Source organism: Gobius niger, assembly GCF_951799975.1.
Source record: "Gobius niger genome assembly, chromosome: 4".
NCBI lineage: Eukaryota > Metazoa > Chordata > Actinopteri > Gobiiformes > Gobiidae > Gobius > Gobius niger.
The window spans coordinates 35,630,165-35,702,253 of record NC_136855.1 but is presented as its reverse complement, the minus strand read 5'-3'; the positions used below and the strand labels follow the sequence as shown (position 1 = coordinate 35,702,253).

The 72,089-nt window shown below is 41.4% G+C and overlaps 1 protein-coding gene across 1 annotated transcript; it reads left to right on the top strand.

Annotated features, from left to right (window-relative positions):
- The first annotated feature begins 29,162 nt into the window (after positions 1–29,162).
- hsd17b12b (hydroxysteroid (17-beta) dehydrogenase 12b) lies at positions 29,163–54,737 on the top strand. Its single transcript, XM_079554751.1, has 11 exons — positions 29,163–29,506; positions 46,524–46,570; positions 46,990–47,065; positions 49,372–49,479; positions 49,785–49,849; positions 50,502–50,546; positions 51,315–51,353; positions 51,548–51,625; positions 52,569–52,634; positions 52,728–52,877; positions 54,587–54,737. The coding sequence occupies exons 1-11, from the start codon at positions 29,329–29,331 to the stop codon at positions 54,692–54,694; spliced, it is 960 nt and encodes a 319-aa protein (XP_079410877.1). The 5' UTR covers positions 29,163–29,328; the 3' UTR covers positions 54,695–54,737.
- The last annotated feature ends 17,352 nt before the right edge of the window (positions 54,738–72,089 follow it).

Sequence of the window (72,089 nt, the reverse complement as noted above, 5' to 3'; positions counted from 1 at the left end):
TTGAAACATTGACTAAAATGTCCAGATATTTTAGTCGACTAAAATAAGACTAAATAAAAATGAAAAGGAGAGACTAAAATCATCCAAACTTCTGTTGACCGTCTGAAAGAGCCTCAGATCATGTAAAGTCACAGCCAAAGGATCAGCTCTGAGCTTTGTTCATGTGGAGCAGCTCCATGAAGCAAAGGAACAAGATTAAATATGATTATAATTAATATCATCAATGCAAAGTCGACTAAATTAGTCTTAAATTTAGTCGACTAAAATTACTTGCAATTTTAGTTGACTAAAACTAGACTAATATTGAAGATATTTTTTTGACTAAAACTAGACTAAAATTGAATTAAATTTTTGGTCAAAAGACTAAGACTAAAACTAAATTAAAATATGTTGTCAAAATTAACACTGATGTACACGACTGTAAGGAGAATGCACCGTACTGCGAGTGGCATAGCACAAACTACACCACATCTGTTAAACACACTACTGCAGGGGATGCAGCACAAACTACTGCATGTTGTGTGCAGTACTGCAGAGTAGTGCTTGTTGTGTAGTAGTACACAGTAGTGCGTGCGGTGTCCTCCTCGTGGTGTGATGTAATACGCCCTGTGGTTAGCAGTAGTACTTTGAAGTACTCAGGACTTGTGTGTCTCCAGCTGCAGTCAGCTGATCTCAGTGAGTCTTATGTAACCGGCCCATTCAGACTCAGTCATTCATGTGCCCTGCCCCTCATTCAAACTCTGCCACAGCCACAGCTCAATGGGTGCCACTGTTATTAGTGCGTCCTGCAGCAGGCCGTTATGTTAGTGCAAGATCACTCACGACGTTTGTTTTGTTGTTTCTCTGTCCTTTGAGTTTCTATTCTGTTTATGTAATAAGTTTCCACTCCAGCCTCAGCCCTTGTACCGACTTCCCAGATCTAGTAGAAACCTGATGATGTCGTTTTCTGTTTAGTTTATCATCCAAATAAAGTGACTACATTGCACTGAGAACCGGAGAGTCGTCACCTAAGGCTTTCGAGTTACACACTCACTGATCCTATAAACACAGTGCAGTCGCTGTGCTGCAGCTTCAGCACCACGGACAGCTCCAACACTCTGCACTCAACACAAAACTACTCTGCATTAACAGGACTCACTTTTACATAGATACGGACATCACTTTCCAGGTAAAAACACAAAGACACTTCCCTCTTTGTCCTGGTCCTTATTCAACATTCATTATATTGTCTTCCTGTAATTTATGGAATAAAAGCGGGTGAAAAATGAACCACAGGCCTGTGAACGCGTGTGAATGTTTGGGGTTTTTCTGTTCAGCTTTGTTGGTCAAAATATCAGTACATTTAGTCACCATTGATTTATTCTATTTTTATGCCTAAGTCTATAAAAATATCACAAAGACAATACTACAATGAAGCATATTAGTCAACACAGTGACCGCTGTGAGTCAGAGCGCACTCTGCAAACCCCAGCCAGTGTCACGCAGATCCCCCCGTAGAGGCACAGGTATTTTAAAGTCATCGACTGGACGAGCCATGCCCTTCTTTTGGCGCTACTCAGGACTATTTTAGACATGTTTAGTTCTGGTTAAGACCTGACTGAGTCCTCGTTCAGACCTGGAAACGCTCTGATAACACCAGCTTAGATTTTATTTCTAAATATTAGTCATGATTTAGTTGGGAAGGTGAGAACACAATACATGCCAGTGTGTTTCAAATGTCCAAGTTCTTGATCTCAGTGGGACTTTCCTGGTTAAACAAAGGTCAAAAAAATAAAAAAAAGTGCAAATGGTGTTTTAAAAGTCTGCTTCTTTTGCACCAAAACTGGCATTAACAATACTAGCTTTACCGGATGCTTAACAAGAGGAAGATTAAACTAGATTAAAGCCATCCCAATTCTTCACAGGGATGAGTTTAGCGGCTTTTCACAATGGGCAGGGTCACTTTTCAAGGTCACTGTCATAGAAATGCTACAAAACCAGCATGTCATTATATGCTTTATGATTAGATGCAAAGTATTTTCCCCACAAATGTCTTGAGTTTACAATTTCGAAAAGGCGAACAAAGCTAATGCTGTTCCACTACTCGGAAACAATCAGGTATATTGCCTTTAAGTAAAAATATTTACTTAAAGGCAACATAGACGCCCACTGTCTCAGCTGTTTAAGAATTCTCAAACGTCCAGGACTAACTCGACATCTGCTATTTCGTTCGTACAATTCTGTAATGACACTAAAGTTCATTCATACATTCGTGATGAATAGACAGCTGGAAGAGTCTCATCCCGAATCTCCTGCACACAGAACTATCCGTTTCGAGGAATCCCCGCGCTCTTCTCCAGCAACAGGATTGAAGAAGGGTCGTCTCTTCCTCCAAACCATCTGAATCGAGTAATGGTCTTTGTCTACCACATCCTGAGCTTCCTGTTTAATCGAAACGTCGCCTAATTGTGTTCGGGTGATTCTATTTCCCTTTGAAACGCAATTACACGTGTGTTGCTCCTCGAAGATGCTCGGTCTGAAACCAAACCCGGTACAGATGACGGATAGAGAGCCTTTTTTTTCTTTTTTCTTTTTGACAAAGAGGGAAAACGCTTCTGCACGACTGAGCTTTGTATTTGGAAAACAACGAGGAGAATCGGCATCACTGCAGCAGATGAGCAGAGAGTCTCCCTCCTCTTGCTCCCATCCCCGTCATTTACACGCTCCGAAAAGGGGGGCCCTCTATTTCTGATTTTTTCTTTTTATTCGGCTAAACGTTGACAACAGCTACGTGTGTATATGTATGCGCGCGTGTGAGGACTCCGAGCAGCAGCAGCAGCAGCAGCAGAAGAAGAAGCAGAAGCAGAAGCAGGAGAAGATGGCCGCGCGGAGGTGTTTGTTACGGAGGCAGAATACTGAATGAGGGGGCGACACGCGGCTAAAAATAACCCGGGCCCGTTCACTCGGTGTCAGTGCTGCGAGGAGAGGAGGGAACGCACACATAAAGCATCATTGTGAGGAGATGCCGTCGGGAGCGCGCTTTCCACCGGGATAAAAGGGGGAGGAACGGCAGAGGTGGTCCCAGGCGCTGCAGGGGTCCGAGGCAAGAGGAGAGGAGGGGAGGGGGGGGGGATGTATGTGTAAATCCGATGAACTTTCACCTGGAAACAAAGAAACGGCCGCATCTATAAAACAGGCTGATGCTCTTGCGCTGGTCCAACGTGTTTCCGTCGGTTTACGTGGGAAATCCTAACCCGCGAGGCTGTTTTAGCAAAGAGGATTCTTCTCACGTTGCGGCGACGACATCTCCCCGCAGAGTAGCTTCACAGTTACCAAATATTCCAGGCTTGTACTTTCAAAATATGTACTTTGAAGCATCATCAGAATTAAGCCAATTAAACCCCTTAACCCCCACCTTAACCAAGCACATTTTCTCCAGTTCGGCTTTATCCCAAATCTTATAGGGGCTAGATGCAAGTTAGCCCTTTTATACTCACTACTGCCACCTCAGGTCATACGTGTTACTGCAGCTTCTGTATTAAGCTCGTGCATGACAGCACTTTGGACCCGAATTAACACCTGTTTGAGTGACAGTGCAGGATTTTAGAGGCTGTTGTGGTGAACAGGTCTCATTCTGCACATTAGGACATTGTTGAAACATGTAGGGGGAGGAAATACATACATTTGACATTTTTAAAGGGGGGGTTATTATGTCACTCCCTCATTAAAAACATGCCTGAAGTGTTGCCTTGGCACATTCACGTATTTTTGAGTAATCTGTAAAAACTCTGATGGCGGCCATTTTAGGGATAGCTTTGCCTGAGTCCTCCTAGGAATGCCCCCACCTCCCGGAGACGCCTCCGAGCTTTCGTCACCAGCCGAGTAACCAATCACAGACAGCGTGTGGAGGGGGCGTGTCAGAAAGGGTCAGAGGTTCTTATAGAGACAGAGGCCTATTTCAAGACATTCGCTACAGCCATTTTGAGAGAGCAATTTTATACAAGGCAGTTTTTTCTAATTTACTGCATTTACAGACCAACAGAAGGTTTCGCCATCATTGTAGTGTGCTATAGACTGGTGCTATGTGATTGAAAAAAGCATAATACCCCCTCTTTAAACTGTATATAGTCCCTTTAAAGATCCTTGACCTGAGAGGTTTTCATGTAACATAGTCTCAATATTTACTATAACAATTGGCGTTGTCAGCAGGAAAAAACGATCCCCAAACCCAGCACAACCAAAATCCAACTGTATATTATTATATGTTTGATACGATCATATTGCCTGTGTTTTATGGACTACTGATAATTATACATTGCAGCCTTTGTACAGCTAAAGAGACATCATTGTACCCACTTGGCCGGGGTCAGGGCGTCTAATCCATAATGGAAGATTTTGTGTTGTGTGTCACATGTATCTCTGTATCTTATGCATTTCGTCATTGTCCCTGGACACCTTAGATCGCTCTGACCTGTTACACCATTGGTCCGATCCAAAGTCGTATGATCTTGTGCTGTCTTAAATAAAATAAATGAACTTGTACCCAGGCACTTGGTGTGTCTCGTCGCATGAATGTGTCAATAAATGTCCACGTTTGATTCACAACAACTTCTCTCCGGTTTTCATTTAACATAGTCTCAATGTTTACTATAACACATGCCTACAGGCCAATGTAACAGATCATTTGAAAGCTAAGGCCTACAAAACTCATCTAACCTTTGTTTTTGTTGTCAACTTTTAGTCGTTTTTGCCACATTTTTGTCACGTTTTCGCTGTTTCTATGCAACAACAAAATGACGAAAACGTAACAAAAAACGTGACGAAAAAGCGACAAAGACATGACAAAAATGTGTGTAAGGTCTCAGGTCAGGAAGCTTTTAGATTTGGATAAAGCCGAACTAAAGAAAATGTTCTCGGTTTATGGCAAGGGTTAAGAGGTTAAGATACATTTTTTTCAGATTTTGTCGCCTCTATCATATAGTTTCGGTCATTTATGTAAAAGGGAACGTGCTAACCATAGACATAATAAATAATTCACATTGTCCGCTCACTCCTCCCTGTTTACCATAATGACCACGTTCAAATGGAAATCCATGGCGGAAATTACAGACTCCTCCCACTCTGCTCTGACGGAGCATGTTCTTCCAAAAAAGGGCAAAAGGGCGGGATCTTCACTGTAGACTTGGCTCTCGCGGGGCCCGTAGTTCGATCGTAACCGCGTCATTAGCTCTGATGCTAACAGTTCGGCAGAAAACCAGCCTTGTTTCTTTAATTGTAACTACCTCAGTGTTTTCACAGGAGCAATATCTAGCTGTGGAAATTCCCAAAAAATTTGAAACCAGGCTTTACAGTTGCTTAAAACATGTGTAAAGTACAAAGCTTTCTAATGGAAAACTAGCTTATTTTGCCACTCCTACATAGAGGTTCTACAGCAATGGCGGCCCCTAGCATTGCGGTCACAAACCAATGCAACCAGTGGCCATTGTTTTTAACCCTAGTCACCCACATTGTCATAAAAGAGAAAAAGGCGACTGTTTATTAGTTGAAATATTAAGAAAAGATCCCGGGACTGGTCGATTACCATGATGATATCTGAGTTTTAAAGTCTCAACACATGTTGCTCTGGAAGACGTGTGCTGGGTACTTTCTAAACACAAGCATTATTCTAAAGGTAATGAGTGTAGGATGTGCTGTCGGCTCTGTGCAGTGAACAACATTATGATGGGCTAACGACTGTTTCCTGTCATAGTTTTAGTCTTATGGAGACTTAGCCATGTCTTATTGAAATAAATTCATATTAAAACAATATGTGTTGGATAATCTCTTACAATGTTTAAAAATACACTGGAGACTTCTGTGTTAACAACTGTAAGTGTCTTAGCCTCGAAGCTAAAGGCTACGCTAATTTGACGCTAACAACATGTTAAAACAGCACCACCGTCTGGAATCCCTTTAATGAAACACAAATGGCTTGACGTGAAATACTTTGTTCTCAATGTACGTAAAATTGTGGACAGGAAGTTAGCCAAAACCATTCCATTTCACAGCAATAAAAAGGAGGCGCAGCATTCATTAGCCTGCTCAATGTGTTTTTCCTATAGCCGTTAACATTAGCCATCAAACGTTGCAAATTATGAACGATCCAGATGTTTTCAGCTGTTGTCAACCCATCGACCGCATAAAGGTGATGTCATCAAAGCCTAGTAAGAACTCTTTAGACCTTTTGAGATTTTACTTAAGAAACAAATCCGTGACTAAAAGTGTCCTCTGAGCTAAATGCTAACGCTAATGCAGTTGTGCTTGTTGTGGGTCAGTCGACAGGGAGCCAAAGCCATTCCATTTCACAGCAATAGATACAGACGGCATCGCGTTATTGAAGGGGTGTGGCTTCGCTGCCATATATGGGCGATTCCATAGGGCGATTCTATACAGATGGCATCTCTTGAATTGCCCATATATGGTCATGTTTGAAACAGTTTAGGGGGAAAACCAAGAGAAAAATCGTTTTCCAATTATTCAAAAAATAGTCTAACAAATGCTGAATTCTGAATATAGTTTTGTACTAAATAAAGATACAAAGACATGGGGAGGAGCAAAGTGGTTCAGCAGCCTAGCCTGGCTAACGCCAGACTAAAATCACAAGTGATATTTAGTCTGGGGACCACCAATTCATTTTCTCGTAGGAGAGGTGTGGTTTACGGGGCGCTACGAATGTCTATCATGCGTCTGCACGTAGCCACAGCCAATCGTATCATCGTATCCGATGACGTATGACGTACCCGCTGTAAACTTTCGAACTAAACTATTTAGAACACGGCCTAAAAACTTGATCGAAAAATAGCGTTGCGTCTGCTGCTGTCATGTTTGATCCGTAAATAAACTACAAGCTTACGTATATCGAATCGCGCGTCATCAACTTGCCGTCCCTCCTCGTTCTGTGATTGGTTCCCAAATCCATGCGGACGCATGCGGACAGTCCAGGCAACTTGTCAGTCTGTTAGCCTGCTCAATGCATTTTTCCTATGGCCGTTAGCATTAGCCAAACATCGCAAATGATCTAAAAGTGTCCTCTGAGCTGAATGCTAGCCTAGAGCCAGTGGCCCTTCTGTGCTCTTCCAGAATGGACATATGGCCAGTCCGCCCCTGCTTCGCTGTATGTGTTCATGTCATTCCTCATTTGAAAGCCAAGAACCTCCAAAATCACTTCATCTACCGGAGGCACTCGGCAGAATATTGACTGCGAGCAATAGCTTTGATTGTGCAAGTGAGAAAGTTCCATTTAGCCACAGGACACGCATTGGCCACGTTCAAAAATAATCCGGTCTAACTAAAATAATACAAACACGACCATTAAATTGTAATAAAGTCGCTGTAAAAGCCTAAATAATGCGCAGTGCGACCTTTATCCCAGCCTTATGTTCAGGGCTCCTTCAGCACCCCCCCCCCCCCCCCCCCCCCCCCCCACCCCCCCCTACACAACTGCCTGGTTAGCCTCTCCCATCGTGACGGCCCTGTAAAGAGGAGGAAAAAAAAAAAAAAAAAAAAAAAGACAAAGCGCGCTCCCGTGGAACGCTGCTGCGCGCTCGAAATTCCTCCAAGGAACCTCTCTGCGAGCTCGGCTTTTTTCATCACGCGCGGAGCTAAAAATAGCAACGGGGTTGGATCGTGATCCAGAAATAGATAGGGGGCATCACTCCTATAAAAGGCACACCATTCAAGAGTACAGTGTGTGCACGGGAGAGGAGAGCGCGGAGAGAGGCACCGCTGCGCTCCGGGTCCGAGGACAAACCACATTTGATCACTTTATTCAGACGTGTGTGTTTTTTTTGTGTGTGTTTTTTTTTTTTTTTTGAGTCCGCTGCGGCTGCACTGGTGAGTGGATTCTCCCTAGTCTTTCCGTCTTTCCTCCTCTCCTCAGACTTCCCCCGTGTTATTTCTGCGCTCCGTTCTAGTAGCACCTGCTGTCTGTACGTACGCGCTAACGAATGCACTGTCACTTTTTTTTCTTCTTCTTCTTTAATACGAGCTTTTCTCCCTTTGCTGAATTGAGAGCGCGCTGAGTTTGGGAGGTGTGGGGAATCTCCAAAGGCTGTGTGCGGGGAAAGGAGGGTGGCTCGGTGGATGATGTAGCGCTGTGTGTCCCCGCTCAGCGAGCTCTCTACGGCGGCTTCATCGGAGTTGGACCAACGGGGGGGGAGCTGTCTCTGGTGCTGAAATGTCCGAGCCTCTTTTTTTTTTTTTTTTTCTTTTTCTTTTTTTTTACTATGTCCTGCGGTGGAAGTTTGCTGCAGTGTGTGTGTGTGTGTGTGTGTGCGTGTGTGCGTGTGTATGAAAAGGCGCGCGTTTTGTGACATGTAAAAAAAAGAAGAAGAAAAAAACCGTCACCCCCGCGCGGCACACGGTTCACATTAGGAGCCCGCGGTCAGTTCTCCGTGTGTGTGTGTGCACCCCCCCCCCCCCCCTCTTGCGCTCCGCTCCGCCCGTGTGCACGAGGAGAGCGGAGTCGTGACTGCTAAAAGTGAGTAAGACGCGTGCTGCGTCAGTGGCGTCTGGCTCCAGCGCGTTTGAGACAGATGGGGGGAATCGTGACCGGCTGTGGAGACCAATCAGGAGGCTCGGACGGCCCCGTGGAAGCGCGGCGCGAGGGTGGGGCCCCCCCGGTCTGAACCGCTGGAGCTTTGGGGGGGGGGGGGGGGGGGGGGGGGGGAGGGGGGGGGGGACACGTAAAAAAAACAACAACAACAACAACAGCAAGGCAACACGAAACGCTCCAAAACGTTCGCTTAGCATCAAGTCTATACCCATGGTGTTCAAAGTGTCAGGCGCTCCCGACTCCTGCCTAGGTGCTCCCACCCCCCCCAACCCCCCCTCCACCACGACCCCCCCCCCCCCCCCCCCCCCCCTTTGCCTCGTGATTGGCCGATGGCGAGTGCCGTCGTCCAATCAGAGCGCATCCACCCCTCTGCTGCGCGTGAAGAACGGCGCCGAGCGGAGAGATGCGCCCGCCCGCTCCTCGCATCGCCGCTCGTTTTAATAACAAGAACCAGCGCACGCAAGGCTGTATGCGCGTGTGCCCGTGTGTGCCCGTGCGTGCCCGTTTGTATGTGTGTGCGTGTGTGTGTGCGTGTGCGTGTGTGTGTGCGTGCGCGTGTGTGTGTGTGACTTGACTTGGAGCCTCGTGTCCCTTTCCCGTCTTCCATCTTTTCCCATCCGCACATCCACACGTACGGCAGGCGCACGCACCGGGGCCGCGTCAGGAGCGCATGCAGCCGGAGCGAAGAGAGAAAGAGAGAGAGAGAGAGACACAGAGAGAGAGAGAGAGACAGAGAGAGAAAGAGAAAGAGAGAGAGAGGAGATGCTGTCCGTCACGAATCTTTTTGCGGTCTGGGCTTGCTGTGCGTAAATCAATGTGGGAAGCCCTTACCCCAAAAAGCATTCGCGGAGGACGAGAACACCGCCACCGCCACCGCTCGCCGCCGCCGCCGCCGCCGCCGCTCGCCTCACGCTCGAGTCTCTCCAGAAGTCGGGTGTGCTGCTCCTTTGGAAACGAACTGGCTCTTTTTTTTTTCCTTCCTTTTTTTTGTTTAGTCTCCACAGTGCCATGCAATTATAGACTGTGCGTTCTCACTTTTTTAGAAGCAGAAATGATCCCCCACCTGTGGTCACTGGGCAAAAACCCCCTTAACAAAAAAACACACACACACACACACACACACAAAAACACTAACAAAGCAACAGTTATCACCGTGCAACATTCTCCAGTATTCCTCACGTTTTTTCCACTTCAGTTAACATTCCACTCCTCTCTAAAAAAAAAGCACCCTCATTTTGTTGAATGCTTTCAAAGTTTGCACTGGATGTTGACAGTTTACGGGGACGCAAACTCCAAACCATTAAAGCACATTTTTATTCAAATTCCGACTAAATCCCGAGAACTTTTGGGCTTTTTTTCTTTTCTTTTCTTTTTTTTTTTTGCAGAAGACGATTTCCCCCCCTCCTCGGTTTCTTTCCTCCGCTCTACCCCCGTCACGACTTCTTCTCTTAAACCATACTTTGTTGGGGGGGGAATCGTGACGTGTATCATTTTCGCACACAGGACTCCCGGCAGTGTCGTGCACAAATACTCGATTCTCTTTTTTTTTCTTCTATATCACGTATAAAAACCCGTGTTATCCGTGTATTCCAAACGGTTCCCCCGCTCCTGCGCTGTGGTGGATTTCGGAAAAAAGGCATTTCGGTTCGAACCGCGATGACCTTTGGCGTACAATGCATCTTTACTTATTCATCATTTCTCTGCTTTATGTATATAACGCAGGCACAGAGGAGGGGGAAAGCGATAGACCGACCCGACACGTGCACCTTTACCCTTTACACCTGTCCGCTCTCACAACCGCCCCTCCCTTCAAATGAATCCCACACACTACACGCATTCACCGATTTTTTTTAGTTTTTTTAGTTTTACTCCGAAATGTCTTTGCCATTTTGTCACATTTCCCGCTTTACAGGAGCAGTAAGCGCCGGACGAACCGTACGTGTGTATAGGTGCCCTTCCCCTCACGCTTATTTATCTACTCATTCAATTCATTCCTAGCTTTATTTACAGCACACACACTCAGGAAGTCGAAAGCATCAGACGGAAGATGCACCTGCCCATTGGAAACCTCTACCTTCCATAAGCTATCGATTTATTTGTTATACTATATCAAAACTTCTTCTTCTTCTCCTTATGTGCTGTCCCTTTTTGGATTTTTAGTATACATTGAAACGCAAAGGAGTCTCAGATACACACCTTTTCTCACACCTCCCCATAGAAACAAACCCTTATGTGACCGAGCGGCTCTTTAAGGTTCGAACCGGATCTCAATTGTGATTTTTTTTTTTTCTTTCTTTTTTTTCAATCGCTTTGACCCAGAACGAACACAAGAATCACAGAAGTCAAAGCTAAAACGCACTAATAATGATTTGTCAGGCAGTTGCGGTGTCTTTTTAATCCATTGTGACGCAAGATTTGAAACGCAAACAGCTTAAATATCGGTCCTATTGTAATTTTAGATGATTTACATTTAAAAAAAATTGCCTTTTTGTTGATATTAAGAGTTATCTGGCTACAGTTATTAACATTTTACATTAAAAAGCCCCAGTCTTTCGAACACCGCTTTGAATTGAACGGATCCCAAAGCCTAAAGAAAAACCCTACACTAGTTCTCCATATCACTGACTTCTTTTCTCTACCTTATTATCATTATCATTTGACATATTTTATTTACTTATGGATTTTCTTTTTCTTCCACTTCCCTCATTTTTTTTTAGCAAAGGAGCTGCGTTTCCCCCCCCCACGCCTTTCACACTTTCCCCCTACACACAATGCATTTCGTCCATCCCCTCTTGTATTCGAAATTGAGATTCGGCTTCTTCGTTCCCTTCCACCAAACGTTGCCCTCAGAACGCTTTACACAAACCTCTAAGATATTTGTCTTTCTAATTCATCTTTACATGATTTGTGTGTGTGTGATTTCAAAGTGTTTCCCCCCCCTTCATACTCACGAAAACCCTACAATCTGACACTTACGCTGGGAGGATGTTTGGCCGAAGTGTGTAAATAGTACTACATAAATGTACGGCTCGACTTCAGCGTTATCCGCCCGAATAAAACCCCAAACCCAGAAACTTTGAATCCTGCAGTAACCGGAGGAGAAGTGTGTCGAAAAGTCGAGCGTTTTTTTGCATCTTTTTTTTTTTCCACCTCCCCCCGATGAGCGTCACTTATTTCAGCCTGTCACGCAGCTAACCAAACTTGCTTCTGTGTGTGTGTGTGTGTGTGTGTGTGTGTGTGTGTGTGTGTGTGTGTGTGTGCTTTGTGCAAACAGGTGGACGTCCCGAGAACTCCGCTCCGCTGCGACCACCCGGAAAGCCCCCCCCCCCCCCCTCTCTCGCCCCCCCCGTTTTGTAGTGTGTTTTCGGACGGATGATATTGTCACTAAATAGGAAGCTTTAAACAGAACCGGTAACATTTCAGCCGTTCCAATTGTGATTTTGAATGCAGGAGTAGTGTAAGTGTAAGCAGTGTAGAAATATGCGTAAAGTCCTCTGTGATTTTGACCGAGAGCTGAGTGAAAAAAGTTAGGTTAGGTTAGGTTAATTTATTTGTACCCGTGGGTAAATTCGTTTTGCAATTCTGAGAACTAGTCGACACATTAAAACACATTATACAAAGATAAAACATCACACATATAAAAGTGGAGGGATGTGTCCCTTTATTCGCACAAAACAATCACATAGAGAATTGCTGGGGTGCAGGTTCTAGAATGTGATGATGTCACCGGACCCAGTTTTTCCTATTAACTGCTTTACACTTTCACAAGTCGTATCTAAAATAAAATGTATGAATTACAATAATTATCATTATTATCAGTCTCTGGGTCCATGATCTCTCTGCGCAAGACCAAAAAATCTCCTCAAAAACACAATAATTTCACCTCTATGTAATTGTAGTGCTGGGTTTCAGGCGACATCACAGCGTTCTAAAGGCCTATATATTATATAGAGGAAAAATTATTTTGTTTTTGAGGAGATTTTTGTTCTTGTACAAAGAGATCATGGACCCAGAGACTGATATTAATGATCATTCCTGTAATTCACACATTTTCTTTTTGTGAAAGTGTAATGCTGTTAATAGGAAAAACTGGCTCCTGCCTCCGCTGTGACATCATCACATTCTAGAACGTGAACACCACCTATTGCTGGGTTGCAGGTTCTAGAATGTGATGATGTCACCGGACCCAGTGGAGGCAGGATCCAGTTTTTTCCTATTAACTGCATTACACTTTCACAAGTCGTATCTAAAAAGAACATTTATGAATTACAAAAATGACCACTATTATCATGACCAAACATTTCCTCAAAAACAAAATAATTTTGCCATAATGTAATATATAGCGGCCGCTAAAAAAAAAGAGTGGTGCGCACTGAATGGGTGCTGCTGCCGGATGCTCTCTCATCGAATGCAATTTCTCCATCTGTGAGATCAATAAAGTATCATCTTATCTTATCTTATCTTATCTATAGGCCTTTAGAACGCTGTGATGTCACCTGACACCCAGCAATACTACTACATAGAGGTAAAATTATTTTGTCTTTGAGGAGATTTTAGGTCTTGCACAGAGAGATCATGGACCCAGAGACTGATAATAATGATAATTCTTGTAATTCATACATTTTCAGATATGACTTGTGAAAGTGTAATGCAGCTAATCGGAAAAAACAGGCTCCTGCCCCCCTGGGTCCGGTGACATCATCACATTCTAGAACCTGCACCCCTGCAAATGTTCTGTATAAATATATCTCCACCTGAGCCTGCGTCGTCTGTAGAAACAAAACGCACTTAGACGTAGAAGATCTTCGTTGAGAACTTGTCACTTTTACTCCTGTACAAGAAAAAGGTTGTGCGTTCTTCGCCGCTATGTGTCTGTAAAGCCGCATTTTGTAACAACTGCTCAAAATGTAACAACATATTTAATCCATTGTGTAATAAAAACGCATTTTATAACAACGTTCCGCATTTTGTAATAAAAATGGATGACGGCACACACGATCAAGCAGTCAGTGACGTATTGTTAATCATTTAACTTTATAAGACATTTACACAGTTTACTAACTATTGTTGCATGAATAAGCTTCTGAACAGAGCGTATAGTGACCATGTGCATCATTCGTGAGTCTGGTTCAGGTCAGGGACGGCTCAGAAATGGTTTAGGAAAACGGTTTGGATGCATAATAAAGTCTAAACGTCTAAATCGACTGAACAATAAAGGTAAGCAAGATTTAGCTGCTTATAAATGAGAAACAAATGATGAGGAAAAGCTTTGATCATAGAGTGTAACCGCACATTGTATTGCATTATATAATACATTCGAAAATGATTACAAAATGCGGTTTTATTACACAAAGAAATGACAGTGTTATTACATAATGCGGTGTTGTTGCAAAATGTGGCTCCCGTCGTGTTGCCGCACGGGCGAAGACAACACTTATTTGAAAGTTCAGGAAGTAGTTTTCTACCATTTCTGGGACAGTGACCCTGAAAGGTGCCCTTGCATGTTGTGAAACGCACCTTTAAAGTCATCCCTGTTTAAAAAAAAAATAAAAAAATGTGATGTTAGAAACGTGTGAGGAAAGACCGTAATGATTTCACTTCGAACGATTGAATGTATCCACTCCTTCTTTCAAAATCACATCTTCAAGTATTTTGGCCGCAAATATCTAAGGACTGTCACATATAAAACAATTTGATGGAGAAACTTTGACTTACGTCGGGCTCGTTTTGACCAGGTGGCGCTGTGCTTTTACCGAAATAATGAAATCAAGCGCTTTGACCTCACACCAAGACTGTCCGAGGCGCCTCCTAAACCTAAAACAAGCGCGTGAAGAAAAAAACCTTTGCAAACGTTTAAGGAATGATGAAATAAGTGTCGACAAATACTTTACAAATACTTCTAGGTGTGCAGATCCTGGGTGTGTGCCATACGTTAGGCTATATCAATCAAAATGTGGTTTTATACAATAATTTGTGTTACATTTCTGCACTGTTGTTACATAATGCGGTAACACTTTAGATCCCAGCCCTAAGGTTCCATGTGTAGGTACAGGGAACAAGAAAGTACAAGTAATAAACATTAAAGGGATATTTCAGGATTTTTGACATAGGGCCTCATTTCCTAGTTGTCCAGAATGCTGTTGATTTCTGGAGATTTTTTTTTTTTTGCAATTCATGCAGTTCTTATATTTGAAGAGCTTAGTGGCGCTAGGCTAGTGCATGTCTATGGTATCAGCTAGCCTGCATTAAAAACACTCTGACCAAATGACTGGCAAATCACTTATAACCCCAGACTAACCATATAAATGTCTGTGTCGATAGAATAATTTTTTGAATATAACTGACCTTGTATCACATGAATTACCGCAATTTGAGGGACTATTTTGTAGCAGATCACTCCGCCGCTGCGTAGCTTATACAACCACAAAGCCGATGCTGCTCAAATATAAATACAAAACAGTTATAATGATTCTATAAACACAGACATTTATATGGTTAGTCTGGCGTTATAAGTGATTTGCCTCAGGTGCTCTGTGTTTTTAATGCAGGCTAGCTAATACCATAGAAATGCACTAGCCTAGCGTCACTAAGCTCTTCAAATATAAGAACCGCATGAATTTAAGAAAAACAAAATCTCCAGAAATCAACAACACTCTGGATAACTAGGAAATGAGCCCCTATGTCAAAAATCCTGAAACATCCCTTTAAAGTACAGGGTGTAATAACGGTGTAAGTAGCGTCTCAGCTCACGTGTAGTTTCACATCAGGTACGGTGTATTATTTATGCAGCCAAACATGTATGAAACTTGTATGCCCTTTATAAAGCTGGCACACCTTTTTTTTACACTTGTGCTCCTTTGTTACCCCTGCACTTGAATGTGTCATTACTGCTGATTTGTGCTTTCATTTTTGATCCCCATGAGGTCCGTGCAACAGCGCAGATTTTCTGACTTTTTTTCTTTTCTCTAAATTATACCGACAACAAATCCTATTTCTAAAATATTTTAAACATAAACCTATTTAAACATCTTCCTCGATAATATTGCTACATTTGTAAAATATACACATTTCCCCCCCAAATTACCAATAACAACATATTCATTGGTGTAATAGCTAATGTAATCCCCATTGTTTACTGACGTATGGACAATAGTAAAACTAATGCATTAAGTCCTCCTTTTCCTCCTCACAAAACCTGCAATAGGAGTCACTCCCTATCTGCCATTTACACAGATATGTTTTTGTAGTTATCAATTTTTAAAAGAGTTTAAATATTCTTGAATAGGAGTCTATAGTAGTATGGTAAATTGTTTTGAAATACAAGTTCAGATTTTCGGACTTAACTTTCAACAAAAGGGAAAGAGATTTGCGATCTGTTGTATTGGAAAACTTGACTTTTGAGCTTTTTCAAACGACCCTTCCCCCTTTTAAATGAAGATATAATCATTATAAAATTAAATCAAATTCGCCTTTTCCATATTCAAAGTGTGTCCGACAGGATTGGGAAAGAAAACCACAGCAATAGAGCGAACAAAATGTAGAAATTGGGGTGAAGAGAATTCAGGAAAGGCTTTGTGAAACACAGAAAAATAAAAGTTCAGTCTTGCCTCGGCTCTGGACCAACCATGGATTCAATGCATTCGACTTATACTGGAAATAAAAGTGGGACGAAAAAACATTACGCCGTACAAAACGTTTAACACGTGAGCGCGGCTGTAAGAAAAAAAGAGAGAACAGAGGAGAATAAAGAGCAACGAGGTGGAACGAGGGGAAGTGACGGCATCACTAATGCACAAATACGCCGCTGTTCAATTGGACGACATGTTTTCATCCAAGTCCAGTTTTAGTTACATTTATTGAGTCGTCTTTGCATTTATGACGTTTATTATAATCATTTTTGAATCAAGGTCCTTTTCTTCATGTTTCTTCTCCCACGTGAACAAAGCAAAAACCTGTTTCCTTTGGCGGCTGGATGGATGATTTTAGTCTCTCCTTTTTGGTTTTATTTTGTCATATTTCAGTCGACGAAAAGAGCTGGACATTTTAGTCGCAGTTTGAGGCACGTGGAAACATTTTTTAATCTAGTTTTAGTCCATTTTAGTCGACAAAATCAACCCTGAAATGCACCAAACCTTATGTGTAGATAGATAGATAGATAGATAGATAGATAGATAGATAGATAGATAGATAGTTAGATAGATAGATAGATAGATAGATAGATAGATAGATAGATAGATAGATAGATTTATTATCTTTATTGTCAGACATTATAAACAATATGTCCACTCGCCGTAACACACTTTGATTTTATGACTTAAAGTGATAGTCTGGAAGTCTAAATGTTTGACCAATTTTATAAAAATGTGCAAAATCCACCACCTCGTCTTGCATTTTGACGTACAGTTAGTAATAATATATATACATATTTTTTTGTCAAGTCCCTCCTTCCCGAATCTCAGCGACTAATCAGAGTCTAGAATCCTCCCGTGTCGACCAATGAGACGAGCTTTTCCGGTGAACTGGCCTGTCAGGTCCAATCGGGAGAAGGGGGAGGAGCTTGATTGTTCATTTTTTGAATATTCTGCTTCTGTTTTCCTCATTTTCGCAAAGTAAGGAGGGCTTTCTGGTTAAAGAGGGGAGGAATTCGATTGTTTACTCTCTTTGCAAACTTACAGACTATCACTTTAAGCTCCTCGTTTAGTTTCAGGATCAATCTGACCTTATTAAAGTGTGGCTAAAGTGAGACTGTTCACCTTTATTACACTATGGAGCAACAATAACACATTAATCATGAACATTAATAACTACTTAACTACTACATTTAATGCCTGACTCATAATGAACAGTTCTTCACATATATTGTTTAGTAAATAAATGTGCTAGTCACACTTAACTAATGATTCATGATTAATTAAGCGTCAACTCATCATTCATTAACCTCTTAACCCCCACCTTAACCGCTCGCACATTCTCCAGTCCGGCTTTACCCAAATCTAAAACCTGTGACGCCTCATGTGAGAGCTCGGACGGACAAAAACTGATCTTGACTCTTTTGTTAATGCCATGTTTTTGTTTACAGCCTAAAAGCCAGTGCAGTGCCTCATTTGAAAGCTAAGACCCGTGTAGTTTCTGATACAGATCTGTGTGAAGACAACACAAATAAGGTGCAGTTATTATAATAAAGTATTTCCGGTGCGATTACTTCCCCACAAAGTCCTTGGTAGTCATTGTACATAAGATACCAGTACTTTAAAAAAAAAAAACAGTTCAAATTAACAAATATCAACTCTTACACATTGCTGTAAATATTAGAATTTAACTTTAATAACAGTAGTACCTGTGTTTATTTTAGCTCATGCTTTGAAGTATAATACCTGCGAATCAGAACATTTTTTTGTGTTTGAAGATAAGCATTGTCTTCATCGTGCGCCTTTTCAATCGTGTACAAAAAAAATCATGTATTGCTGGGTTGCAGGCGACATCACCGCGTTCTAAAGGCCCATACTATCATACAGAGCAGGGGTGTCCAAAGTGCGGCCCGGGGGTCAAATACGGCCCTCAGACCAATTTTTGGTGGCCCTCTGCCTTTTTGCTGAATCGGGACACATCATCAGAGATAGTCCTTTTTAATTTGAAATGTAATAATTCCACACAATTCTAACATAACAACTAACCTTTTACTGTGAGACAGAGCTGGCATGAAGGTTTTGAGCGTAAATAAAGGTGGGGCGCAATTTAAACCTCTGCTAGTCAAAGGTTTTGCGGCACTAACCACCGATCGATGGCCCTTCACCCTGTGTACGCTTCAGTATGCGGTCCCCCATGAAAAAAGTTTGGACACCCCTGATATAGAGGAAAATGTATTTTGTTTTTTTCAGAGACATCATGGACCCAGTGACTGATATTAATGATAATTTTTCTAATCCATACATTTTCTTTTTAGCTACGACTTGTGAAAGTGTAATGCTGTTAATAGGAAAATCTTGCTCCCGCCCCCCTGCTGGGTCCGGTGACATCATCACATTCTAGAACCTGCAGCTAATAGTTGTTAACGAAATGTGAAAACACGCAACTAACATGACTGAAATGAATAAATAAACAAAATAAAATTGTTTTCTGTTCATCCGCATGTTCTGCCTGTTTGCACACCCCGAGCGTTGTGTATCTGTATGTACCTCATGAGCTGTAACCTGAAGTGTTACCTGCACGTCTCTCTTTGCACATTCACACGATGCATTCCGCCCATTTCAATAAACACCGCAGGAGCACGTTCGGTCACGTGTAGGGATTTTACAAAATCATACACTCACGTCAAACGTAATCACGAGAACCCGAAAAGAGGTGCGTTTTCAGACCACACAAACTCACACACTCTCGGAGTTCAGTGCTCACAATGCGGCCACAATTTACATTTTATTCGGACATATAGATTATAGATACATAAAAATAAAAATAAACAGTAATCCTCCTCATAACCAACACCTGCACATTAACTATTTAGTGATAGTGATTCCTCATAGTGACAAACTAGCATTTACTTACAGAGAAGCACTTGATATTTTCAGTTTATTCTATTTTTTCCTATTCGACTTTCCTCTTTCTCTGCTGTTTCCTCAACGCACATTTCCCTTACACTCCCGGCTCGACGTCTCCTTCCCCGAGCACCGACGGACGCCACACAAATATACACAAATTTGGTCATTTTTGAAACTCACAAAAGCAGCATTTTCCCACGTGAACTCGGACGATATAGGGAACTCTTATTTTTCTGCACTGTAATCTGGAATAAATGCTTCAAATGGATTTCTGTAAACGCCTTTTTCACCCTGTATGTATTTGTTTGTGTATTTTGTGTATGAGTATGAAGGGAAATAAACTTGCTCGAAATACTATGTCTGTTTGAGTTTATCCACAGCAATAAATACGACTTCACGTAAGAGTCTGAGATGTTTTTGAAGATTTACCACACACACACACACACACACACAAATATTTGAAAGACTTCTGACCCAAAACGTGCTGCTAAAGGGCTATTATTACGTAAAGAAAAGACTGTTCGGATACCTTTAATTCAGTGTTTTTCAACCTTTTTTGAGCCAAGGCACATTTTTTTCATTGACAAAAGCACGAGCCACACCACCAGCAGACAATATAAAAAAATGTAACCCCGTATTCAGTCGTTCACATCAAAGTGTCTTGAATAGGAACACTGTATAGTCTCACTAGCCACAATCCATGCATCACTAATTCTCTTGTTTCAAAGAAATTAGCGACCTAATATGGAGTATTTATTACATGGTTACTCTACTATAGACAGCACAGACACTCAAAAATGGTACATTATTTGCGGAAAACAATGAATTTGTTTTCAAAAAATATCTAGGTGAAATTGGATAATTTTCCAAGGCACACCATACAATATCTCACGGCACATTAGTGTGCCACGGCACAGTGGTTGAAAAACACTGCTTTAATTCACAAGTGTGTAAGTGTCACATGGATCTAGTTTTAAAGAAAGCACGATCTAAACTAAAACACACCAGGTTGTGCTCTCTTGTACATTTTCAAACATTAAAAAACAAACCTCGCATTGACTCTCTTATCCACAAAGCTAAACAAGACACAGTTTTGCATCTAAAATAAACCTACACATTCAAACCCGGATCTCTCTGTAAACCTGTGTGGCATTAAAGCGCATTCAAACTAGTGTTAAATCTACATTTCTTGGCAAATTGTGACATCGCTCAACCATTTTTACTGTTTAAGTTAAATCAAAAATACCAAAATGCTGATCTAAAACATATTCACTTCACTTTTTAATTGTCCAATTCTCTTTCCTCTGTTTGACGAAACGCTTACAAATCCGAAGAAGTGAAATGTACTGCGTTCGTGGCAATAAAATATAGTATTTAGGCATTAATATATAGCATTGCATTTGGCTTGCTTGTGCCTGTGTAAACCCTGATTCAGATTTTGACAGCACTCACAACACACACACACACCATCATTCTACATAACAATATAATTTGGAGGAAAACTCCCAATAACCACCCCCCAAAAAAAGATATATATATATAACCAATCTCCAGGCTAATTTAAATGTATATTCTTTACCAAAAAGGGTCCTCGCGTGCATGATTGCCACACACGTTACGGTCAAAATAAAAACACGTCACTGTGATTATACACAAAAAAACACAGATACACTTTCTTATGTTATATTCCCTTCTCTCTTTCTTTTTTCAAACGCAATGACGTAAAAAAAAAAAAAAAGAAAAAAAAAAATAGGGGTCACCCGTCTGTGTGTGTCCGCGTGACGCACATCGCCGTAGATAAATAATGATATTTTCCTATGATGTCACGCTTTCCCCCCCCCCCGAGTCTAAATGACGAGGAGGTTAATGAACAAACCGCTTATGCTGGATTTGCAAACACGTACGATCAGAGACACTTTATACGTAACGTGAAACATGTTTGGGAGAAATTGACGTCGTGCAAAAAGAGAGCGGCGTAAATAGTGCAACTATTACTACTAACTACTTTTTCTTTCCTTTTTTTTTTGTAGAATGGGAAGACCAAACGCGACTGAACTGTACACCTATAGCTTAAACCCACTTGTGATGTATTAATATGTATTTTTATCGCGAAGTAACAAGTGTGTGTCGTCCGGGATCACACAGGCGCAGTACCGTCTCCCGACACGAGGGGGAGCACTAGCCTATCGTCAATGGCGGCCTGTTTCACTGACAAAATGATCGTTCACCCGCTCGTGTTGTTTGTTTTACTGTATGTTTAACAACGATGGGATGTGTGAATGATGAATTAGTGTGACGTTGGAATAAAAGCGAGGAGTGCAGATGTTTTATTGTGAGAACACATGTGCAAAGAGCTGCAAGGACAGGTCCCACGAGGCTTCAAACGTTACTTCTTTTATTTGCCAATGCACCTGGTGTCAGCTATGCCACGCTGTTGGACTCGTTATCTTGTACAATAATGCATTTTTTAAGACAAACTGGAGGATACTTAAACCAATAAATAAGAATAATGAGTGTAATGAGTGCTTATGATGCCAATGCAACAGGGCTTATGTATAATTTATGAAATATCTCTATCTTTACAGTATCTTGATATATTGTACTAAACTAAATTCAGTACAATGTAATGAGCTCTGTAACAATGTGTAATAACTTCTATGGGTTGGAATGGAATAACTTGTATTAGTACTTTGTAGGTGCATAATGTAATAGGACACGAGACCCTTAGAGTTAGATGTCTTATTACATTAAGTACCTACAGACTACTAACATATATTATTCCATTGTGTATTTAGCCCATAGTTACAAGTTATTACAGATTATTACAGATTGTTACAAGTACAATGTATCAAAGGTATAGTGTAAAATAAAGTGTTACCACCAATATATTTAGGCAAGATCAGAGGAGGATAGTACAGTCCTCAGAGTAGTTTTATCATACAGTACTTTTTACTTCTACTTGAGTAAAGTTATAATGAAGTACCTGTTTCTTACTTGAGTTAAAATAATGCTTCTTATTCTGTTGAATTATTTAGTTTTTCTCTATTTTCTGCCATTTTCTTTGTAAATGTCACGATTTCCGATTTTGTTTCACACAATTTATGGTGTAATTGAAAATGAATCAATCATTAGATGTGAGTAACTGAGTAACTGTTTGGGCGTAAAAGTCTGATCCATGTTTCTGCAGTGACATAAATTATGAGACACAAAACATGAAATCATTTGAAAATGGTAATATTTTTAAAGAACATATCATGAAAACATGCAACAAAGCAAAATACTTCACTCCTCAATATGAAGATGTGTCACTTAAAGATTTACTCACAGTGGCAGTGGAGTAAAGATACTACATTTTAATACTACTTCTCAAGTGGAAGTAAAAAGTACTGTATGAAAGTGAATGTACTACCCACCTCCGATTATTACCCAACAAAAATGTTTTATCAAAATGCAATACTCTGGTCTTTATATATATATATATATATGACAGAATGGTAATGACATTGTGGTGGTGGACAAAGAGCAGAGGAAAGCCGTCGACATAGCAATACCAAGCGACTTCAACATCAGGAAAAAGGAACACGAGGAACTAGAGAAATACCAGGGGCTCAGAGAAGAGCTGGAGAAAACCTGGAGGGTGAAGGCATCAGTGGTGCCCGTGGTCGTTGGGGCACTCGGGGCAGTGACCCCCAAACTGGAGGAGTGGCTCCAGCAGATCCCAGGAAATACATAAGACATCTCGGTCCAGAAAAGTGCAGTTCTAGGAACAGCAAAGATGCTGCGCAGAACCCTCAAGCTCCCGCGAAGGGCGAGGAAGAGGTTTTTTATATATATATATATTTTTTTTTTTTTTGTTTTGTTTTTTATTGCAATGAACAAATGCAAACAAACGAGGTACAATATGTTTCTATTGTTAGAGTCAGTAGTAAAAATAAAATAATATTAAAGAGGGGGTATTTATTTATTTATTTATTTATTTGATAGGGACATGTGTGAACAATAAACATGTAACACACTACAACATTTATAGCCAAGGCTAATTTGCAATGTCCTTCCCTAGGGGGGCTTTTCAAATTCACACAGAAAGTACAAAAAATACATTTACAGTAACATTAATTAAATACTTCTGACATTACACAAAGGAAGTGCATTGAGTGCAGACTAAAAATGATTGCAGACTTGATCTCTTTTTAAAATACGTTTTAGTTCATTTTTAAAAGCCCCCAGGTCTAAGTCCTGTTTCAGCTCAGGAGGCAAAGAGTTCCAAAGTTTAGCACCCTGGACGGTAAAAGCTGACTGTCCAAAGGTCTTTTTCCTAACGGGTACTTTCACATTTCCATTAGCAGCTCCTCGTGTGATGGAGCCCACTGATCGAAGTGGAACTATGAGCCGTCTGAGAACATCAGGGGCTTGGCTGTGCAGACATTTGTATATTAATTTTAAGTTACAGAATTTAATAAAATTTTCAAAGTTAAGAAAGTTTAACCTCTGCAATACTCCACAATGGTGCGTCCTGACAGATGTTTTCTCTAAAATTGTTAATGCTCTATTGTAAATCAGTCTTAAAGGCCTGATTGTTGTGGCTGTTGCCTTTGACCAAGAGGTTATGCAGTAACTGAGATGAGAGAAAATCATGGCATGCATTATGCTTTTTTCAATCACATACCACCAGTCTATATCACACTACAATGATGACTACAATGATGAGGAAACCTTCTGTTGGTCTGTAAATGCAGTAAATTAAAATAACTGCCTTGTATAAAATTGCTCTCTCAAAATGGCTGTAGTGAATGTCTTGAAATAGGCCTCTGTCTCTTTAAGAACCTCTGACCCTTTCCGACACGCCCCCTCCACACGCTGTCTGTGGCATCAGTGGGGAGGGGGTTCTGCTGAGGAGCAGTGGTTGGTTACTCGGCTGGTGACGAAAGCTCAGAGGCGTCTCCAGGAGGTGGGGGCGTTCCTAGGAGGACTCAGGCAAAGCTATCCCTAAAATGGCCGCCATCAGAGTTTTTACAGATTACTCAAAAATATGTGAATGTGCCAAGGCAACACTTCAGACATGTTTTTAATGAGGGAATGACATAATAACATGATGTAAAGCTTGAAAAAGTCGATTTTGCCTAATACCCACCCTTTAAAGTAAAATAGTATTCCTAGTCTTATATCGTTCATGACTGAATGTTACAAATTCACGGTTACCATGGAAATCCGCCATGTTTGTCGGTACAAACGTTTTCCATAGACCAACATTATACAGTATAAAAACTGGAGTGGGCAAAATGTTTTCAAATCTCCATTATTTTTATTTTGAAACAAGTCAACTCCAAATCCCATAATGCTTTGCAATATGACATCACAATCCTGGACTTCACAACATATGATTTATGGTGAATTCTGCTGTGATGGCTGTACTGTATACGCTCTGGTTAATATCTCTGTAACGGCTGGACCTGTTCACATGAAACAAAAACCATCACAAAGTTCCACGTCTTCTCTCTCAGCACAGATGAAGGCGTCCAAAAGTGGAGACAATATTCAAAATGATCCGCATGATGTTGGTCAGATGAACGGACTTTCCGCCATAAGACGAATCCATTCACTTCCAAATGATCAGGGGAAAACATTTGGAGATTTTCTGTGTCTCCCGCTGAGTCGCATCGGCCGCCGCTCTGACTGAATTTAAGACATGACACAATAATGTTGCTAACTTAACCTATTGTTCTAACCTGGAGTGAGTGATGAGTGAAGTCTCAGTTTTATGGGAAACACCAACGTCATTCTTTAACAGCTTGGCTCACAGTGAGACTCTCGGTACAGAAAGTACTGGCATACGACACGTTTACCGAATCCTCGGAGTCCACAGAGTTCCCAGTATTAAACATCGGTGATTTAGATGTTCCTGGAAGTGTCAGCGTTACAAGAAACACACGCCTGCTCCAGAAAAAGGACATCAGAGTTTCACAGGAGATCTTCATAATTAAAATACATTGTGATGAAGCTAAAACTGTTGAAAATGTGGTTTGCTAGGCACCTTTTGGCGTCCAACTGGCCCTGAAAAGAAGTATAAATGTTACTCTGACCAAATATTACTGATTTACCAACACAAACAGAAACCAGCAACCATCAAACTGAAGCAGAACAAATGTAAATGTCCGAGCATTCAGAAGTGAAGCAGCACAGCAAGAAAAAACTCAGAAACCAAGTGGGAAAAAGAAGGGTCTGGGGGTCCACAGGTCGCCCACGGGTCTTCTTTAAAGAGACTATAGGGAGTTTAAAAATGTTAAAATTATGTGTCTTCCTCCTACATGTTCCAACAATGTCTTAATGTGTAGAATGAGTTCAGACCTGTTCACCACAACTGCCTCTGAATCCTGCACTGTCACTCAAAAAGGTGTTTGGGTCCGAAGTGCCGTCATGCACGAGCTTAATATAGAAGGTGCAGTTACACGTATGGCCTGAGGTGGCAGTAGTGAGTATAACATGGCGAACTTGCATCCAGCCCCCTTTAACCCCTTAACTCCCACCTGAACCGAGCACATTTTCTCCAGTTTGGCTTTACCCCAGTCCAAAAGCTTCTGGAAAAAAAAGCTGTGAAAAGAGCAACAAAACTGAGACGAAAACAATGATGGAAATGTGACAAAAAAGTGAGAAAACATTGACAAAAAAGTGAAGGAAAATGGATGAAAAAGTGGCAAAAATGTCACAAAAATGCCACAAGAAATTGACAAAAAATGGACGAAAAAATTACAAAAATGTGACAAAATGTGAAAAAAATGACAAAAATGTGATACAAATTTGACAAAAAAATAACAAACATTTGACAAAAAAAGACAAAAAAAATGACAAAAAATGACAAAAATGTGATTAAAAAAAATGGACGAAAAAATGACAAAAATGTGACAAAAAATGACAAAAAAGTTACCAAAAAGTTACAAAAATGAGTTGAATACCCAACAAAAAAATGATGGAATAAAATCTGATGACGTGAGGAAAAAGATCCTCTCGGTTCAGGCGGGAGTTAAGAGGTTAAAATACAATAGTATTAAAGCAACGTTAATGCACTTTACAGCATAGGAACATCACCTACAAAACCAGCTGTTAGGGCAGCTGGGTGCAGGTTTGTTGATGGGGAGCGACTGCCGTCTCAACTGTCCCGCTCGACACCCGGCTTTTTAACGCACCACTCGACATCATACACTGTACATAATAAAATGTATATTAATAATAATAATACAATAAAAAGGCACATAGATTAATATTGTGTTGAGCATGGTAATGACGATTGGAGCAACAAGAACACGGAGTATTCTTATTATTATTTTTACAGCTAAAACTATATTAAATGTATGTGTAAAACACTTTAAGAATAGAGTTTATCATCAGTATATGTTAGAAATAATTCTAGCAACAAATAATAACAGAATAACTGAGCATGAAAATAAATGGAATGTCTGCTTACTTGAGTTAGAGATATAAGTATTGAGTGTACTTGCTATGCCATTTATTCTGCATTTTGGTTATGGATTTTTAATCTGTATTATTTTTATAATTTATTTTTCATTTTCTTATGTTTTTCCTTTTCGTTTGCTTTGTGCTTCCTTTCTGTTTATAGTTTGTGCTCCTGTCAAAACACTATGAATGTGTGGATGATTGTGGTTGTGACTGTGGTATGAATGTAAAGGGGAGTGGTTGGGGTTGGGGGGGAGGGGGCTTGAAGCTTGTCTTGTTATTTTATTCTGTAAAATAAAAAAATAAAAAAAATAAAAAAACAAGAACACGGAGTATAATATATATGTGTATTAATGTGCCCTTATGTCATAAAAACAAGTGAGTATGGGTGATATTTGGAAAGAAATATATTAATGGTGGCTTTGTTCCTTGCTTTGTAGGGATCTTACAGGAGACAAGACCGTTCTTGTAAACAGTGTTTCGCTCTGTTAATTATGTGAACAGTTCAAACAGTGGTTGTGAGTTTGGTTTGCGTTAATAAGCTGTTGTTTTGTTCCCTTTTACATTGATTGTACTAATGTTTTATCATATTGAGTTGGGGGCAGGCGCTCAAAAGCTTCTTGCTTCGGCCCACTCCTTTTGAGCAAAATGTATGCTCAAATAAATAAATAAACAGGCCACAGTTTTTCCATACAGAGATATGTTCTTACCTGAGCTTAGACGAGTTGATACGTACCTGTACCGGTCTTTGTGCGTACCTGGGAAGAGCGCGGCCGCTTGTAACTTCACCCCGTTTGGAGCTGTAGGAATATACAGTTAGAGGCGAAATGCTAACAACATCTTTGGTCTTTTTTGCGTGACTGGGCGCACGCACAAAGACCAGACAGGTACGCATCAACTCGTCTAAGCTCAGGTAAGAACATATCTCTGTATGGAAAAACAGTGCACTGCAAAAAGTAAATATCAAGTATTGGCTTTAATGAGGAAATATATCTTGTTTTGAGGGGTTTTCACTCATTTACACGTTTTTCCTGATCTGACCAAGATTATTTTGCTAGTTTGAGAACATTTCAGACTGGTTCTATGGCAAATCTCACTTGAAATAAGAAAGTAAAACTGCCAATGAGGACAAGACCATTTTTCTTACCCCATTGGCAGAAAAACTTACTTGAAATAAAGGCAAAATGTATTGAAATGAGTCAGAAACATCTCAGAACAAGTCAAATAATCTGCAAATGCCCAACTACATTTGAACAAGTCAAAACAACTGGAATTTGGATTATTACTGTATGATCAATTGAGACATCTAAACTAGTCTAGTAAATTAGTTTTTGCAGTGTGGCCTGTTCCTTTAATTATTAACTTATGAGCTGGACATGTCCATCCATCCATTTTCTTCCGCTTCATCCGGGTCGTGGAGGCAGCAGTCTCAGCAGAGATGCCCAGACTTCCCGATCCACGCACAGTCGCACACCTCCTCCAGCTGTTCTGTGGGGACCCCGAGGTGACACCAGGCCAGCTCAGAGACATAGTCCCACCAGCGTGTCCTGGGTCTTCCACGAGGCCTCTTCCCAACACTGGGAACAGCTGGACATGTCCTAAACCAAAATATGGAACGTTATTTTTTGAACATGGGATGGGACAATTGACTTGCAAAGTATGATTAAGTCTATTATAGGCTCAGAAATGAACCTCTTCAAAAAACATGCATAGTTTTTGCCATCTTCGTAATAAAACACATATTAATCAAGACTTGTTTTAGATCAAATAAGATAAGGAAAGCCTTTATTGATCTCACAATGGAAAAAAAAAAAAAACTTGAAAAAAAGAAATGGACGAAATGCAAAATACCAGCGTATCAAAATGACAACATTAGACTTTGACCTTGCAGTGACCATTTCCTTTCGTAGTAAGAGACTTCAGGCTCATTCATGCTTCACAAGACGTACCAACTTCGGGTTCTTGCACCCTGATCTGCAGAACAAAATGAAGTCGCATTTGCCTTGTTGCCATGGAAACGTTTTGTAACTGCAAAGCGACAAGGCAAAAGTGACTTCATTTTGTTCTGCAGCTCAGGGTGCAAGAACATGAAGTTCGTACGTCTTGTGAAGTATGAATGAGCCTTTAACCGAGCACATTTTCTCCAGATTTTATTATTATTATTTATTGACCTTTATTTAACCAGGATAGTTTAGGATAGTAGCTTTACCCACATCTCAAAGCTTCTTGAAAAAAACGTCTTAGAAACTAAAATGAGACAAACGCGAGGATGAAATTGCCGCAAAAAAGCAGTAACAAAAAAGTGACAAAAATGCAACTAAAAAGTGACCAAAAAAAAGAAAAAAGTGACAACAATGCAGCAATAAGGCAAGGAAAAAGATCCATTTCGATGAGTTTTGTAGGTCTTAGCTTTCAAACGAGGCGTGACACTGGCTGTAAGCGTTTAGATTTGGATAAAGCTGAACTGGAGAAAATGTTCTCAGTTGAGAGGTTAAGCATTCATGTGGGCTAACTGCGATCCAAAAGAACAGGGAGAGTCAAAATAAATCCTATGAGGCAACTTTCCAGATCCAAATGCTGACGTCATACGAATGCGCCAATCAGCGCGCAGGAACGTCACAATGCGGAAGAGCGAACGCGGAAGTCCAGCCCTGATCCACTTTGACCCACCTGCGCCTCCTCATTCTGCATTTCTGAGCCCGATAACCTCCACAGCGGTTCCGTCCTGCACCCGCACCCCCCGCAGACTGCCGGAGAGCCCGCCGAGAGAGCATGCCGTCCGGGGTAGAGTCCGCGATGAAGGCCGTGGAGGCTCCCCTCTTCTGGCTGGGAGCTGCGACCGCGGCCTGGCTGTCCGTGTGCGCGGTTTACCGGCTGCTGACCGGAGTGAGAGTGTGGCTCCTGGGCAACGGGCGCCTCGTTTCCCCCGCCAAGCTGGGCCAGTGGGCAGGTACGGGAGCCGTGCGTGCATGCGGCAGGGGGACAGGGAGCGAGTTTTTATTACACAGCTTTCTTTATAGTTCCTACTCAAAACTTTACATCTATTCTAACTATGTATTGAGTCATTGGTTCAGAGGTGGTCCTGGACATATTGTCAGTGTTGGGGAGTAACTAAATACATAGGCTACATAATACTATTTTAACCTCTTAACCCCCACCCATTTTCTCCAGTTTGGCTTTACTCAAATCTAAAAGCTTCTTGAAAAAAGTGTCAATATAGTGACAGAAAACTTACTGAAATGTGTGACGAAAACGCAACAATAAAGCCACAAAACAGCAACAGAAAAAGTGACAAAAAGCGATGGAAATTGGGGGGGGAAATGGGACGAAAGAGCAACAAAAACAACACGAGGAAAAAGCTTTATAGGCATAGGGTTAGCTTTCAAATTAGGGCTGAAAGATGTATCGTTATTGTATCGATATTGAGATATGAACATTCAAGATGTCAATATCGCCAAAGCAAATTATATTGTTATCGTATATCATGATATGAACATAAAAAATATTAAAATCGAAAAAACAAATATAAACGATGTACATTTCCATCAATAAAACTGCACTCTTTTGTGGTTTTCATCTAACCCATAGTTATATCGTATCGATATCAAGAAATCTGGCATGAATATTGAGATATGAAATTTTGTCCATATCGTTCCGCCCTATTTCAAATGAGGCTAAAGCTGAACTGGAGCAAACACACTTTTGTTACTGTATTCTGGTACAGTTACACTTTCATTTGAAAGTATTAGAAAATAAAAAACGCCTTATGCCACAGTTACACAAAATACACGTGCGTGAATTTGCCAGGAGTCCCTAAGTCTTGGGACTCTTTGTAAAAACTGTATGTTTATATCAGGCGTTCTATGTTTGTAATTATACACAATGATTGTATTTGCACATAAATATAATGCAAATCAACGTAAGTATTCTGAATACAATTCTCTGATTGGACAAAGTAACAAAATACATTACAAAATACATTTTAAGTATTCAGTGTTCTGTAATTAAATACAATCACAAAGTTTTCTCCCCAATACTGCATATCATTCATATGGGTCTAGAGCACGATAATTATTAGGCTGTATCCACTGATCAGTCACTAAACAGGCTCAATATTTATATTTATTTTTATATTTTCTAATGTGACACTTATAATTTTCCCCTTTTGTCATGTTATGGGATATTTTAAGATTAAGTATTTTAATGTGATTTTAAGTTTAAGAATTAGTGGCATAATTACTGTGGCATCAAAAGGTCTTCATTATTATTGTTTATCGCTATATTTTCTTGCCACAATATATCAAACTTCGAATTTTGTTATCGTGACAGACTTATATGGGAACTAAAAATATACTTAACCTGTTATCTGTCAGTTTAGGGTTAGGTTTAGAGTTAGAGTTAGCAATTATGCACATCCAAATCTCAAAGCGTATCGACAGGAGAGTTCACAGCCTATATGTTAGTGTGATACCTCATTTGAAAGCCAAGACCTTCTAGTTTCTAAAACTTTGTGTAAGATCTGTGTGAGTGAGACACAACTTGCATCACATTTGCCGTTCCCAACCCTAATCATAACCCTATCCCCTGACCCTAAACTTGACCCGAACTATTTTCCGTTTAATAATTTGAAAATAATGTCTCTGTAAGAACAAAATTGCAACAATATAAAAAGATGGTCAAGACTTGTCTGGGGCTCCCCCCAACTGGCAGCTGTAGGACAAAAGTATTAAAAAAACAACTCCCAAACTCTACATGGTTTAATGTTGGATTATGGACTTTTATTATGTGGTGGACAGTTTGGGGTTATAACAATGTATCCAGGAAGGACAGTACGAAGCGCTGACACCGTAGAAGAAGAAGCAGCTGTATGTAGAAAAATACTACTACAGGTCTGTCCAACAACAGTCTAACATGTTTCAAAGCTCAAAACAAGTTAATTTTGCATATGTCCTCTTTAAGTACTTATTTTGTTTTGCTATTTAGGATTCATACCACGGGCCAAATCCTGCCCTTTAGAATAGATTATTTGCCCCCCTTTATTTCTTCTCGATAATACAAACTGACAGTTAAGCTTGTTTTAGAGGCTATGAATACTCCTGAAAATGGTTAAATCAGTAACTAAATGAGTAGATTATTCTACTTTTGCAAACTGACAGCTTTTTAGATATTTTTACTTGTACGTTGCTCTCGGGGTTATCTAGTTGGATGGGAGGTGTTGTAAATCTTATGAGGAGATTACGGGCTGATCACCCGAGCCTTTGTCCACTGTCCATCTGTCCGCTCCTCCGCCTGCTGCAGGGGACTCTGGACTCCGGGTCAGAGTGCGGCCGTGCTGGAGCGTGGTGCGTTCAAAGCCTTTGCGTGTGTGGCAATGAAAATATGACTGAGATGAAAAATACTCTTGAAAAAAAAAAACCTGTGAAATAGGGCTGCTCGATTATTGAAAAAGTAATAATCACGGTTATTTTTGTCATAATTGAAATCACGATTAAATCAAACAATTATTTGTTGCCTTTAAAGGAATAGTTCAGTTTTTCCATACTGAGATATGTTCTTACCTGAGCTTAGACGAGTTTATACGTACCTGTCTGGTCTTTGAGCGTGCCCATAGAAGAGTGTGGCCGCTTCTAACTTCACCCCATTTGGAGCTATAGGAATATACTGGGAGAGGCCAATGCTAAAAACATCTTTGGTCTTTTTGCATGACTGACGGCACACAGTTTTTCCATACTGAGATATGTTCTTACCTGAGCTGAGACGAGCTGATACGTACCTGTCTGGTCTGTGTCTGTGCCTGTGGAAGAGCATAGTAGCTTCCAACTTCACCCCGTTTGGAGCTATTGGAATACATTGGTAGAGTCCAAATGCCACCAACATCTTAAATCATTTTGCGCGAGTGAGGGCACGCACAAAGACCAGACAGGTACGCATCAACTCGTCTAAGCTCAGGATGGAAAAATGGTGAACTATTCCTTTAAATAAAAAATCTTTATTTCATTTATATATTTATTAATTAAAAAAACTATGCTGAATATTTTCTGTTTTCTGAACAGTCATACAAGTACAAGTGTTTTCAAGTATGCCCCGATTAAGGAGAGGTCTTCACACCTGCCCCCTGCTGGCCAGCCCTCACACCTGCGTGGCCTGATGACATCATCACGCAGAGCTATTTGTTTTTTTGTCAGGCAAAAGCATGAGCCACGGCGAAGGGAAAATAATCCCAGCGCCATGAAATAATGCAAGTCTGCTTAGCAAAAAAAGAAAAGAAAAATTACATTAAAAAAAAAAAAAAAAAATATATATATATATCATCTTTTTCCCCAATTATGCTAATTTTGTAATCATTTAGTGTAATAATCGAAATTGGATTACAATTTCGATTATTTGCACAGCCCTACTGTGAAAATGAAAAAAAACTATTAGCGGAATCAATATTTAACCTAATGTTGTTCTATATCTATTGGGCGGCACGGTAGCGCAGCGGTTAGTGCTCTCGCTTCACAGCTAGAAGGTCCGGGTTCGATTCCCACCAGGGACGGGGCCTTTCTGTGTGGAGTTTGCATGTTCTCCCCGTGTCTGCGTAGGTTTCCTCCGGGCACTCCGGTTTCCCCTACCACTAAAAACATGCACAATAGGCCAGGATGAATGATGTGTGTGTGTGTGTGAGTGAATGGTGGTGGTCAGAGGGTCCGTTGGCGCAGACGTGTGTAGTCGCGAAAGCGCTTCTGACAGTCTCCCCCAGGGGAAACTGAAGCTACAAACATAGCTTTCCACCACCGAGTATGGAGTGAATGTACAACTGTCTCATGTAAAGCGACTGTCTCATGTAAAGCGCTTTGTGACTATATGTCTGTGAAAGGCGCTATATAAATAAAGATCTTCTTCTTCTTCTTCTTCTATACATAGGGAGCAACTGGTCAAAGTGTACATGCAAAATCCAAGTTAAAGTTGAGTAAAGAAGAGCTGAATTAAGCGGGTGTGTTCTGGTGTTCTGGCAAAGCTCTTGATTTACCGATAGATCTTTCGCTCCACCCTCACCTATGGTCTTAAGATCTGGGTAATGACCAAAAGGACAAGATTGTGGATACAGGCGGCTGGAATGAGTTTCCTTCGCAGGGTGGCTGGGCGCACCCTTCGAGGTCGGGTGAGGAGCTCGGTTACCCAGGAGGAGCTTGGAGTAGAGTCGCTGCTCCCTCACGTCGAGAGGAGCAGCTGAGGTGGCTCGGGCGTCTGTTTCGGAAGCCTCCTGGTCGCCTCCCTCAGGTGGTGTTCCAGGCATGTCCTGTTGGGAGGAGGATAGGGCTGAAACAACTAATCGATTAATCGACAACTAATCGATTACTAAAATAGTTGTCAACTATTCCAGTAATCGATTAATCGTTTTCTAGTAAAGACAGACTAAAGTAGAGCTAAAAAGACATGAAAATTATGTAATGTGGATGAAAACCTACTTTGTTTTTAAAGTGAGGGTCTGCAGTGTTTTGTACATTGTAAATTTCATAAATATCTGTCTTTGTCTCGTCCAATCAGAAAGCAGAATTAACACAAACAGCCTTGTACAAATGTTTACTTTAAGTTTACTCCATCCACATGTCCTCAAGCAGCGTCGCTTTAGCTCTATGTGATAAAAAAAATTGAAAAAATACAATTTCCATGCACCTTTCACAGCCAAGCGATTAATCGATTAATCGTAAAAATAATCGGTCGATTAATCGATTACCAAAATAATCGTTAGTTGCAGCCCTAGAGGAGGACCACGTCTCTGTGGCCTTGTGTCGCCTCGGTTACCCCCAAAACAGCTGGAGGAGGTGTGTATGGATTCCTGCCTCCGTGACCCGGCCCCAGATAAAGTGGAAGAAAATGGATGAATGGATGTTCTGGTTAAACCACAAAACAGTCGAGCCCAAACATTAGGCAAAGGCTGTCGTTTGTCTTGTTCGTTGATTCATTTCTGATGCGTGCAGCTTAGCAATTAGATTTCCTACAGTAAATCAAGATTTGTTCGATGCACATTTGAAACCCTGCATTGGACTTGGCAATAATAGCAGTTCATTTCAAAACATGTCTGGAGAGGTTTAAATGACAGGGATGGCACATTTGGTTCATATTAACTGCTAGTATCGGCTCGTCATTCTCGGACGTAGGACCTTTCCCACCGATAAAATTCAGAGAGCAAATGTACCAGCTTCCCTTTATCTGCTCCACATGTTGAAAGTCGCTCGTCCACATAAATCTTGCCATCGCTTTGCCTTGTTGGTTGTTTGTTTGGCCCATTCTCTTTCCAATTGTGTCATGTTGTTGCAGATCTTACCAGCCTTTGGAAATCAGACTTTAAAAAATTCCCTCTGGTGACGGGTCTGGATATCTAGAGTTCGATTTGCACAAGCCCCAACAGCAGTTCCTTGGTGTTTGAACATGTTTTGTTGCAGAAAACTTTAGAAGACTGACTATCGAAGAGACTCACACCATAGCCATTCATGCTAAATGAGCGCTTGTTTGGTTCGCTCTACATCATGTACAAGATCCCATGGTGCTTTGCGGTGCTCTATTTTTAGCCACTGTGAAAAACAACCACAAAAAATGTATTTTATTCCCATTAATTTGACAGTGTGCAACAGTTTGTATTGATCTAATTTTTGTTTAGAATGGACAAGGATTCTCTTCTGGCAAAAAGACCCTTTGTATTATTGGCAGTAAATCAATGGAGAACAGCAGCATCAGTGTAACATATCAGGGCGGCAAAGATCAGTTGTGATATACTGCAAAACCATATATTGTCCAAGCCCTAAACTTTAAGTTACTGATGAGCACAAACATGACCCCCGCCCATAGGTGGAGGGGGTCCCCAGGAGGGCGTCGCACAGTCTATGCACTGTTAAGTTGCTTGATTCTATGTAGGCAAATCTGCATAGCCCAAAAAAGACATTTGGTATTGGATAGGTTTGGAGTTTAGGTACTTACCAATGCCAAGAATGGGACCAGGGCTGGGCACCGTTAAGCGAAAGCAAGTATGAAAAAAAAAGTTTGTATTTTCCTCCCCCAACATGTTCCAGCCATGTCCTAATGTGTAGAATGAGCCCAGACCTGTTTACCACAACTGCCTCTAAAATCCTGCACTGTCACTCAAAAAGCTGATAATTCGGGTCCGAAGTGCCGTCATGCACTAGCTTAATATTGAAGCTATAGTTACACATAAGACCAGAGGTGGCAGTAGTGAGTATAAAATGACAAACTTGCATCCAGTCAATTTCTCCCAATCCCCCCCCCCCACCCACCCACCCTTTCCCATTCTTTCCAAAAGGATTCCCCAATTTTACACACAATTCTTGATCCAATATTGTAAATTTTACGTAAAATTTAACGATACCCAGCCCTACATTGGACCAACCCCGGTTTATATGACCTTTGGCTGAATTGAGTTGGTAATTCAAAGGGCCCACGTGTTAGGGCTGTGCAATTAATCGAAATTCGATTACGATTTCGATTACAACAGTAAACGATTACAAAATTAGCATAATCGCAAAAAATCGCTAATTATTATTATTATTTTTTATTATTATTATAATTGTTTTCTTTTTTTTTTTTTGCAAAGCAGACTTGCGTTATTTCAGGCCGCTGGGATTATTTTCCCTTTGCTTTTCAGTTGCCGTGGCTCATGCTTTTGCCTGACATAAAAACATCTGCTTAGTTTGCTTGCGCAGGTGTGAGGGCTGGCCAGCAGGGGGCAGGTGTGAAACAGGGACCTCTCTTCAATCAAGGCGTACTTGAAATCATTTGCACTTTTATGACTGTCCAGAAAACATAAAACATCATCACAGTGTTTTGATTAATAAATAAATAAAATAAAGATATACTTTTTTTTAAAGGCAACAAATAATCGTTTGAATAATCGTGATTTCAATTATGACAAAAATAATCGTGATTATTATTTTTTCAATAATCGAGCAGCCCTACCACGTGTTTTCGATTGTGTATAATGAGCCGTGTTCTGTGGGGCTCACTGGGTTTCTACAGGCCTCACTGTTTTCATTCACTTGCTCATTGATTTTAAACTTCTCAATGTAGCTAATTTTACCAATCCGCTCATTTGCCTGTGCTCCTCTCATGCGATCTGGCAATGGCGGCTGCCTTTGTTTGCGTCTGAGAAAGAGCTGTGCCTTTGATCGCTCTGTTACTATATATACGCACTCGTGTGAGCAGCGCTATTTTTGGAGCGCACATGCAAAGTGTTGTCAGATATGCACAGAGGCGAAGCACGATCTCATTCACAAAGTTTGTCTTCAGTCGTGTGAAGGAACGCGCATGCTCTGGTTATGTAACGCGCGGGGCCATTCAGGATTACATCAGTATCCTCTGGGCTGGAGTGCAAAGAGGACATCTGTACAGTAAAGTTTAGGGCTTAGAACAGCTGCAATGAACTGTTTGAACCAAGTAATATTTATTACTAATTTCAACTTAATTTCAACCGATTTTAGTATGAAGGACCAAATATTCATATCGCAAGAAGCCACAATATCCCAAAATCACTCAGGCCTTCCATCTGAGTGAGATTTACACATTTCCCCCATAAAAGATACAATGCACTAGTCATGCAGTATACAGCGCTTTTCCTGATGCTCATTTGAACCTAAACTGTACAAAAGTTGAGTCTCAGTCATGATTTTCCAAAATTGATTATCGTCCCTGCATTTTATTATGTAACGGATAGAATCCGGAACTGCCACCTGCATTTTTATTGCTAATCCATCCCTGGACCTGTGGGCAGCTCAGAGCTCAATAGAGGTCATTTACCAGGCGTTTGCTCACATGCAAAACAAAAGTCGTTTACTCACTCAGCATTCTCTCATTTATAGGGCTGGGTACCGTTTAAACGGTACCTACTTGGTACGGACCGAAAAGCTCTGGGGGCGGTATGGAAAAACTTATTTTTTTCAGGTCTAATTTTCTGTACTTTTTCTCTCCAAACGTCAATGAATGATCCGCAGTGAGTCTAAAAAAGCCTGAACTCATGAGCAGCTTCAGCGCAAATGCAGAAGCAAAGCTGTAACTTACTCACACTTCAGTCATTATCAGAGATGGCAGAGCCGCGGTCTGAGCCAGGACTAAACCGGGACTAAACCAGGACTTACAGTAAATTGGTTAAAAACCAGGACTAAACCAGGACTGAATAAGAAACTAGAGCTCTTAGACAAAGAGAAAAGCAGTGACAACAAGAAACACATGGGCTTTACCTTTAGCTTTAGCCCCGCAGAGCCTGAAGTTACTGCTGTTGTTTACAACTCCAGCTGCACCGGAGCATTTGGGATCAAACATGGTTTCTGGAAAAGGTGAGCACTCACTCTGCATTAGCCATTTTTGGAACAGTTTTGGTGCATTTTTAGTGACAGAGTGAGCGCTCTCAATATGTAACAGATCTTTGACGTATGCGCTTTCATTGTCGAACAGCGCAGTGTGTTTAGAAAAGTTTATCTGAAAGAAAACGGTGCCTGATGTGGATCTGGTCTGTTCCTTCAGCTCAGAAGGTAAAAAATGTCCTTTCTCTCTTTTTATCACTGCTTTAGTGGGAATTCTGCTCAAAACATGAAGTTACAGGTGACGCTGCTGCGGCCTGTTTTCTGATGTGCCGTGTTTGTGCCGCTGTGCTGTTTGTTTTCCTGAACAATACTTTTTATGCACATTATTTTAACTCAATTAAATTAACATAGGTATCGAAAAAAGTACCGTTAAGGCACCGGTACCGAAAAGCAGGTATCGTTAAAGTAGTGGTATCGAAAAAAAACGAACGGTACCCAACCCTTCTCATTTACGTATCAGACGTGTCACTTACACCGTTATACAGCCAAGTTAAGTAAATTAGATGCTACATGGCCAGAAAAGGGTATGTGCTTTTTATCCAGTTTGCATTCGCCATTTAGCACCTGTCTTGATAAATAACCCCCAAAATGTGTTCATCAAGGCGCCATTAACTTGTCAACACGGCTTTAGGACAAAAATGAAAGCTAGAATTGACTGTCTTATTACTTGTCCCATTACTGCCTGCAGAGGGTGCTCCAGGCTATATTAAAAATGCATGCAATGTTTTTACTCCTTTAAAGCCACACCACGTAACATTGTACCCAAATAATATTGAAATACAAGCATTTATTTAACAACAGATATTTTCATCATTGAACAGTTCCTCATAAATGTACAAACAAACGTGTGCTTTTGCTCTAAGCGGCTCAGCTCTCCAGCTCGTCTCCATGGAGATGTGACTAAAGTCAGAATTTGAGATTTAAAGAGACTAGATGCAAGTTGGCCATTTTATACTCACTACTGCCACCTCAGGTCTTGTGTGTAACTGCAGGTTCTATATTAAGCTCATGCAGGCACTTCAGACCTGAAGTAACAACTTTTTGAGTGACAGTGCAGGATTTTAGAGGCAGTTGTGGTGAACAGGTCTGAGCTCATTCTACACATTAGGACATGGCTGGAACATGTAGGGGGAGGAATTTACTTAGTTTTAACATTTTTAAACGCTGTATAGTCCCTTTAAACAGGTTAGGTCTTCGACCAAATCCATTCTTTGATTACCCACTACAAAAATAGCAACAGTATAGTCCTAAATGTTACACAGTGTGCCTTTAAATAACCGTAAATGGACGACCATGTCCCTGTTTGCAGGTGAAACGTCCTGCCCTTGCAGGTTTCTTTATTTTCTCTTTTAAAATAATATAGTTTTCGCACTCGGGACTCGCTAAGATCTCACGATGCTGATTCTGCCACGATGTATACATTGCACAGATCGAAACACACGACTACATGCGCCATATATTATTCATGATTTACATTTGTTTTCATGTTCATTGTTCCACTTTTTATTAAATAAATAAATAGATAAATTATACCTCACTCAGACATTAGACCAGTTGATCTTGATCTGGGGCCAGTGGCAGATCACTTCATACACTTAAATACAAAAGAAACCACTGTAATAAATGAAGTTCATTGTATTTAGAAATACTATAAAACGAATGTATTTGTGTGACTGTATTTGGAAGGGTTTACAGTTGTAGTGCTGCCATCTACTGTCCTGTCTGTGTTCTTGGCCACTATTGACTGGGAAAGCAAAGAGCATTTCAGCCTCATCAAAATAAGAGCTGAGATCAAATATAGCAATACATTGAAGTTGTGATGCATGTATCGTATCGGAAACCATGAATACTTTCGGTCCTCAAATCAGTCAAAAGTCCAAATGTTTGTGGCTGAAAGTTGTATTGTATTGCGACAGAAGTGTATCGGCCCAGCCCTAATAAATATGCACAATATCGTCCCACATTTGGATATCAGCATTATACGTATTGATATCGGGCCACAAAATATCGCGATATATAGCAAATTTGATATATTGTCACATATTGATTGATCTCGATTTTCGATTCGATTTTATTATTTCACAATACAAATAAATACATGTAGATGATTCATGAACTTGGACACGCCTTTTATACAAATAATTATATACATATACATTATAATTATGGCCTTTGTAATTAACTTAAGCATCATTTCTTTGGGCTTGTATTTGTTTTTCGAGGCATATTTCAGACGCTTCTTTGTATTTTCCTACATTTTAACTTATTTTCTTGGAGATGTGACGCTTGTGTGATCATTTCAGACACTTCAAAGACAATAGCAGTTTTATTTATTTTGGATCTTTTTTAGATAGGATTATGTTAAATGTGTGAATAAACAAGTCTGACAGTAAGATTGTTTTTGGCTTGACGCCGTGTTTGCAGGAAAAAGGAAACTGAAGAAGTGTCTGTGCCTCTGATGTAAAGTGTGATTCATTTCAATTAATATTTGTAATCGCATTAAAGGGATATTTCAGGATTTTTGACATAGGGGCTTATTTACTAGTTATCCAGAGTGTTGTTTATGTCTGGAGATATTTTTTTCTTAAATTCATGCAGTTCTTATATTTGAAGAGTTTAGTGGTGCTAGGCTAGTCTTAGGCTAGTGCATGTCAATGGTATCAGCTAGCCTGCATTAAAAACAGTCTGTCCCGCTCCACAGTGCACCAGAGCTAAATCACTTATAATGTCAGACTGACCATATACATTTCTGTGTTAGTAGAATAATTTTTCACATATAAATGACCTTGTATCACATGAATTACCGCATTTTGAGGGATTATTTTCTCGCAGATCACTCCACCGCTGCGTTATCTTAAAACCACAAAGCTGATGCTGCTCCAATATAAGTTATTTTAAATGGAAAATGGTTAAAATGATTCTATCGACACATTTATATGGTTAGTCTGGTGGTATAAGTGATTTACCTCAGGTGCACTGTGGAGCGGGTCAGACTCTTTTTAATGCAGGCTAGCTGATACCATAGACATGCACTAGCCTAGCGCCACGAAGCTCTTCAAATATAAGAACTGCATGAATTTAAGAAGACAATATCTCCAGACATCAACAACACTCTGGATAACTAGGAATTGAGCCCCTATGTCAAAAATCCTGAAATATCCCTTTAAACCTCATGTAATGAATTAATCGGAATTAAGTAAGTCCCGGCCCCCCACAAAAATCTTCCATTGTCACGTTCATTATTATAAAGTTCCATGACGATGATTGAGATTGACCAAAGCAGCGATTTGATTGCTCATCCTAATTGGCGCCCGAATAACTGGGGACATCTTACGTATTGCTTTTCCACATCGTGCTTGAGTTTTGTTTTGGTACTTTTTCGCTGCTATTTTTATTTGGATAAACTAATCATCGGAGGCATTTTCCATCAAAAGTCCCCATTCACAGATTGATAAAGGCTCTCGCGCTCGTGACTCCTGCTCATCGCTACCAGCCGTATGCGCCTTCCGCATCAGTCATCGTAACAATAGCAGGAACGTCTTCCAAAATGTCATGTCCATAGTGCGTGTCCTTTAGATGGAGCTGTGACCCACATTCACCGGAAAAAAAGAAAGAAAAAAAAAAGACCTGCCCAAAATAAACCGAACACGCACTGGGCTGGAAACGGAACGGGCAAAAACTACTAAAAGCTTTGGCTGATTTTCGCTTCGTGACTGCAACACATTTCATTCTTAAAAAGTCTATAAATAGCCGAGCCCCGCAGACTCCCCGCCCCTGCGCGAGCGAGCGAGCGGCTATTTTTAACTGGCCCCAGGATCCCCGTCTTCTGTTGTCATCCGCTCTCCTCGCTCTCTCATTTACTCCCTCCTTTATCCTCTCTCCCTCTCACTCTTGTCCTTTGCTGCACTTTACACATAAACTTTAGCGTGCGACCATATTGCTACGATAATGATGATCCTGAATAACGTTTTTTTTTTTCCTTTCACATATTTGATTTCACCATCTCTATGGCAACAATAGTCGTGTTCTTCTCCCTCACTGAACTGCATCAAGTTTTGGTGCTTTTATAATGATGCTTGTTTTACTGCCAACAAGCCTGGGGGAATAAAGATAATTGTTTTTGCAATATATCGCAATATGTCTTTGTTGTGATACGTGTATATCGGATTGGAAAACATGTATCGCAATGCTTTTGATACTCAACTCGGGGAAAAAATATGCAAATGTTTTTGACTCAAAGATAGGTTTGCCAAGACCAGATTTGGTGCTGATGGGATTGTTACGTGATGAGGTCATCGCCTCCGGGTCCAACAGAACTTTAAGCCTGGTTTATGGTCGTGCAGCCCCGCCCACATCTTCATGACGCAAAGCAAAATCGTTTCCAGTTTATCTGTTGCTCCTCTGCGTTCATGTTAGGATTTTTTTAATTTCAAAACATAAAAAGTGAAAACACAAAAGCAATAAATCATAGGAACAATATATATATAATATTTAAGAAAATTAACTTGGAAGAGAGAGACTGAAGGATTTTTTTTGTCAGTTTCCTCGTTTTGCGTGTGGATCAGCCAATCACAGATTCCCAAAGCGTAGGTACCTCGCCGTGCCTTGGTGTTGAAGGCAGTACCTTCAAGTGTCCTGCCTTGGTCCAAAAAGAGCTGCTAATGGAACACACTTCAGAGCTAAAGGAAGTGACATCACAAATTAAAAAAGGAAGCTGTGTTTCATCCAGGGGAGGGATACTGCTGCTCAAGATGTAATGTAAAAAAAAATCATCCAGGGGAGGGTCTGGTGAGGAGGGGGGATTGTGAAGGCTGGTGGGGTGGAAGTAGTTATATTTTTAACAACTACAAAATGAACGAGTCAAAGCTTGTATTTTTTCTTAAAGTGAAATGTTAGTGCTTTAACTTTAATTACAAGAGCCGTGGTCCATTATGGGTCATTTTGGCTTGAGCAAGGCAGGGAAGGCTACACTGATGTATCTTTGGTATAGTAGCCACATGCTAACCAAAGCGAGGACACATACCTCCAGATGACTTGAACATTGGAACAGCATTTGGGCGGTGAGTGATGATGTAGATGCCTGACCACGCCCATATCAGATCAAGAGAAGGCGAGGTACCAAGGCTTTGGGAAACAGCCGATGTAAGTCACATTATGCACTCCGTGTCCACACCTGCAGCTCCTGCGAGCCAGGGATGTTCAACGAAGATGCAAGGAGTTGATGGACGACCATAAACCAGGTTTTTGCCCATTCACTGTAATGAGATTTTGCTGATTTTAACCAGCTATAAAATTAGAGCTGACGACAAGGCTCTGATCACACAGAAATATTACATTTATTCTTTTTTTCTGACATTAATTATCAAATAATTGTTTCCATACACAATGTTATTTTTATATTTATATATTTTAAATGCATAAATACAGGGGGGAAAAAAAGTATTTGTCCAATGAATCCAATAGAAAGTCTATGGGGAACTGACCAAATACTTTTTTTCCCCCACTGTATCTTCATTTTGCCTGAAGAAATGGGGAGATATATTCTAATTAGGTTTAAAAATATTGTTGGCCTTTTATTTTTGTTAGTTGTTGTTTGTCAGATAAATTGCAATTTGTCTCTCAACAGTTTGGACCCGGGAGTAGCTTATTATTGTGTGTGTGATGTCGCCCTTAACAAAGGTAATTTGGGGGAAAACAGTGCTGTTTGTTATAAAGGAAAATCATACATTTAATACTTGTGCATTGTAATACTATATATTGCATCGTAGTAAGTATCGGGGCCTCAATATCGTGATATGTATTGGATCGCGACAAAAGTGTACCCTTCATGATGATCTCCTTTTTCCATTTCAGAGCCAAAGAGCAGTTTCTACCACAGAATACATTCCATTCTGTTCTTTAAAATGATTCGGGGCCGAGGTAATGAAGACGTTTAGGATAATCATATGATTTGATCCACTGCCAGGCCAAAAGAAGAAAAGTCACCACCTGCAGCAGGGGCCAAAAGACAAAAACGACACTGATGTATACTATACGCAAAATCATCTCATCTCATAGCAGTTTATAAATAGCTTTGTGTAAAAGTCATGTCTAAATCCATGACATGTATTTATTTTTATAACTAATATTATGAATCCAGTAATAATCTACAGCAAAAGTTTAAAATCTATATCTCTAAATTTAGATGTTTTTCCCCATTCGCCCCATCCCTAGCCAACACATTCGTTACGTAACCCATTGAGGAATAGCTCGAGCTTCAGACTTGAACTTGTGGTGTTCTGTAGAAGCAAACGAGCTGGAAAAAAGAAAAAAAAAAGAACCCCAACTTTCTCCGCGCAAACATGGGACACAAAGTTTTGAAAGATGAAGCGGAGCACATAATGCGTCCGCAAATACCCAAAGCCGGAGTATCGAGGGACGTGTTTTTACTCCTCTGTCATCCATTTGGGTTTATATTTAGCCCGCCGTGATGAATCGCTCGCTGTGAAAAATGGGGATCTCTATAAATAGCGCGGTGCGGGGCTGTTGGTGCCAGGCAGTTCCAGGCCACGGCTGGGCCTCCGGAGCGCGCTCAGTTATGTCTCCCTTGTTCTCCATCCTCACCTTGGCCTCCTGCAGCTGCGCTTCACCTTGAAAACTCAATTGCCCAGGCAAAGTAGTAGCAGTTCGTGTAGCATAGTTTCCTACTCAAGGCTGTTCCTCGGGTATTTTTAGACGGGCCATTGTGTGAATTATCGTGAGCGCTAACATTTTCTTTATGAATCGGGGCGACTGCGGGATTGGTGGTTCGATATCTGCTCCAGCTAGTTTTGTTGCTATGTGAAAGTAATCTGTGAAAGTGAAGGGTGGAGGTTATGCTTCATTGTCCTAATGTTTGTGCCGTCAAGTGAGGCAAGTCCTCACTTTTTAGGTTCGTTTTGTCAGACACAAAGGTTAGAGATGTTAAAGATCTTTTACCTTTACATGTTTTAAAGGTAAACAGGTAAGGTAAGGTTTCAAAGGTAAAAGGTAACATCTCTAACCTTAGTGTCTGACAAAACGAACCTAAAAAGTGATACTAGAACACAAGTAGACACAATGAACGTTACGAAGTTTATACGAGGCAAGTCCTGTTGTGATATCGGGCTATACTGTAAAAAACAATTGATTAGAGGTCGACCGATTTTGGTTCTTTCGAAGGCCCGATGCCGACTTTGGGAGATTTTGGTCGATGCTGATGTGCACCACCGATACTTCTGGCCGATATTGAATTTCTTTTTATATAATCCTGTGGCAGAAGGGGTTGCTTTATTGGGGCTGATTGATTCAGGACTTATTTCTTTCATTTGTTCAACATTGGAATGTAAAAATGCTCTGCCATATTGGAAACAAGCTTAAAGGGACTAGACAGAGTTTCAAAATGTTAAAATTATGTATTTTCCTCCCCCTACTTGTTCCAACAATGTCCTAATGTGTAGAATGAGCTCAGACCTGTTCACCACAACTGCCTCTAAAATCCTGCACTGTCACTCAAAAAGGTGTTAATTCGGGTCCGATTTGCCGTCATGCACAAGCTTAATATAGAAGGTGCCGTTACACATATGAACTGAGGTGGCAGTAGTGAGTATAAAATGGCAAACTTGCATCTTGCCCCTTTAAAAATGCCAACGTAGCTGAAATTCCAGTAGTTTATTAAATCTTGTCCTTTTAGGGTTCACACGCTATATGCTAACAGTAACACATAAGGTTAGCACTGATGCTATATGAGAAAAAATATGTTTGACTGTGACACTTCTTCACCTTAAAGGGACTATACAGCTATACAGTATTTTCCTCCCTCTACGTGTTCCAGCCATGTCCTAATGTGTAGAATGAGCTCAGACCTATTCACCACAAGTTTTTGCCTCTAATCTAAAGTCCTGCAAAAACAACAAAAAGTTGTTACTTCGGGTCCAAAGTGCCGTCGGGTCCAATGTGCAGTTACGCATAAGACCTGAGGTGGCAGTAGTGAGCATGAAATGATTAACTTGCATCTAGTCTTTTTAAACTACTTTGCTTAACAAATCCATGCAACAAAAACCTTCTCTGTCCTAAAAACGAATTTCTCTGTGAGGCTAATGCTGCTAACCACTAGCGGCTATCTGCTGCTAAGGCTAGCGCTAACAGCTACCACAGTTGCCACAGCCCTTACAGTTACACATGCAACATTTCAGAAAAATAATCCAAATGTTCCTAAAGTGAACAGAGACTTTGCTCTTGTCGGAGCAGTGTGACCTGTAGCCCAAGGGCCGGCAAATAATAATAACAGTGATTAATTATGAGTTAGTATGAGTGAGTTAATTATGACGATAGCCATATTTGCTGAAGGAAGCAGTTTCATTTTAAGACCAAAGCACCAATAATGTGATTTTCAGTTGTTAAAACCCTCCAGCAGTGTGTTCTATACCTATTGTTACAGTGGGGAAAAGAAGTATTTGGCCAAAATCCAATAGAATGTCTATGTGAAACTGACCAAATACTTTTTTTCCCCACTGTATGTATTTGTTTGTCACCTTGTTCTGCCATATTATAGCTAACCCTCCATGCTATGACGATTGACATTCATTGTTATGCCCTTGTGTGTGTTTTGTCTAGTGGTGACTGGAGCCACGGACGGGATCGGAAAGGCGTACGCTGAGGAGGTACCACTTCTCTTTTCAACATTTATCGCTTTACATGGAACAGAAACAGGCATTTGTTTGTGTAAATCACACTTTTTTGAATTGTAAAATTAATTTTTTTGTGGGCTATTTTGCAATGGTTCATGAAACAAAGCAGATAAAGATATTCGTTCATATTGAGGCCCAGTCATTTCGTTTAGTGCCTTGGTGGAAATACTCAAATGTATCAAGTCAAGTGCACCTAACATTTATCTTTGTGTTGAATCTTGGCTCTCACAGCTGTATCCTCAAAAGCATAAGTAATTCTCTTGACGATTTCATTCTGTAAAAGTAGCTAACGCGAGGCAAAAACCTTTGAGACACCGTAATAATGTTCATGTGACTTCAGGCCATTGAATGCAGCGCAAACACATTTTAACTGTGTGTCCTTTGTGTTGCAGCTGGGTCGCAGAGGCTTCTCCATTGTGCTCATCAGCCGCTCTCAGGAGAAGCTGGACGACGTGGCGAAGGCTGTGGGTGAGCGCCACACTGGAGCATTGTTAGCCGCGCAGACGCTAACGTACGATCGAAGGATGAAAACTGGGCCTCTAATGTAAAAGCAGGGGTTATGCAAGTGACCGCAAGTCAAGTTTAATGCTTTTTAAAGCCCCATAATTTATATTTTTAATGCCACAAATTTATTTGTTATTTGCGACTATTCCGCTAATAGAGGAATGAGGGGAAATTGGGATTTTTAGGAAGGAAATGGATATAAAAAACAAAAATATAATCCCCTGACACTTTGAAAAGATTTACCGTAATTTTCGGATTAAGGGCTGCTACTTTTTTCCCGCCCTTTGAACCTTGCGGCTTATACAATGGTGCTCCCAGTTTAAAGATTTATAGATCGCTGTCTTAGCTCCTCCACCTCTGTCTGCTGTGTTTACTGTCCACTGGAGTGGGGGCAGCAGGATTCCCTCCCGCGCTTTAACGTGGCTTCAGATGCAAAATATATGCGTTCAATTCTCTCACTGCTGAAATATTACGGAGGATCCAGTGATGTGTGGGTATCAAATGCTCGACTCGAGCGATTCACCACGAACCCGGCTCAGAGCAACTTCGAACACCGGAATACTCCCAAGCTCCTGAGGCTGTGAGCGCCAACAGGCCGAGGAGGGCGGTTCTTAACACAGCCAAACTCCCGAGGAGGAGTCGCTGTGCGGCAGCGTTTCAGCTTCAGTGAACACGTGTGTGTTTAAAGAATAATATAATCGAAGTTTGTAACACACTTTAAAGGATCTGTATCATGCTATTTTAGCCTTTCCAAAGTAAAGTATAGTCATTTATATGATATATCGTACCTCTACCACTATGGAGTACTCATTTTTGTGATAAGGAGGTATTTTTCAAACCTGGAAGATAAAACGCTTTGATTCAGTTAACTCCGCCCCCTCTCCCGAGTTGATACAGCTGATGCAACTTTTGCAGTAGTAAAAATATATCACAGCAAAAAGTGAAGTTACTTCACAATACAGTTATAAGGAGTTGACATTTGCAACACACACGCTAGCAAGCGTTTTGACTGACTCGCCGCTCTGGCCGGTCCGTCATTACTGGTTGAGTTAATCCACTTTGGTTCTGGTGAAGGTTCACCAAACATCCATCAGTGAAGTGACAGTCACAGAAAAACAGTATTTTAGTAGTGCCATACCCAAACACGCATTTTCTCCATGATATTATCGTTAGGTAATAAAAAAGAACAGGTGGCCAGAGTAGGTTAGAAAGAGCTCCTTCTTCACAGCTTTCGGTGCAAACATGATATCTGTTCAGGCGCTCGGGGGTGTGTTTGTTTTCACTGCAGGGGCAGCGTGGACGCGTCGGGCACTTCCACTTTTTCTTTTTTCCTTTCTTTCTCACGCAGAAATAATGAAAAAGCAGTTTTACAAATTAAAATCAGGCCGTTAGGCATTACATTACAGACGTCGGGCTCTTCCTGTTTGACACTATGACGTAAAAAAAACGTCAGAGTGTCACAAGTCAGTCGTCAGAGAGCAGGATTCAGGAGAAATGCTCAGAACTGCGTGAATGTAGCCAAAAAACACTCTGGGGGTGTTTTTGATAAGGAAATATCTTAACAACATGGTTAAAAGCTCCAAAAAGTTGATTTTGCATGATATAGGCCCCTTAATAAAAGTAAATGTGCATGTAGGCCACCTTTCTCTTGGTAAATTTGACCAATCACAAAGAGTTAAGTCCAGTATTTCCAGTGCTGATGGCGCTTCTATTGCACTTGGAACAGTGACAGCGTGGACAGGTGCGGCTTATAGACCAGTCAGGCCTATGTGTGTAGAAAAGTAAAATCTTCATAAATGTTGTCGGTGCGGCTTATAATTTCTTCAGGTGCGCTCGATAGTCTGGAATTTCCTGTACTTTTGTGCCTATTCTGAAGTGACACAGTGGTTATTGTGCACATTTCATAAGAAGAAGGTCCCTGGTTTGATTTCCAGGCCTGGCGAGGTCTCTCTGTGTAAAGTTTGCATGTTCCTGTGTCTGCGTAGACTTCCTCTGGGTACCACATGTACAACAGTGGTACTCAAGAAAATCTGTAGTACAATAAACTTTTTCCCATCAAACAAGGGCTGAAAAAATGTGGTAGAATTTCTAATATAAATTGTTTGCAGAGACTTGCTTCAGTGACTTTGTTTGCAATTTACATTATTTTCCCTACACTTTGGGATGACAGTAAATCAAACCCTTCATAAGCTTTGAACTTCAATGTCATCTTCTGTATTGTATATAACATGTTGAACTCTGTGACCGAGGCTCGTGTGTTTCCTTTTCAGAGAGCAAATATGGCGTCCAGACCAAAACCATCGCCGCAGACTTCAGCTCTCTGGACATCTACTCCAACATCGAGGACGGGCTCAGAGGCCTGGAGATCGGAGTGTTGGGTAAGGCTATGGAGTCTTGGCCACATAACTAAACCTCTGCTCCCTCCTGGTGGTTACTCACAGGAACGACACCTCCTCATAGTGGGAGCTTATGGAGTTCAACAACAGCTCTATACACATTAAAAGTAAAAATCACATACATATTTCCCATAGACTTTAGAGTATAAAACAATTGTCAGCTACTTGGTAACTTATGAACATTAAAGACCAAAACCTGTACCGTGTTGTCAAATAAAGCATACGAGGAGTGAAAAAAGATCGGGACTGTTGTTTTAGTGATTGACTTTTTGATTTTCTTTCAACAGTGAACAATGTGGGGATATCCTACTCCTACCCAGAGTTCTTCCTCAGTGTTCCCAATCTGACCAGTGTAAGTCAAACACTTATTTTGCACGTACAATTATAATCTTTGCATTGTTTTTTATTTAAATGCCCTATACCTGATATATTTTTATGTAGGAGAACGAAATGTCTGTAAAGGTGACCCTGAAAAGTAATCCTGCAAGTTAGTTGCCGAAACTTGTTCCTGTTAAGAATTGGGATTCTAGAAAAATATGTTCAGAATGAGTTTGGACACAAGTAACATTTTGATTTAGTTGTTTCATTGTAATCTGGTATAGGGCCTTTAAAAAGTGGGCATTTTGCTTTTTCCTCATATTTTTATAATAATGTAAAAGGCCTCTTCACCTTACACTTTGTTTGATTAAAATGCAAAATTGATCCAAACCAGCTGAAGCAAAATATCCACTAGTTTCACTTCCTGATCCTTGCAGCGAGCTGCAGCTCTCCCCGTCGCCCTCTCTCTTGCTCACCCACACTCACTCTCGGGCGTCTTCTGCGTCTCGACTCTAAACCAAAGCCCAAGTGGAGGAAGATAGAAGTCCCAGTTTATCCTTTTGGTCCCATGGATCAGCTATGTAGGCTGCTAGTGCTCATGCTACCTTAGCTTACCTTAAGCGTTATGCTTAGTCAGTTAGTGATATTAGACTTGTTTTCTAATGTGTGCTTCCATGTCATTTCAGTTTATAGACACGATGATCAACATCAACATCACCTCTGTCTGCCAGGTAAGCTGTAAACAATTTAGCATTATATGATTTTTCAGTATGTACACATTGAAGTGCATATGACTGTTAGGCCGACGCTCCTTTCCCAAAGAGGACGGAAATTTACCAAAGTACATTTCTAAAGTGACGGTGCAAATTTCGGTCTGTATTTCTATATATTTAAGCTCTGCGGCGTGTGTTATGTGTGTGTGCGTGCACACCCATGTGCATGTCATCTTCACTAAATTGAGAGTCCTGCAAAGTTACATCCTCCTCAAACACATGAAATCTCTTTGTAAAAGTAAATGATAGATCCAATGCACTGTGCGATATCAGAGACACAGACAAATGTGTAAGTTCCCATCTTGGTCATAATTTGGCCTCAAAAGCTTTGTTTTCAAAACTCCAGCGTTGCTCTAATTGCACGCCCACCAGGAAATCGCTGAGATCACGCTTGCTCCTAGACTACATGTCTTTGAAATGTCTTTGAAAAAGCATGTAGTTTGGCAGGCCGGGCAAATAAAACGGCTTTGAAAAATTATTTCAAAACCAACTCTGTTTTGCATTGTATTACTTAGTAAAATCTAAATAATGTTTTAGCCAAAATTGTGTCCGATTTGCAGGTTGCAATTGGCAAATCGACATTAATATTCTTTCCTTATAGGGCTTTTTATATTAAAAATACACACTATGCATTCACTTTCTGTGGATATACTAAGCAGAAGCACTCTGTTGTCTCCGGGTTAACATTATTTTCTTTCTTTTCTTTTCTTTTCTTTTCTTTTCTAGATGACTCGAATCGTGCTTCCCCAGATGGTAGAGAGGCAAGTATAGTTTACAAACATGTCGACCAACTTGATATCATAAATGTAGATTCTATGTACATGTACAGTATGTTTTTTTTCTACTGTTCAGGCTGCTAACATTTGTGGGTCTTGGGTATTTGGGATATCAGTGGTAAACTTTCCAAATACGATCAGGGAAAAATGGCTGAACGACATGACTCTTGTGTTTGCAGGAAGAAGGGCGCCATCTTGAACTTGTCCTCTGCCAGTGCCATGTATCCTGTGCCTCTGCTCACCGTCTACTCCGCCTCCAAGGTAAATGGACAGATTTTGACAGTTAGCATAATCTGAAGTGGTTACATCTGTTTAACATTAGAATGTAAGCTTGAAAAAAAACACTGTATCTGCATTTGCATCACAAGCTACTGCACTGTAAAAGTAAAAAAGTATCTGCCTTTGTTTCGGTAATAATTTTTGAAGAAACCCAATGGATACGTGGCCTAGCTGAGGGGCAGAAACACATAAAGTCAAGCCAAATAAGGTGCCAATTGAACTCTATAGAAAAAAGACAGTGTGCGAGGAAAGCACTTCTCTTTGGTCCTCATGGGGGGAGCTGACATTGCTGCAACACCACCCCCTAGTGGCTAGGGTTCAATAATGTATGGATACCTATGGGACTTTCAGATGTTTCATAAGCAACCCTTGGAGTGATTATTGTAAATGGAGAGGAGTAAGCAACGAATTCTACAAATGTTAAGTCTGTGACGACGTTTTTGAGAGAAATGGATTACCGTAGGTCCCAAATAAACTTAGTTAGTTAGTTAATAACTTGTTTATTGTGGATAGGTTCAGGAATTCCTTGGTGGTAACAATGGGAACTGTCGAACTGCAGATTTTTTTTGTCTTAGTTTATGGTCAATATCTGTTATTACTGGGGCAATCCACAAGAAACTATGGTCCATTTATTTTCTCGTGGCGATGTTCAAAAGTGTTGACAAAACATATTTATTGAGCTGTTGTAAGAACTTTCAGCCAAAAGATTAATGTGGCAGATTTGTGGATTTAATCTCTACGATGTGATGAGGTTCAACATTTGAAGATTTTCTATTTCTTACAAAAACTCTTCCCCTCTATCGCAAATTGTGTCATATTTATGAGGTAAAATGTGGTCAGGTCAGTCCATGCGAATTTCTCTTGTCTGCATTTCTTTGTCACCTTACAAACCTTTAGTTTCACAAAAATAATCTTTATCCTCTAGGCATTTGTGGACTTCTTCTCTCAAGGGCTCCAGGCGGAATACCAGAGCAAAGGCATCATCGTTCAGGTACTTACGCTTCCAGACTGTTCAACCGAAGAGGCTAATAACTCCCATCCTCTGCGTTGAAACTAATCTGCCGTTTTGTTCTGCTTTTCCCAGAGCGTCATGCCGTTCTTCGTGGCCACTAAGATGAGTAAGATCAGGCGCGCCACCCTGGACAAGCCAACGCCGGAGCGCTACGTGTCCGCAGAGATCAACACTGTGGGGCTGCAGAGTAGGACCAACGGATACCTGCCCCACGCCGTCATGGTAACTCTAGGTACTCTCAGGCTACCTTCAGACTGCCGGGCTTTGGACTGGTCTAAAGTCCCGCTCAAATGTGGGGTTCAAAAAGGCTTTCCTTCTTAACACACACATGGTGCTGGTGACGGTTGGGAACAAGTGCTAAACAAATCTGGTTGAGAGACTCTCTTCTACCTCACTTGGTTGTGGGCACGGCTGTAATGAGGCTGCTATTAACACTTTTGAAAATGAACTAACCTGCAAACATTTTCTTTCCTGAGAATGTTTAAAGATGTGAAGGCCAGATACATTTAGGTTTTTCCCACAAACAGCCAAAATGTGTCTTTGACCTGCTAGACAGATTCTGGCATTTGATATTTGGAATCAATATCCGATCCAGTATCTGTTCATCCCTAGTTAAATCCTCCTGTCGCTCTTCTACTGAGAAGAACTGAACATCATAATTTGACATATCCCACATAAATGTTTTCATATTGCCTAAACCACAGTAGCATCATTTACCGAGGTTATTTTACTAAAATGCATGTTTTAAGCCCCAATACGTGAAACGATAATATTTCTATAGTACAACGTGAGATGCGTCACGTTCAAAATTGCGTGCAAACAGAGCAGTTCCTTAGAAACACACACTGAATTGAGCTATTGGTCATCTTTCTAAATCATAGAGGTCCCGGATTTGATATAAGCCGGGAGCACGGCACGGTCTACGTGCACGTATTGACTCTACCTCGCACACTTTCAGTTTCCACCCAACACACCTGCATTTGTTGTGGGTGGCGCAACAGATTAGCAAGCTGTACAGATCGTCATTAAAGGTTTTGTAAGCCGTGATGAGAACAAATGTGGGGTTTGCAGAATATTCAGAGGTGCCAAGATGTAATAAAACAGAAAAGAAACCGCTAGATACGAACTATGAAGGTAAGCTGCATGCAAATGTTATGGTAACAGCAGCTAAAGCTGCACTAACTGTGACTAAATGCTAATATTGGCAAAATCCCATTTTAGCACAGCGATATGATGTGAAATATTAAATCTGAATGACCTGCGTGTCACTAGTGAGGGCTGTCCACTCTCTTGTTGCCAATCAGATGCCAGCAGTCTGTTCACGTCATGTCAGACACGGGTTAGCGCGCTTTGGCCACAGCCAGAGGTCGGCCCCAAAACTTATACCTGGTCAGACCGGTTTGGCCCTGGCCTTTGTTATGGAAAAGCTCGACAAAGCGGGTGAAACAGCAATTGGGCTGATGCGCGCCTTCATGTGGAAACACACCTATAGTGTGGCACTCTGAGTTTTCTGGCAGGACTTTGGTTCACACTACAACGAAAAACATACGAAAGAAAGAAAGAAAGCTCCCTCGTTCGGTCATTTGGTCCCTTGTTCGTTCATTCTCTCGTCCGTCCGTTCCTTCCTTTCATTCGTACGTTGAATTTCCCCAATCTTGGTCAATTCAAGTGCCCACCAATTCAAGTGCCCCGCAGCATGTTCCCCACTGGGGCCGGGACTCTGGGCTAACTGGGACTTGATATTTCAACCTTGAACCGCCGTCACCATCACATTACTGGAATCAATTTGAACCAATGAGTAAAATCAATCTTACGAATATCAGCAGTCTGAATGTAGCCTGTTTTTAAATAGCCTTCACATGTAATATAGCATCACAAGTGCGCTTTTACCAATGTTCCCACTGTCTCTCCCCCTCCCTCATCTCCTCCAGGGTTGGGCAACTGGCTCGCTGCTCCCCCCCTCTCTCCTTCGTATGTACCTTATGAGTATGGGCTTGTCCCAGAGGGCGCGCCATCTCCGCAAGCAGAAGACCGGCTAGATCTGCGCTGGACCTACGCATCAGGAAGAGACGAGCAGATGTGTTAGGAACAACCTGGAAAAACCACAGGCAGAGGAGAACTGTCCCCAAAAAGCTACATTTAACGCCATGAGAAGAGAGGACTTTGAGTGAAACTGCTTTCCGCCTTCAATGAGAAAAGCTTGCAGTAATATCTCGACACATCACTCATGTTCCACAATTGTAATACTGTCAAACCCTGACATTAAGATGCACTACGACAAAGATGCACTGGAGCTCAAGATGTGATTTCTAGATGACAAATGGGCTCAGTGTTTACAAAATACAAGCTAGTGGGATCATCAAACTGAATTTGTGTCATTTGAAATAGTGTAGATTTTCCTTTATGTCAGTTTGTGTGGATTATTTCTGCTTGAAGATGATACTGTCACTTCCTGCTTTAGTCCTGTTTCTCAGCAACGAAAAGGGAGCCCTGTCATATTGAACTGTTCCGAAGAACCAACCATAAAAGCTATAGAACTGCTTTCGCTCTAACTTGTGTGACCAAAGTCTTAATGAATTCTAACTGGGATCATAACGGCTGTGTGCAAGTGTTAGTATTGTCTGTGTCTAAGAACCAAATATGTTTTTTGTTATTGTTACCCACTGGTTTGTTTCCTACATTCCTGAAGCATGTGGACGATGCAGAACATCATGTAACAGCTTCTTTATTTGGACCATCAACCTCTTTTTCAATAAACATTGTTCTCGCAAAAGTGAAGTATTAACGATGGTGAAGTATTGATGGATAAGAGCGCTGTCGTTTGCCCAGGTTATGGATGTTTTGGCTGGCTTACATAAATGGCATGACCGTACAACATGACCAATGTGGTTAATGGTACAGGTCAGTGTAAATTATATTTTTGATAAATGATAACGCCCACAGCAAACGACGAGGGCAACGCTACCTTGCCTTGAGTCAGTGGCTTTGACGGTACAGCTGCACACTGCTCATAAGGATTTTAAATATACTGGCAATTTATACTTTGTACTTTGAAACCAGTAAAACAAGTTTAAGCAAAAAATACTAAAGTAAAGTACAGCACTTAAAGGCCCTGTCTGCATGAAAGAACTCTGGAGTCTGGACACACACGGATGTTGGGGCTGAACCAATCACCACAGTCGCATGAAATTTACAGGAAGAGAACGTCACTTCTCTTCACTTACTTCACTTACTGTGTGGCGCTCGATGGTGTGCTGCGTAATCGGGGAAGTCATGAATATATATAGTATATAGTTATAGATTGTCATGTCAGAATATAACTTAGATATGTAATGAAATTGGACCCCAAAAAAAACTTTGCAAAGTGCTTTTCATTCATTGCACTGAGACCAGGGAGACACCATTTGAGGTTGAAATAACTCATCAGGGTGTCAAGGATGTTCAAGTGGCAAACCCAGAGGCGTAGCTTGCCATTAGGTAAGGCAGGCAGCTGCCTGGGGCCCGTATGTCAGCAGGGGCCCCCAGAGGGAAAACAGATTTGACAAAAACGACCAAGAGAATAAAGTCACTGCAGCAGCAGCAGCGACAAGCTGCAACGGCAATTGGCCTTTTCCTTGAAAGGGTCCCATGAGCCAAATTTGCCCCTCTCTCACCAGCTTCTCAGAGGACCAGGAGAGAGAGAGAGAGAGAGAGAGAGAGAGAGGCGGTGCAAACCCGCGTGGAGGAGTAAATACAGACATAAGCCTCCCCTCCAACAAAATGAAGAGAAGTTATGCCTCTGTCAGCAAAAATGAAAGAAAATAAGGAGAAAGGAGGAAGATGAAGACAAGTAACAACTAACTGTAGTCGCATGTCTCTGAAGTGCCTTCTTTTAGCAGGTTTCATTGTTTGGCATGCAAATAATCATTGTCAACGCCCCAGTGAGTGAGCGGGCCGGTGTCACTCCTGGTAAACAGTGGGACTGCAGGCAGCGCTCTGGTCATTGCACCACTATCGTCCCATTTGCAGTTTGGTTTAATGCACTGTTAGTCTGTGCAGGTGAGGTCCACCCTTTCAAAAGACTCCAGCCTGTGTCTCCTTTCAGTGACCCATCAGACGCTTGGGTTTCACTGCTGATTGAACCGTATCCATGGTTACATATGCATTCCATTCCAAAAACCTACCAGAAAACTTAAAAAACCTGAAATAAGATTGATCCTGAAGCATCATAGGAGCCATCGGGAAAGTAAAAGCGCTAACCACCCATACAGCCACTGAGTCACTGAAAGGTCAAATACGCACTAATATCAACAGTTCTTTTTTTTACGTAAAAAGTTGCATAGTGCACCTTTAATATAGAAATGTGTGAAAAAAGACGTAGTAGTTTACATTACAGTGACTGCACTGCTCCCTGAAAGGTCTGAAACACGTTTATAAACTCACTTACGTGAAGAATTTAGACTTTATTTTTTAATGCTTAAAAATGTCTGACTTACAGGCGAGTTTTCTTGCATTTCTTTAACAGTGACCCTGAAAGAGAACTTGTCTCTGTGAAGAATTGGGATGCTACAAATGTTAGGAAAGTTAGGAATGAGTTTGGACCACAACTTTTAGTGGCTTCCTCCGGTATCAAAGGTATAGGGCCTTTATTTGGATCCAGGTGTTTATTTATTTCAATAGAAATTTATTATTTATTTATTTATTTATACTGTGAAAATTTGTATGCAATATTTTCCTAGTAGAGTAGTAGTTCAGTATTGTGATGTTATATCATATCACTAAGCATCATGGGATTCACAGCAATAATAAACTAATGGAGATTTTTAAATGCATAATGCAGCTAGGACGTAGATGAGAGGGTCCCATTCATTGAAAAAGGTTCCAGAGTCTTATATGAACCTTAATGGCTGCTCTATCTCCTCCTACGTAGCCTGTTCCTTAAAAGGACAAACAGGTGGGAGGCCCTGCGCTCGTGGGGTGGGCGGAGCCTCCACAGGGCTCCAGAGCATGATTGACAGGCTCTGGAGCCAGTCAATGTACTGAAAATGCTTCCAAAGCCAGGCTTTTAAGCCGTTCTTGTTTGAAGTCCCATTAGAATCAATGATGCCAAGTGTCTCTTGAAGTATTACAGCAATGTCAGCTCCCCACCATAAGAACCATACAGAAGACATGCATTAGTGTTTCCGGGCCAACACGGAAACACCAATGCATGCTTTTATCACCAGTCATGTCGACAACTGTAATGCCCTGCTTCCTGGTCTTCCCAAAAAGAGGATCTCAGGTCTACAACTTTTACAAAATTCAGAAGCTCGTGTCCTGACGAAGACCAGGATGCGGGACCACATTACACCGGCTTTAGAATCGCTGCATTAGCTTTCAGAACTGCTTTCACCTTATGAACCTTCACGGCCCCTTCGCTCCTCCGGCAGAGGTCTCCTAGTTATTCCTAAAGTCAACAAAAAGACTCATTTCCAATATTACTGCCCTCGCCTCTGGACGACCTGAGGAGGAGCTCAGGGCTGCAGAGAACGTTCATGTTTTTTAGAGCAGACTCAAGACCCACCTTTTTAGCTTTATTATTATCTACTTTATTTAGTCTGAATATATAATATATATATGGGAAGTTTCAGCACGCTCTGGGGCAGTTTGCAGCCGAGTGTGTAGCGGCTAGGATGAGGATCAGCACCTCCAAATCTGAGGCCATGGTTCTCCACCGGAAAAAGGTGGCTTCCCCTCTTCAGGTCGGTGGGGGGGCCTTACCTCAAGTGGAGGAGTTCAAGTATCTCGGGGTCTTGTTCACGAGTGAGGGACGGATGGAGGGTGAGATCGACAGACGGATCGGTGCGGCGTCAGCAGTGATGCGGTCGCTGTATCGGTCTGTCGTGGTGAAGAGGGAGCTGAGTCGGGGCAAAGCTCTCGATTTACCGATCGATCTACGTTCCCACCCTCACCTATGGTCATGAGATTTGGGTAATGACCGAAAGGACAAGATCGCGAATACAAGCGGCCGAAATGAGATTTCTTCGCAGGGTGGCTGGGCGCACCCTCCGAGATCGGGTGAGGAGCTCAGTTACCCGGGAGGGGCTCGGAGTAGAGTCGCTGCTCCTTCACGTCGAAAGGAGCCAGCTGAGGTGGCTCGGGCATCTGTTCCGGATGCCTCCTGGTCGCCTCCCGCGGGAGGTGTTCCAGGCATGTCCTAGTGGGACAAGGCCAGTGCTTAATTTGATCCCCTGTTTGGGGGAACGCATTCCCCCAATTTCAAGTTTTTCAGGGAAATGGATCCAGGAAATATTTTGGAGGATCCGGCAAAAAATGTATCTGATATAATGGTGTTTAATGAGAGTGTTCCGGCAAATGTTTTGGCCTGTTCCCTGAATCCATCACATCAGGCCAAAAGTGTTCCTGAAACTACTAATTTACAAATTAAGCACTGGACAAGGCCTTGTGGAAGACCCAGGACACGGTGGTGGTACTATGTCTCCGAGCTGGCCTGGTGTCGTCTCGGGGTCCCCCCAGAACAGCTGGAGGAGGTGTGTGTGGATCGGGAAGTTTGGGCATCTCTGCTGAGACTGCTGCCCCCGCGACCCGGCCCCGGATAAAGCGGAAGAAAATGGATGGATGGATGGATGGATGGATATATGGGAAGTTGTGCCAGGCGTATTGTTTTAAATGTTGTAATCTGTAAAGCACTTTGTGATAACTTTCGGTATGAAAAGCACTTTATAAATAAAGTTTGATTGATTGATTGAGTGGGTGGCGGTGTGCACCTAAGCTGTTGGTTCCTGCCCGCCAATAAACAAAAGAAGAAGAAGAAGAAGAAGGTAAAATGATGGAGTTATTGTTCTCATTGAAACATTTGAAGTTTTTTTTTTCCTCCACGTTTTATGCTGTTTTACGTTAGTCCTGGAAAATGGTATGTTAGCACCCACAACATGGCGGATCTCCATGGTAACACTGACCTTTCCCGAACTCGAGTATAAATATGTGGTTTAAACTAGACTCATATGTTTTTTTTTTACTTGCAGAGAAAGTGGGGCATTTCTTTCCATTCTTTGCTCTAACCTGTGGCGTCTCTTCCTGCTCTCTCCAGAATCTTCCGTTTCGTCATTGTCACATCGCCGACTACAAATCGCCCCTTCCCTGTAACCACACTCCCTCACTCTCTCCAAATGCGGCGTGTCTCCATGGCGACACACGGCACAGCGATTCCGGCTGGACGGCTATGGAAGCCCGCCGGAAGTGTGTCACGCCCCGTTTATGGGACGGAGAGGAAAGCCCAAAAGGAAAGAAGCGAGTGGGACGGGGCGAAGGGTATAAAAGCTCCGTCCCGAAACCACGAGCGGCACACAAACAGCTCCGCAAACCGGCTCGCACGGCTCACACAGCGTTCCCATGGCGACCAGTATGGACACCCTGCCCGCCCACCTGCTCCCGCTGGTGATGGAGGAGTTCCCGCAGACCCTGGAGGAGCTGGGCTGCGTGTGCCGGGCGGGACAGAGGGAGCCCAGGCTGCGGTGCGTGCAGTGCGGCATCATCGAGGAGGCGGAGGAGGAGGGCGACGGCACGCAGCTGGAGCAGGACCAGGCGCACCGCTGCTACCTGCGCACCCTGGAGAGCCTGAGGAGGAGCACCCGCTGAGGGGACTCACATGGGAGGAGGAGAAGAAGCGTCATGTGACCAGAGGACCGGCTTTGTTTTGAACCCGGGCCGGACTGAGCTGCAAGAGGGCGCCTGGACATGTAGCCAGAGGGAATACTGAGCCGGAGGAAGTGGGCTGTTTGACCAAATGTTTGAGATATCTTGGCTTTTTCTTGAAAACTGAACTAAACACTATGGATACAGAGAGACTGGATCGTCCTGGACCTGTTTTTGTTGGACTTTTCAAACGTTGCGCTCTCTCACAAACGCATGCAATAAGCCTGTGCCGGATATTTTTGTAATCACAGGAAAATATAGTTTTTATTTCTCTATTCATTTGTACGTTTTTGCGAAGGGCTTCGATTTCCATTTAAAAAAAAGTTATTGATTGTACTTATTTTGATATTGTGAAAGAGTTGTGCACCGATTTCTATTCTTCTTCTTATTGCTGCTGTTATAATTGTTATTATTACAGTCATTGTGCGCACATTGATTATGCAATTATTAGGGATGTCTGTGTTTTGGAGATTTTACATGCCGTTCTTGAAGACCAGAGTGACACTGCATGTGCACACTGAAAGTATTTTAATAAATAAATAAACACATTTTGAAATGAATGTTATTGTCTCATGAGTCTGTGAACCCCTTAACTCACACCTGAACCGAGCACATTTTCTCCAGCTTTTACCCCAATCCGAAAGCTTCTGGGGAAAAAGGTGTGGAAATTGCAACAAAACTGAGACGAAAATGTGGAAAAAGTGACAAAAAATGTACAAAAAATGTACAAAAAAATGGACAAAAAAGTGATAAGAATTTGACACAAAAAAAAGTGAAAAAAATTTGACGAAAAATTGAGAAAAAATGGACGAAAAAGTGAGAAAAATTTGACGAAAAATCTAGAAAAAATGGACAAAAAAGTGATAAGAATTTGACAAAAAAAAATGTGAATAATTTGACGAAAAGGTGACAAAAAGTGACAAAAAAATGTACCAAAAAATGACAAAAAAAGTGATAAGAATTTGACAAAAAAATGCGAATAATATGACGAAAAGATGACAAAAAGTGACAAAAAAATGTATAAAAAATGACAAAAATTGACAAAAAATTGACAAAAAAGTGAGAAAAATTTGACGAAAAATTGAGGAAAAAATGGACGAAAAAGTGATAAGAATTTGACAAAAAAATGCGAATAATTTGACGAAAAGGTGACAGAAAGTGACAAAAAAAAATTGACAAAAATGAGATGACTGCCCAACAAAAAGTGATGAAAAAAAATCTGATGATGTGAGGAAAAAGATCAATTTAGTTTTGTAGGTCTTAGCTTTCAAATGAGGTGTTACACTGGCCTACAGGATTTGGGTAAAGCTAAACCGGAGAAAATGCTCTCGGTTCAGGCGGGAGTTAAGAGGCTAGAGACATTCCAGGCTGAAATGTCTGTTATGGCTGCAATCTTAGCTTAACCTTAATGTAAAATGATTGAATTATAATGAACAAAAAAAACCTGAAAATCCTATGAGTGCTTGTAAAGTGGAGGCCCCGGTTATGGCCCGCCATTAAACATTAAACTTGAGGCACCAGAATGGCTTGGAGCGGCCCTGGGGAGGACTGCATTAAAGGAACAGGCCACCATTTTTACATACTGAGATGTTTTTGCCTGAGCTTAGATGAGTTGATGCGTACCCGTCTGGTCTTTGTGCGTGCCCTCAGTCACGCAAAACGACCAATGATGTTGCTAGCATCTGGCCTCTCCCAATGTATTCTTATAGCTCCAAAAGGGGGTGAAGTTGGAAGCTACCACGCTCTTCCAGGTGGTCCTGTTCCCTTAAGCTTTACTATTGTGTTGACAGGTGTGACAACAGTGGTCTGAAATTAATCAGGAAAAAAATATACAAATAACTACACTTGTCACATTACTTATTGTACATTAACTCACTGAAAAAAAAGGGCTGTCAAATGCACAATGTACTTATTTATTGTTCATTCACGCATAAAAAAACAAGGAAAAGACTCGAGTTTGAGTCCTTTGTCCCTGCAAACAGCTGAATCATGAGGCTGCCATGTTCTTTTGGGCATCTATGAGAAACCTACTGGATATTGGGGGTTTCTACAGTATATTGCTTTGCTTTACTCTTTGCTTTGGGGGAAATGATGCGTAGTATGGCTTTAAGTGACGATACAAAAAGATGGGTATTCCCAGAGGTGGGTAGAGTAGCCAAAAATATTTACCAAAGTAAGATTACTGTTACTTTACAATAATTTTACTCAAGTACAAGTAAAAAGTAATGACCCAAACAATTACTCAAGAAAGAGCAAAACAGAACATTCCAAGAAAATGGCAGAAAAACAAATCAATTCTAAAGACAAAGGTCCACGAGACTAATTACATCTATTGTGTGCACAAATATTTACTTACAGTGGAAAAAGTAGCACATTTACTTTACTCAAGTAAGAGTACAGACATTTCATTAGAAGTAAAAAGTACTGTATGAAAAACTACTCTAAGAAGTACAATTTCTTCAAAAAACGTACTCAAATACATATACTTGAGTAAATGTAACTGAGTACTACCCGCCTCTGTTCCTGATCTGTTTAGCGTCACTGGCTCGGTTGTCACGTGATCACAACTTCCTGACTCCCTTTTTTGTCCAACATCAGAGGCTACTTCCTCTTCCAGACTGTTCCGTGCTGGTCCACGGGGGGGCAGTATTGCAGCACTTATCCCTCCTCTCCGCACGCTCTGCTCTGATTGGTTGCCGTGCAGACTGGCACTGCCATCTCTGATCTCCAGCAGCAGCAGTCAGAAAGAACTAAAAGGCTCTAATCACTTAACCCAAACACTTTGAGTTTTGACCTCATTAGCTTTGTTCGAAATGTGTGCAATGTTTTATACCTGGTTATAGCCGAGTGTTTCAAAGCTACTGTAGTGTTATGTGGATGGTTCTCTTGATCCTTTGATTATGGTATAGTTCAAAGGTCAATGATTGGAAAAGCAGTGGGAAACAGGGATGAAAAGAAGCATTGAAGTAGATTCCCTAAGGCCTAACTTTGAGTTGTTGGTAATTACAGACGGCATCTCAGGAACTGCCCGTATATGGTCATGCTTGAAGCAGACAGAGGGGGAAGACAAGAGGAGATTTTGTTTTTCTACTTTCGATGATTAGCTCCAAAACTACTTTAACCTCTTAACTTCCACCTGAACCAAGCACATTTTCTCCAGTTTTGGCATTACCCAAATCTAAAAGCTTATTTAAAAAGCACCAAAACAGTGACAAAAACGAGGATAAAAATGCAACAGAAATGTGCCGGAAAAGCAAAGATAACGCGAAAAAAACATGACTAAAAGTGATGAAAGAGCCACAAAAGAGCGTCAATAAAATGCCACAAAAGCAACAATAACACAATAAATAAGGGATTAAAAACGTGACGGAAAATCAACAAAAAAGAAAAAAAAAACTCGACAAAAAACCTTTGAAAACACGACAAAAAAATGGACGAAAACATAAAATAAGCGTTTCAAAAAGGTGACATAAACATAGCGACAACGCGTCACATAAATTGCAATAACTTTTGTAGGTCTTAGCTTTCAAATGAGGCATTACTCGGGCCTATAGGCTGTCAGCTCTCAGGTCAAGTAGCTCTACGATTTGAGTAAAACCGAACTGCATTTAAAGCCATGCTTGGTGAAGGCGGGAAGTAAAAGGGTTAACAAATGCTGAATTATGAATATACTTTTCTACCCAATAAAGATGCAAAGATATGGAGAGGAGCAAAGTGGTTCAACAGCCCAAGTAGCAAATGCTTGATGCTTTGTGTTAGCATCATGCTACGAGCTAACAGTGCAGCTCGAGTGGCTGTAGTGAAACTATGGTGAGTGTTTTTACTCTGCATCTCCTGGATAGGACCTCAGGAGGAGGTTTTTGGAAACTGTTGATGCTAAGAACAGCCACCAGAGAAGATTCAAAGATGACTCAAGTGGGTCGAAATACAACTGTGTGTTTTTGAGAGAACTATCTTTTAAAGTTGCTGAACTTAGTACAAATGAATAGGGAAGACAGGTGCCATACTGAAAGTCGGTGACGTTTTGTCCTTTTCATAGCATTTATATAATGTATGTGGTTTCTGTATCATTAACATGTTATAAGATGATCTTTGGAGGCCACTGGACATGTTTCTGACCCCACAAAAAGCGGAAACTTAACTTAACTTAATTTAGCTCAGAAGGTATGGTCATTTGTAGCGGATGTACAATCTCAAAAGGTTTGTTCATTAATGACTTCTAACTAGGCAGAGCCGTTTTTTCCTATGCGCAAACTACGCACGGTGCAGGGCCCCTTAGACGAGGCTAAAGCCGTTGTCCGTGGTCTTTTTGTCGTTAAGATGAGTTGAATCCACACTTTTCTCATTTCTCTGTTTCTCTCAATGTGCACAGTCTAAAACAAACTGGGTTACTCAGGCTAATTCTCAATAATAAGACAGAAATAAGGTTTCAGTTGAAAGGTGAGAAAACGTGACCATTTGCTATTTACCATTATAAAAAGTTGGGAAATAGACTAGTGTCGTCCTAAATCCCAGTCTCACAGTGGCTTAGTGGTTATTGGTTCTCACACAGAGGGGCGGAGCCTGATTTGAAGTCATTATTTTCCACTTCTGCCCTGCACTACTGCACAGTGGAACCGTTTTTGACCGTTAATGAGTTCTCCCTTCGTCGAATAACCATGGGATGTGAACTGTAGGCCCCCCGTGTGGATTTTTGCTTAGGGCCAGAACCGGCTCTGTAACTAGGCTTTGACCTAGAGGTAGTCGATGGGTTGACAACAGCTGAAACATCTGGATCATTCATAATTTACTTTGTTTGAGGGCTATATGCTAACAGCTAAAGGAAAAGTACATTGAGCTGGTGACTAGTTTCTCGGACATGCCGACTTGCTAACTCTCTGCATAGGATCAAACGCTGCTTCCCCTTTTCATTTCTACGCTTGTTTCTACTCACATTAGGCCTTATAATACGCGGTAGTCGTGGTAACAGCGCAGAGGAAGCCCCGGCAGATGGCATCAATTAAAATACAAAACAACAAAACCGAGAGCGACATTAGGAGACCGACCAGATAAGTGCACGCATTGATGTACCGACTATGGGATGATCAAAGCGAGAGAGGGAGACAGAGGGAGACAAAGAGAGCAAGGCAGAGGGAGATCTCTGTTAAATGACTTTTGAGAGCTTTTTACCATGTTACAATGTTGTGCGCTCATCAAAAACATACCTGCCATTTGAGGAATTATTGAATCTTCCCTGGTGACTAGATTAGTATTCATAAGTGCGCCGGCAGCGGATTTTTCCCAGAGCTCCTCCCAGGGCCCGAGCTCGGCCATATCTCGAAATGTAAAAAACAAAAAAAACATTTCGAGCCATTCAATCACAGACCATGGCATGAAGACATATTAACTGCAAGTTGCTAATGACTCCTTGTATCCTTAAGTGTGTGGCAAAAAGACATCGATGTTTCAAATGTGTCTCCGCACCACTATCTTTGAACTAATCCGTCATCTTTGCCTGAACTTTAATAATCTTTCCCCCAGTAGATCAAATAACTGTCAGCCAACCACATTTCCAAAAATGAGTGAAAAGCACACTACACTGTGTTCCAAATTATTATGCAAATGACATTTTTCTAAGATTTTCTAAATTGTGAACTCAAATGAGAGTCAGCATAATTTTCAAGTCTTTAGCTGGTAGAGGATCATTTAAATGTGGTGGAAACAATTTCCCAGTGATAACAGTATTTTTTTCAAAAATAAATATAGTGAAAAACCTCAAAATCCACTGTTCCAAATTATTATGCAACTCATCGTTTCAATACATTTTAAAGCTTGTAATTAACTGAAAATGGTCATTTGTTGTATTTGCAGCATTAGGAGGTCATATTTACTGAAGTCAAAAGCTATTTCAATCAAAAAAATATTAACAGGTCAAGTTATATTTTACCATAGGAGCCCTTGTGTGATAGCAGCTTCAAAATTCTTAAATCCATTAAACTTGTGAGTTTTTGGACAGTTTCTGCTTGGATTTCTTTGCAGGATGTTAGAATAACCTCCCAGAGCTGCTGTTTGGATGACAACTGCCTCACACCCTCATAGAAGTTTTTTTTGGTGAGGCTCCAAAGGTTCTCAACAGGGTTGAGGTCAGGGAAGGAGGGGGTCCACATCATGAGTTTCTCTCCTTTTCTACCCATAGCAGCCAGTGATACAGAGGTATTCTTTACAGTGTGACATGGTGCGTTGTCATGCATGAAGAGGATTTTTTTAGGGAAAGCACGGTTCTTCATTTTGTAGCATAGAAGACAGTGGTCAGTCAGAAACTCCACATATTTTTCAAAGGTCATTTTCACACCTTCAGGGAGCCTAAAAGGGCCCAAAGGGGCCGACCAGCTCTCTCCCTTATGATTTTGGTCCAAAACATGACTCCGCCACCTCCTTACTGACGTCACAGCCTTGTTGGGACATTGTGGCCATTCACCAACCATCCACTACTCCATTGATTTGACCATCCAGGGCTACACGGCCTCATCAGTGAACAAGACTGTTTGAAAATCAGTCCTCATGTATTTCTGAGCCACTGCAGCCGTTTCTGTTCATCAGCATTCAAATAACAGTTTAGGGGAGGCCCGGATAGAAGGTTTATGCACAACTGCAGCCTCTGGAGGGTCCTACACCTTGATGTTCGGTAGACTCCAGAGGCACCATCAGCTTCAAATACCTGTATACTGCTTTGTAGCATCTGTTCTCTTAATCTGATGTGTTTGTCTGGCAGAAACCGTCCATATTGTGCCTTTATCTGCACAAACCTGAGCGTGCTCTGAATCATCCACAAATCTCTTATCAGTACGATGATTATGCTTAATCTTTCATGAAATATCGAAGGTTTTCATACCTAGACCAAGGCATTCAACTATTTCACGCCTTTCATCAGCAGAAAGACCCTTTTTCTTTCCCATATTGCTTGAAAATGATGATCTGCATAATAAAGTGGAACACCCTTTTTTGCAGTTTTTCTCTTAACTGGGCTTAACCTGAAAACTAATCATCCCAGGTCTCTAAGATTCATGTCAGTGATTCATAGAGCCCCGAGACACGATACCATCCATGAGTTTCATTAGTATTATTATTTTGTTTACCTTTTTGACACAAAAATCCAATTTGCATAATAATTTGGAACACAGTGTACAAAACGGACACTCTTCAGCCACAGAGCTACACCATGGAGGAGTCGCCACTGCCGATCGCGCTGGGCTGCCTCTGGGGTCTAAGCCCCAGGTGAGAAATCTACACATGTGATCCTCCAGCTCAAGATAGAAGGAGAGGAAGAAAGGGAAGGAAATGATTAAAAAAAACACATCGACACTAGGTGAGTTTTGGGTTCATAATCCTGTGCAAATATTGACGCAAAACCGCTAATAACACCACTTCAACGGCAGACGCCTGCCCTTTGCTGATTGGTTTACTCCACTTTGTATGTAAGACACCCATCCATCCATTTTCTTCCACTTTATCCGGGGCCGGGTCGCGGGGGCAGCAGTCTCAGCAGAGATGCCCAGACTTCCCGATCCACACACACCTCCTCCAGCTGTTCTGGGGGGACCCCGAGGCGACACCAGGCCACCTCGGAGACATAGTCCCTCCAGCGTGCCCTGGGTCTTCCATGAGGCCTTGTCCCACCAGGACATGCCTGGAACACCTCCCACGGGAGGCGACCAGGAGGCATCCGGAACAGATGCCCTCGCCACCTCAGCTGGCTCCTTTCAACGTGAAGGAGCAGCGACTCTACGCCGAGCTCCTCCCTAGTAACTGAGCTCCTCACCTGATCTCGAAGGGTGCGCCCAGCCACCCTGCGAAGGAAACTCATTTCGGCCGCTTGTATTCACGATCTTGTTCTTTCGGTCACTACCCAAATCTCATGACCATAGGAGAGAGTGGGAACCTAGATCGATCGGAAAATCGAGAGCTTTGCCCTCCGACTCAGCTCCCTCTTCACCACGACAAACCGATACAGCGACTGCATCACTGCAGCGCCGCACTGATCCGTCTATCAATCTCACGCTCCATCCGTCCCTCAATCGTGAATAAGACCTTGAGATACTTGAACTCCTCCACTTGAGGCAAGGGGTCCCCACCGACTCCCCACATCCGGCTGCAAACTGCCCCAGAGCGCTCTGAGGGTAAGACACCCATCCATGTAGGAACTTTAAAATGAAATTGAAAAAGTAATTTGTAAATGATTACATCCATCATCAGCACTGTTCTCACATTCAAGTTGTGTCTCAGTCTGTTTCTTGCTTTCGTACAGTCTCAGGTTTTAAAAAGGTCATTGTCCTTCCACACCGCTGTCGCTGCAAATTTGCTTTTGATATAAGCACTATGCTTTTGTATCTGTCCCTGTGAAATGAACCAACAGAAGGAAGCGAGAGAGAGTGAAAGATTGAGAAATGATGGAGGAGAGAAAGAGAAGGGGTGGACGGAGGAGAGAAAGAGAGATCAAGTGAAGCGAAGGAAGTCAGAGAAAGAGAATAAGAAAGAGGAAGAAAGAGAGAGCGATTCTGTTCGTCCAAACTGCTTCTTTGGTTGAAACTGCAGTGTAATGAGGGTCTGGATATTCTCGTTTGACTACATGATTGCGGCGCTAATGGCCCGGGCTGCGTGTGACTGGGCAGTTTAGCGGGAGCAGAAGACTGAGCGCGAACCCCGGTCCGGACCGATCCATCACGCCGGCGTCCCCTCAAACCCGCCCTGACAGCTGCCCTTGGAAAACGCCTCCTTCGGTGCTCGGCTTTTGCATTGGAATCGCTTGCTCAAAGACGCGGCCTTTCAAATCGCAGGCTAATCTAATCCCGGAGTTTGGTTTATTAAATCTCACATGTCAGCTGTCCAATCAGAGCGCTGCGGAACAAAGAGTGTCCTGTGGGTTTGAGGACACGGAGGTTGTACGCGCTTTCGCTCATACGCTCGGGGAATAGTGGTTAATCAGAGTCTGCTTGAATGGCATCATCTTCAAATATATTGGTCTCTATCCTTGTTCTTTCCCCACATTAACATTCATGTATCGGTTTAGCAATTAATTAATTTTCTTGTAAACTTCTTTTGTTTTGTCCAATCATAATCTCACTATGTGGTCACAGCAGTCATTAACTTAACGTGAGGACAATTTCTCCGGTTCAGCTTCACCGAAATCTAAAAGCTTCTTGAATAAAGCATCAAAATACTAACAAAAATGGGATGTAAATTGGTGAGGAAAAAGCAACAAAAACGCAACAAAACAGGTGACGAGAAAGTGGAAAAAAGCAATAAAAAAGTAACAAAAATACGAAAAGGTGATGACAAAGCGGGGAAAAATCTCAGATCAAGTCAAATCTTAGATCAAGTTTTGTAGGTCTCAGCTTTCAAATGAGGCGTTACTCTGGCCTATAGGCTTTAAGCTCCAGTCGTGAAGCTTGGGTGAAGTCCATCTATCCATCCATTTTCTTCCACTTTTCCGTTTCCGGGTCTCACGTTGCACCAGCCCCTTTTGGCTCCTCCTACAGGTGGTGAGTCCACAGAAGGACGGCCTCATGGTTCTAACCCGGCCTGTTGGTCTCTCATAAGGGGCTTCTGGGTGAAGTCGAACTTGAGAAAATGAGCTTGGTAAAGGCGGGGGTTAAGAGGTTATAAATGGACTGTGCTGCATGAGCAATGGGCGAGGAGTGTGCTTCTCTGTGGTCCTCATGGTGGGGAGCTGACATTGCTATATACCACCCCCTGGTGGCCAGGGGCGACTCCAAGAGACACTTGGGAGCATTGATTCTAGTGGGACGGCTTAAAAGCCTGGCTCCAAAGAGTTTTTCTTTATCTAAAAATCGCCATTTGAAATATTTTAACCGCGCTGGTTTTGTTTATCAGCCCGAAAAGTTGAAGCATTTTCCAGGCATTGACTGGCTCCAGAGACCTGGAGCTCTGTGGAGGCGCCCCGCTTTTTTGCGGAGGAGACAGAGCGGCCATTAAAGGAGCTATCCTTGATTTTTTTTAATTTTCTGTATTGGAAAAACATTTGTTGTGTCCTTTAGTATATGGTAAGAGCAGACACTTATCCAAAAAACACTGGTTTTAAAGCTTTTTAAACAGTCATAAAATGTCAGGCTAGTAGGCATTTTTTACAGTGAAGTGACAGTTTTCCTCCCTGAAAGTTGTTAAACCTGGTTTAAACTAAGTCCCTGTGACGAATTTTGATGTTGTAAATGCATTAGGAAAGTTTGAGTTTGGACCAGAAACTAGCCATTTGAAATTTGAGTGACCCTGTTTCTTTGTACAATCAGGTATAGCTCCTTTAAGGTTCACATACGACTCGGGAACCTTTACAATGAATGGGACCCGTTCATCTTTATTGTATTATATCTATGTGCATGAGCTTTTGCATTGGCAAAACTTTCTATGCATTTGATTAAATAATATACTACTTCGTATTAGTGTTCAGCATACACCAATTGCTATGTGTGCATTTTATTTCAAAATGTATGTGCCAAAACACCACAATAATATGAATTAAGAGTCTGAATCAGCACAATGCATTTCTATAGCGGCCCCGCCCTGGTTCACTCCTGTCTGAAAAAGCAGGACCTGAAACGTGCACATCACTAATCCACAAAGATCTGTATGTGTGTATGGGCAGGAGCTAGAAACAATTTGGGGCTGCACAGTTTTACGCTCAACTACCTCTGATTTTTTGCAACTTGAAAAGCAAGGTGAGGAAATGTTCAGAGCAACTGGGAAAAAACTTATAATCTCATAAAAATGCTGTATTTCCTCTACAGTGCGTTCTTAACTGATGAAGCAAAAACCCACCATCCCACCATGAGGCAAGCCACAACCTGAATAAGAATTTGATGATGAAGGCCTGTGGACTGAAACGCGTTGGAGTTTAAGGCTATTTTAGACATGCCATAACTAATAAAGGCATTTTAATTAATTTTCGAGAGTACCTTGGTTTTTTCTGCATTTTTAAACATCGACAATCCCTTTACCAAAGAGCACCTCTTATACCATCATTCTTCATCACTGCCCAGAGGTTCATGAAGCGCCCTCTTTTTTCCTTTGTTCACAAATCCATATTCAAACTTAAAACCCTGTTCCAAATTATTATGCAAATTGTATTTCAGTGTCATAAAGGTAAAAAAAAAAAGGTTTTCAATTAAACTCATGGACGGCATTGTGTCTCAGGGCTCTTTGAATCACTGACATCAATCTCAGACGCCTGTGAAGATTAGCCCAGAAATACTACTGAAAAAGGACATTCCACACATACAAATATCAAGCATTGGCTTAAATGACGAATTTTTTCACTCATTTAGATACTTTTCCTGATCGGACCAAGTTTACTTTGCTTGTTTGAGGACATTTCAGACCAGTTCTAGGGTAAATCTCGCTTGAAATAAGAAAGTAAAATTGTCAATGAGATAAGACCAATTTTCTTACCCCATTGGCAAAGAAAATGACCTGAAATAAGGATGAAATGTATCGAAACGAGTCAGAAACATCTCAGAACAAGTGAAATAATCGAGGCCAAATGCCCAACAACTTCTTAACTAGTCAAAACAACTAAAATTTGGATTATTATGCTCAAATTAAGATGTTTATACTAGTCTAGTTAATTACTTTTTGCAGTGCAGTATTAAGCAGACCATCATTTTCAAACAACATGGGAAAGAAAAAGGATCTCTCTGCTGATGGAAAGTGTGGATTAGTTGAATGCCTTCGACTAGGCATGAAAACCTTCAATATTTCATGAAAGATTAA

Coding starts and splice junctions, on each gene's coding strand:
- hsd17b12b (XM_079554751.1), top strand. CDS start 29,329: ATGCCGTCCGGGGTAGAGTCCGCGATGAAGGCCGTGGAGGCTCCCCTC. Junction 46,571..46,989: donor GAAAGGCGTACGCTGAGGAG/GTACCACTTCTC, acceptor TTTGTGTTGCAG/CTGGGTCGCAGAGGCTTCTC. Junction 49,850..50,501: donor GTGTTCCCAATCTGACCAGT/GTAAGTCAAACA, acceptor ATGTCATTTCAG/TTTATAGACACGATGATCAA.